At 41.4% G+C, this 72,089-nt stretch overlaps 1 protein-coding gene across 1 annotated transcript; it reads left to right on the top strand.

Moving 5' to 3' along the window:
* Window positions 1-44,389: 44,389 nt before the first annotated feature.
* Window positions 44,390-66,484, top strand: OLFM4 (olfactomedin 4). The gene is made up of 6 exons (XM_074931229.1): window positions 44,390-44,470; window positions 46,649-46,726; window positions 50,514-50,666; window positions 56,638-56,850; window positions 57,786-57,939; window positions 65,691-66,484. The coding sequence occupies exons 1-6, from the start codon at window positions 44,390-44,392 to the stop codon at window positions 66,482-66,484; spliced, it is 1,473 nt and encodes a 490-aa protein (XP_074787330.1).
* Window positions 66,485-72,089: the final 5,605 nt, after the last annotated feature.

Below are 72,089 nucleotides of genomic sequence, written 5' to 3'. Positions count from 1 at the left end.
GACCCTTTGGGAAGATGAAATGGAGTCAAGTGATTTTGTTCCTTTTCTTTCATGGAAAAGCTGGCTCTCCTGTTCTGCTGGAGATCTAGCATTCCTCTGAACTAGGAGTGGTCCGTAAGGGTTGCGAGCCATCTCACACAGGCTGCAACAGCTGCTGAAACTGCTTCTGAAGCTGGGCTAGAAACACAAGCAGAAACTCTTAAGTTTCTGCTTGTGTTTCTGCTCATAAGAAACTCACAACCAGAGACCCCATAAAATTGCTTCCTCCTGTGTATTAAAAGATTTTCTTTCCCGTGTGCCTAGGAAACATCAGTCCCAGTCAAAAGGCAAGAAAACAACAGTGGACTTCTAGGCTTTTCTGTTCGTGTGTCAGTAAACAGCACTTTTGTTGAACCTTATTTTGTCTTAGGCAGCTGTGGTTACAATAACAAGTCTTGAATGAAATGTGCCAATTGGAGAAAATTGTCAACTCATTACTGCGGCTAACAACTGAGATACTAATGTTTCAGTCAGAGCAGGAGGCTATTTTGTAAACAGGGAGCGTTCTTAGGGGGATTTTTATAGTTTGAAGTAGACCTGAAGTAATTGTAATGACAAAGAGTACAGCTCTGCTCCAGCTGGGGTTGATGACAACCCTCCATCTGATTTCCACAGGGTCAGGATCCTGCCTTTTGGGGAAACACACCTAGTACCGGTCTACACTCTGCAGTGTTACTCACATGTGCTCAGGTATAACCTAGTTTAAACTAGTTGATTAGATGGCCCAGTGCCTTCATGGATGCTGCATTCCATCTACTGGTCCAAACATACTTCCAACAACAACCCCCCCCCCCCACTTGCTGACTGTGACAGCTCTGGTCACAGATCTGAACTCTGCTGCCCAGTAATCTCAGTGACCAGACAGACACTGCCTGACCTAGTTTTAAACTATCCAGTTGTTTTAGAGGTGCCTCTTCTCATGGCTTTGCTGATGTTTGTAAGCGCAAGTGCACGGCTCCCCACAAAGCTACTCTAACACTCTCTGTGTTTTTGAGGAGGCAGAGGAGACTGGACTGTGTTTGGTTGGAAGGACGAGGAGGAGGATGGGAGGAATGGGACCATAAAAGCTTTGAGTCACCCTGAGACTGAAGATGCTTCTGGAGAGAAGGCAGATCAGAGAAGCTGAGAAAGGCCAGGCAGGAGGAAGGAGTGGTGGCAGTCCCGAGAACAGAGAAGGCTGAGAGTTTAGTGCTGTTTGACACAATTAAAAGGATATTCATCTTCATCTTCTCAAGGTTTATATTCTCCTTGGTGCAGCACATAGCTGAAGAACATTGGTGCAGAATGGGGACAAACTGCGGCATGGGTTTAGTCAGGGGCACAATTCCACAGTCATCCTGAAAGTGAGGATGCTTGGAAGAAGGGCTTTTCAAAGCACAAACCATCAAGGAACTTGCTGAGTCCAGACGGAGAGAGGCAACAGAAACCAAACTGAGCCCTGGCAGCTCAGCTGGAATAAAAAAAGTCCTAAGGAAAAAAAAGATCCTGTCCGTTCCCTCAGAGCCCTTCTCCCTCTCTTTGGTCTTTCTTAAGAGAGCGACTGTATGTATAATGATGAGGTAAGGAAGATGAAAGGTACCTGTTTTATGATGAAATCATGTACTTTCTATCATTAAATAAAAACAAGAAGAGTGGAATGAGCAACCTTAAGTCACTACAAAGAACAAGCTTTCAAGTAGGTCAGGCAAAAAATGAATTTCTAGTCACAAATCTCTATGAATAACAATCAAGAACTGCCTTACACTAAGACTGATGCTTCAGCATTCATCCATAGGCTATGAAAAATTCAAAATAATCTTGGCCAGGAACCTAGTAACTGGTCATTTGTATTCCATGAGTTGTGGAACAACCCAAAAAGTAAACAGGTAAGTGCTGGGTGCTTTTTTTTTTTTTCTCATCCAAGCCCAAAATAGCTTATTCGCACATTGTGAAGTCTGCAGCTGGTGCTTATCACAAAATGAGTCATGTTTCAGTGTTTGAGCGCACAGGTTCCTTCACCGAGATGTGCGGCTCCAGCCTGTACTCCTGCTTGGGGAACGCGCTCGGCACTGAGAGCTTTCAGGCAACCCTGCTCTGTGGTCTGTTTTTCACTGCATCACAACTGGCTGCAGCAGGAGATGCTGAAGCTCCCCAAAGGCAGGACACTGAGACATGTGGCATCCAAGCACCTACTAAGAGAGAGATGGCAGAAGCATTGAATCCTGGCAGCTGGACAAGGAGATTCTTGGGTGTACCTGGGTGGAGGGATAGTGATAGGGGGATGGAAGAGAAGGAACTATAGAAAGTTGTTCCTGTGGTCTCATAGTTCTCGGAGAGCAAGGCTGGTCTCCCACAAAGTAGACATTACTGTCCCACAAAGCAGCAAACATGCCAGGGAGTGACTTGACATAGATCAATGTATCCTTTTTCTGGCAGAACTCAAACTGAAGTCACAAGCTCCTCTAAAGACCACATGTGCCTTTTCTAGTGAAACAGCAATTTCAACCAGTCTGCATCAGCAGAAATAATTCTGCCCTCTGAGGTAGGAGTGAAAGCACAATATTTCCAGTGGTATGCCAAAGAGAAGACAGGTTTGGGATTACAGCCATCCCATTAACAAAAAATTGGCACACTTTCCTGCACTGCCTTCTCCTTCCCTGTACAGATGACTTTGTCCTTCCCCTCACCTTTCTGTACCCACCCTCCCCTTTTAGTGATCCACTTGATTCAGGAAATCCCACCCATCTATGGGTTATCTCCATGTTGTTTACAAAGAAACTGAGGCTGTAGTGTTATGTAACATACAATATGCTCATGTAATAACTCGCTGTTGCCAAATGGTGATGTTTCTTTTGCTTCTCTGCTCTCTTGCCTGGTTCCCTTGTGCCTACACCTGCTTTCAGACCCTTCCCATAGCTAGTTTAAATCACTGAAATTGCTGAAATCTCTGCATTTCTTTTGGATTTGTTTTCTGCCATTTTCATGAGTTCATTCAGCTTCTGCAGGGACCCTTTAAGTGACAAGCCGGGTGAGTGAACAGAACAGGGACCTTTTATACAGGACTGAGCAGTCACATTGACTGGTCCAGCCTTCTAAAAAATTATTTTGAAGAAAAATGACTGCACAAATTAATTTGTCAAGATGCTGAGAAACTGCCATCCTTTGCTGAAGCCACTTCTGTTCTGGTGCTGGTGCTACAGGGAGATGCTTAATGCAGTGAGTTCCCAGGCCTTGGCACTGAGGGCAGGCAGTTGTACTAAAACCATTTACAGGGATCACAAAAAGAAAAGCAACATCAGAGATGAACATTCCTTTTATAGAACTATACACACACCTGGACACATGATGGCTTGGTGAATGGCTGATAAAAGATGTTATGAAATAAAATGGAGATGATTTTTTTCAGCTCAGGCACCTGGCAGAAATAATGTGTGTGATGCGAGAAATAAACAGCAGCCTCTCAAATCATGTGCAGTAGAGGTGGCTGTGAGCTCATCATTTGTTTTCATCCACAGAAAGACCAATAGTTACATCTGAGCAGAGTAAAAGAAATTGGGATGAAAATCTTGACATCTAGGCAGTCAAAAAATCTGGTCTAACTGTTCAGGAAAGGAGCCATCTCTATAGTGTGTATGTATGCGGGCAAAAACAGAGGTCCTCCTTCTGCAGTATGAATATGAAAAGATCTCCGATGTTTAAGGGGCTTTTTGTTTCATACCAGTTTTTCCCAACCTAAATTACAATCTACCTTCTTTCCTTTTGTGCAGTTCAGTATCCCTGATTCCTTCCTGTGCTCTTCTAGTTCAAACAAAGGTAGACAATAATGTCTTTGAGGTCATGATCAGGGACGTATATTTGGGATGGGATTGCACCTTGTTACTTCCCAAGCAGATGGTACCTTATGGGGCAGTCTGCTCTGACTGAGGTAGGGCTCTCTGTATCACGCTATGGGTCTCTCCGAGGAATAAGACCTTCAAAAAGCCATAAATACGGTTTGTAGCCTTATTCTGCCCCATGTAGTTTGCCTCATTTATCCAAGACACAACACAACCCTTGGTTTTAGATATGTTAAAATGCTGTATTTAAAAAAATATTTCATTTGATTTGATCTGTCATTTTAAAGATGAAACTTAGTTTTTCCAGCTCAGGAGCATTTTGTTCTGTTTTTAAGCTTAGCATTCTACTAAAACTGTTTGAGAAGACACACCAAATGGAGATCTGCAGACCTTGAGAGGAGATTTTTTTGTGAAAATACAGATTTTATCTGACATACCTGCAGTAAGTGAACAAAATTGTCCTGGTTGTGTACAAGTAAACTTCTTCTGGCCTGAACTGAACAATTACCGATCTAAAATGGAATAACTCCCATTTCTTTTGGTGGTTTTGCTGGTCAGCTGCATTATTTTGTTCTGGTTTTCTTGAAACTATAACACCCCTATAGATACAATCAGACCTCCCTTATTTGACATGGCATGAAGATGTTAAATATTTTCAATTTAAACACTTCCAGCATCAGGAAAGTTGGTGGTTAATATGAGTATTTATTGCCCTTCACTAAAGACATAATGTAATAAAGAAACCTATTCTCTTCAGATACTAATTAGACAGGTACATAATTAAACATCTTAAATAATGAAATAGATGCTCTAAAAGGCTAAAAATATCTGGCCATAAATTAGTCATTCAGCCTATATTAATAAATAAGGTCTGGATGTCAGCTCACAAAGATTTCCTTTCTGTAATTTGACCACTGGTGTATGCATTGCAAACACATCAGACTCCCCATCTAGACGGCTCAGTTGCATTTCTTTGTGCTCCTGGATCACTGGACCTTGCAGAGCTGAAGGGTTCTGGATACCTGTTGAGACTGATCTGATTCTCGTATGGACATCTTGGCATGTGGACTTAAACACTTTAAAAGAAACGGCACACCGCCATCTATATAGTGGAGACAGGGAGTGAAATGGTACATAGTGATACAGTAGGCAGGAAGGTTTGGGGAGAGGTCGGTTTGCAATATTGTCATCCACATCTGGGAATATACACGCAAGATTTGTAAAGTTTTATTTCCAACTACTCAGAAGAATGGTTGACTGGCATCATGACAAGGGCTTTGTGAGAGGGGTGGGGTGGCTGTGCCTGTGGAGGGTGCGTATGGAGCTATGCATCAAATCTTTCTGAGTGCTGACCTGCCTTCGTGTCAGTGGGCCATGATTTCATACCCAAAGCCATGTGAGAAATCCTGGTGCTTGCCTGTCATAGATGTATTGTTTTCTTAGGAAGCTAATCTTTGCTGTTTCCTTCACCTTTGCAGAGGGAAGACTGTGTATGTAATCTACCTAAATGAACTGCTATGAGGACTCGCTAACTGAAATTCATACAGAACCGAAGAGTTTTTGATCCAAAGGAGTGTTAGGGGTTATTCTTAGCGAGATTTCCTAAGGAAATTAGATTCCAGTGATCCCACTGTCTGTTTGTGTTACTGTTGTGCTCCCTTTAATGACTATTGAAATGTCCGTTTTATACAAATTTGATGCAGCAGTAGAGGCTCTAGGACATTCTAGTCCTATAACTTCCGTGAAAACAGGCCGCTAAGTAGAGGAAAGGCAAGCAGATTAGTGCTGCCACCAAAGGAAAACCTGCAATGAAAGCACAGCCAAGTAGCAGGCGCTAGAGAATCCACTTAGGAAACAGACCATGGCCACTGGGAAAGCTGTGAACAAAGCTCACAGTTTATAAAACAAAGAAGTCACGCAAACTGTGTAAGCACCCGTGCACAAGAAAGTACTTGTTTAATTTGCTTAACTTAAATGATAGGGAGAGGGCAAATCAGTTTGGAAGAGAAAAACCACCTCACTTCTCCACTGGCCTTTTGCCCTTTTCTAAAGCCTTGCTCAAACTAAATCTTTGTGAAGGTTCTGAAATATTTAGTTACTGCCTTTCCTCTTCTTCGCATTTTTTTCTTGTGTATTTCTGGACTGTGGCCAGGATGGGAAACAGATTGCTGAATACAGCAAAAAAAGCTGTTCTCAGGGTACTTCCATGCCGTCTGAAAGCTAGAAATACTGTAAATCTTGAGCTAACCTGCTCCTGAAACCTTGAAACTTGCTGACAGTGCACTTCCCTAGTCTGCACTACCAGGTATAACTGCTGACTGTTCTTGTATTAACAGGTCTCACCTTACTAGGGCTCACCTAGGTAATACTGCTGTTCTCTGTGGTGCCAGACAACACACCAGAATGCGGCAGCATTCAGTGCTGCTGCTTCACAATGCACAGTCCTAACATCAGCCAGGCTCTCTGCCTTTATCCATTTTATCCCCAGTGTCTTAGAGCTGAAGTGGCACTTGCCTGCACGCTCTCACAAATTCAGCTTTGGGGACAGGAGATGGACTTTTCCTCCTGCTTCTCTGCATCTCAGAGCAAAGAGGTACAGCAGAGCAGAGCTGCTGTATATGTGAAACCAGTGTAGGACTATGCCTGTGTTAGGGGCATGCTTGGAAGAGGGTTTTATAATCCCACAGAGAGTCATGGAAGCTCCTGTGATGCTATTTTGTGTTGCAGACTCTATCACCACATCCTAGAGACAGGTCTGTCTTTCCATCAGACAGCAGGATAAGGTGATCTGAGGAAGAAAGAATCGTTCAGCTTGTAATGATTGTCCCCTCAAACTCTCCTAATCTTGCCAGTTCTAGCAATGTGTCATGGTTTTATTACTTGTTGATATCATACTGCTTTTTTATCAGTGTTATGAAACTTCCCAGTAATACTGCCTAAGGAGTCCTGTTCACTTATTCCTTCTGGTGTTTGGTACATCTTTGTCTTACTTTGATTTAAATGTTCAAGATACAGGCTGTGCCTTTGTGAGGTTATTGCGATCTTCAGAAGAGCATATCCCTGATGACTGGCAGGATCTCAATGAACTGCTGTAACACAGACAATGAACAATGTTTTTATTAAAACTCCTGTAGAATTTCTAGCCAACTTTCAAGATCATGTCAATAACAGTAGTTTAGATAAGTCTCCAAAAGTCACAGTTTCTTCATACCCCAAATGGACATATTTTCCATGATTAATATATATACTGGATTATTGATTTCTGTTTTTCAGAGAGTACAATCAGGAGAGATGTTTTTGCATCTATTGAATGAAAAATAGTGAATTATTATAGAGTTCAAATTGATTCTAATAATTGTGTTTGCTATGAAAAATTCTAGTTCTTTTGTTCTGTGTCTTCCAGACAGTCAGCCTCATAAGAGATAGGCTGTGTAGTCTTGCACAGATGAGCTTGTATTTACATGAGAACTTTGTTGATTTTCTGGACAACAGCCTTGGGAAGTATGTCCTGCCACTTCTGCTGATCACTTAGCAGATGTGTAAATGACAATAAACATAACTAAGGTATGTACCACTCAGGTCTGTACCATGTATTCATTTGGAGTGCCACTTGTTGATGTGTGTCAGCTGATCTCAGGGCAGCATGTGCTCAGGAATGACTCATCAGCAACAGATAAATGGTTCTGGTAAGAAATGGCACAGAAAATGATAAAGAGACATTTCCTCTGATTGTGAAGGTGTCACAAACCATTTATTACATGCGGTGGTTGGCAGAGAGAGAGAGAGAGAGAGAGAGAGAGGGCTGTTCAGACACCTTGAGAAAGCCACTCATGAAAAGTTGAGCTTTAGTTATTCCATCTTAGTTTGATCGATACGTGTACCTTCACTGAGCCCAGTGTACCTTCTTTATGCCCACAGTCCTGACTGAACTTTTGATATTCTAATATTTGATTAATTCTGTAACTATGAGTCTAGAGATTGATATCCTGCACACGGACACTTCCTGCCTCAAGTAACTATCTTTCCAGAAAAACAGACAGAGGACAGGATAGGGACCCTTTATTTTCCCCACTTTAGAGATGAGGAATTAGCTTTCCAAAGGTTACCAAGGAAGCCTGTGTCAGAGACAGGGACTGGTTTCGTGTTTCCCAATTCCCAAACTACAGCTTTACCTATCCCTTCCTCTCAAGTAAATGGAAGTATTTATGAATTAGTGATGTCAGTGAGGTCATACAGTGATGAGAAATAGGCCAGTGAATGAATGAGGATTTGTAGGTAAGGCATAAACCTAAACTATATAACTGTGTAATCTCTGACCATAAATCAAAATTGCTTTCTTTCTGCCAAAGAATGTTGTATGTCTGTTTTTTTCTTTACAGTATTTTAGTAAATTTAGCTTGAAAGCTTACTTCTCACTTCTAAAGGATGTGTGTTAATATCTACAATGCAATCCTGTATCCCGTTGGATTGAAATAATGCTGGGTGAATTATATGAATTCAGGTGAACGCTCAAGACCATGACAGTAAATTTGCTACTCACTGTGGCCTGTCCCTGAAATTTCAAAGAAACATTCCAGGGGAGGGAGAAGACAATGGAGATGTTCACATCACATAATTTTCAGAGACTGGACCAAAAAAAAAAAAAAAAGACCACTCATGCCAAATATAATGCAAATTTTCAGGTAATTTCTGTAAGTGAGCTGCATTAGAAGACTCATCTGTTTAAGTTATGCAAAATCAATATGCTGTCATCCATGGATATGAGCACATCTCAAGGACAGTTTCATTTCCACTGAGAGGGATGATGGTAGTTGGGAAATGCATGTTGAGAGTTGGAATTAACTCAGAAGAAGCTGTTGTACTTAGGAATAGACCAGAAGACCAGTGGGTGAATGATTGGCATAGGGGCAGTCAAATCTAAAAGAACTAAAGTTTTACCTTGATAGCCAAGTATCATATAGCTTTTTTTTTTTTTTTTTTTTTAACAGAATAGCATCACACTAGTAAGAGGACCCTCACAAACAAAATAATCTCTATCAAGTTTTGGTGAGAAACTTGCATATTTTTTCTAATTCTTCCTATAGTCCCATTGCACTTGATTTCACTGTCAATATGTTTCATGGCAAACATGATTTCCAAGTGTTATACCGTATTCTGTATGGTAGGGCCATCCTGATCTAGTGGTTTTGTTTAGAAACCACAATTTATTTGGAGAAACTGAATTCTCATAGGCATGACATGACTAGCAATTGGTGCTGGCTCATCCTCTGTTGTAAATGTGTGTCAATGTTCCTTGTTGCTCACAGGGCAATACAAGTTCTTACCAACAACAGAGTTGGAATACATAGCACTTGATCACCATTTGCATTTCCAGCCAGTGGAACATCTTTTTGAATTTCAAAATCAAACGAATCTGCATTTTAACATACAGACTACTTTTACTTGTACAAAGCCTTTTTTTATTTCTCCCGAGAAAAAACCCTACCCCAAAACCCCTTGCTTGAAAATATCTTAAATCACATTGGATTTACTTACTGGAGTGTTACGTGGGAACATTGAGATTTATTTCAATTTCATTACTGTCATTTCTTAAAAGAAAACAAGGGAAAGAGAAAACATGGCGTCGGAGAGTATGAGGTTTTGGCAGGTTGGCATCTCTTTCATACTGTCATGGAAAGCAACTATGATGTCAAAATATTTTCTGCTTTTTCTGATCCACATTCTTATAAAGCAGAGGTAAAAAAAGATATGAGATAGAGATGGTAAGGCTGGTTTAGGATGGAAAGAAATTTGGTACATTCGTAAGTTTGAGTATGTTTAGATATAGGAACTTGGAGTTTGTAAGTCAGGAATATGGTAGTAAGCAGAAAATGTCAATGTTCTTGATCATTTTGCCTCATCTGGTCCACTAAGAGTGTTTTTCAAGGAAAATGAGGACCCAACATAATGCTAGTAAATCTTTGATCCCAGTGAATAATTCCCAGCTTTGCGAAAATGGAGGTGACAGCATTTTGTGCAGTGATGATGCTGTTGTTCTGCACTCCCCTACTGCTGTATATGTTTTTATGTGTTCTTCACAAAAGTAATGTCAATGGGGAAGATCAGCTTTGTCCCAGAAAAATGCCATGTTAAACTAGCACTCTGGTAGTCAGTGGATGGACTTTTCCTTCCATTTTAAGTAAATTCAAATTGGTTGCCCTTTAATTAATGGGCACTAGATTTTTTTTTTTTGTTTGTTTATCTACGTTTATAGCTTTTTTGAACAGCAGCTTTGCATGCCACGCTTGCAAGGTTGAAGTCAGCTTCTTTACAGAATCACAGAATCATCTAGGTTGGAGAAGACTTTGAAGATCACCTAGTCCAACCATTAACCTTAACCTTAACAGTTCCCAACTACACCATATCCCTCAGCGCTATGTCAACCTGACTCCTAAACACCTCCAGGGATGGGGACTCCACCACCTCCCTGGGCAGCTCATTCCAATGCCCGACAACCTGTTCTGGAAAGAAATGCTTCATAATATCCAGTCTAAACCTTCCCTGGCACCACTTGAGGCCATTACCTCCTGTGCTATCACTTGTTCTTGCTGCCTTTCCCCTCCTTCAGACTTACACCCAATGCAGGGTGCAGCACCACCAGTCCGCTTTCACACCCACTGCCTGACTCCATGAGTTAAAGCTCAGAGAACTTGCATTTTCATCCACTTCACATTTCTGACTGTTGCATGATGCTTTGTCCTCTCTCCTAGGGCTCAGTCAATTACCCTGATGCAGGCTGAGGTTCTGCACATCTTGTGATGCTGTGGACAGCAGGGTAGCTCCCCTCTTCAGCAAGAATTTGGTATTTGCTTTCCATCCCTTTTTCCTTTTTGTCACAATATAAAGTTGCAGGGGATTCAAGCTTGCTATAGATTGACATTTGTTGATTCAGAATGGACAAGGCTGAACCTGAAATTCAGACTCTAAAGTCTAAGTGATACATTAATCCATAACCAATCCCTGGAGCATTTGAGAGCGGTACAAATTCTGACCAAGACGTACAAAGAAATGAGTGAAAGCAGTCATTCTTTACATCTGTGTGGGCGGCTCACCACACAGTTTTTCCAAGATGAGCAGAATCACAGGCAAGAACTTCCAATCCAAGTCAGCAGTCCAGCTATACCCACATCACTTTCTGGTCAGTGGCTAGTACCACCATCATTGGTGCTAGCTAGTGCTGGGAGGGTCTCCTATACAAACAAACCTTGCTCATAGGAGAAATTCCTTCCTGTTTCTACCCCTATCAGTAAATTTCTAGTCTGTGTCCTGAACAAGAGTGATATTCTCCCTCTCCTAATTCTGCCTGTTGTAATTGGAGAAGCTGGTACTATCCAGACAAGACTTAAAAATCAATAAACTACTGTCCTCTGAGATGCCTTTGACAGTTGTCTTTGGATAAACTGTGCCTGTTTTTGTTATAGTGAAGAATTAACACAAAATTTATATTTCTCTGTATCCTTTGCTGTTGTATATTTGCAGAATGTGTCATTTCTTATTAATTTCCTCCCTGAGTTAAACTTTCCTCATATTTTCTACTTGTTTATTCAGCTTTTTCTCCATTTTAATCAGTCTTACTGATATAGCAAAGCACTGACAATGTTATACAGGGATCCTGTGAGACCTCATCTGGAGTACCTTGTGTAACTTCTGATTTGGAACTGACAGATTCTTGCACAGGTGATAGGGGAAAGGGAAGATTATCATATGTTAGAAAAATCGAAGATTCAGGCTTGTCTAGCTCCAAAAAACGAAGGCTGAGAGGGGATATAACTGCTCTTTGTTCATCAGGGGGTTAAACACCAGGAAGGAAAAAATAACTTTTTATGCAAAGGCTGATGTTGACATAAGAACCACATGAGTATAGGCTGCTATGGATGTATTAAGCCTTGGAGTTATGGGAATGGTCCCTGATGGTTACAGCAGTGAGGTTCTGCAACATTCTTCGCATCAGAGTGGGGAAGGACTGACTGCTTCCAGGATGGAACTTGATAGTTTTATGGAGGAAGAAAGCATGATGTGGTGCCTGAAGTAGTAAAGGAACAAAGTCAGTGAATTCAGTAATTCCAGTTTCTCTGTCTGGGGGTCCCAGGTCCAGACTGTAAATTTATATTTTTAGAAGAGACCTAAGTGTTTTGTCTCACATTATATCCCACAGAGAATGGAGAACAATCCAGCTCATCCAAAAGCAGATCAGTCTCCACTAAATGCAATTAATAGATCCCCAGTTTTAGACACCTCAATTTAGATGCTAGCACTGGAATCTCTCTGTACTCTGAGTCAACTAACTTCATAGGCCATGAGGGCTTGCCTCAGCTGGCTAAGGAAAAGTGTCTTGTCCCATCTGAGAGACCAGTAAGAAATCTGCAGAGACAGGCAGATATGGCATAGGACCTGCAGAAGACCTGTTGTCTTCTGAGGGAGCAGCCAGGGACTCAGCAGACATGAGGCCATCAAAGAAAGAAAGCACAGGGTGCCTATATTTAAGCAACTGAATTGAACCCCAGACAAGGGGAAGCAGTGAATCAGTAGTCACAACCTTGACAGCATTCATTCCTTTCCTCTCCTCTCATCTCCTCTCTTCTTTTTCTGATTTTCTGTTGTATTTGTCTTACTTGGCTACAGCAGTCACATACTTCAGAACAGACTCCAGAATCTTGAAAAGCAAACAAAATGATGCATATTTAAACTAAAAAGAAATCAACTAAGAGTGTAACTTTCCTTTCTAAGTAAAGGCTTCCATGTGCAATGGGCATGTGAATTCCCTCTGTACAGCCCCAATCCTTCTGCTGATTTTTCACCAATGCTCTCAGCAGAGAAAACTGGGCATTTTAAGATTTACTACCAGACTTCTCAATGACACCAGTTAGTTTCTTCTTAGCCAGCAGAAGTCTTTTCATAATGTAGGGCAAGAAAGAACTTTAAGGAAGGGCAAACAGCACCAAAAGGTAAAGTGCTGGTTTGCTTCAGGATCCCAGTTGCCAACCATTATTAATATGATCATTTCTGGATTTGTCTTTGGGGCTTGCCTTACACAGTGATGTTAAAAGTCTTGGCAGATGTTAAAAGTATACACATTCTGCAGTGTTCGTCGACTCTGTAGGGAAGGAAGGTGTGACTGATCACCGCCTTGCAATCCCTTGATAAAAACAATCAGTGTTACTGAGGCACGTGGAAGGAAAGAAACCCAAGCCAGACTGTAGCGAGGGCTTCTTGAGGGAGTATGAAGGGAAGGAGACTAAAACAGAAGATTCAAGAAGAGACAAGAGATTATGCAAATATGAGCTGTGAATAACATCCTGGCAGTACAACCCCTCCAGAGATAACTTGCCACCTGCATTTCTCTAACAGGCACCTCCAAGTCAGTGAGAAAAATGGAGCAGCTTTTGAACAAAAAGGGAAAGGGAAGAAAGAAAAATCAGACTAAGCCATCTTTAATTCTAGCCACGTTAAACTCTAAATGCTGCCAAAGAGCCAGTAATAAAATTTAATTCTTTCTGAGGACATGACAATCAGTCATCCAACCAAGAATCAAAGTCTCCTGGGAGTGTTTCTTCTGTCATGGGGCTTGAGTAAACTTGACCCTCTCAACATTTCATATTTCATAATTGAACTCAATGTCCCTCACATTTTTAACATCTTCCTAGATTAAAAAAGAACATTAATCACTCACCTCAAAGCAGCGCTTAATAGGGAAGTAGGACACCAGAAGCAGTTTCAGAGAGGCCTGGGATATTAAGGTGATCGGTGTCTCAGTGCATGCATTGGTATGTGTTTGTGTCTGCGTCACATACAAACAAAAAAACTCCCTGCAGACACGTTACAGACCCCAATATATTACTCCAATATATATGATCTACCACCACCTTAATAGTTTCACTCCAGAGACGGTGGCATACAGTTGAGCACCATGCTTCTGTGGCTTATCTCTGGAGAAGTTAAAAAAAAAAAACACAACCTTTTTAACTGGGTTCTTTGTTATGATTTATACGTTCCTTTTTTGAATAGCTGGGGTTTATCTTCTTTAGCTGCAGGAACTTTGAGCAAATGATAAATGAAAACATCAACCCAGAGCCTGCACTAATGCCTGACACAAACATGTCACTCGATATTTAAGTATTTATTTATTCATTTATGTTTTTGTAGTCTCTTTTTAGGCGCAGAACCTTTGTATTTATTATAATAATGGTGACAAAATGTGGGAACGGGGTGTGTGTGGGAATAACGAACATAAATGCAAGCAAAAAATAAAGCAGTGACGCCAGAGACAGGGGAACAGTTCTTGCAGAGATGGGATGGTTGCTCTTTCTCTTTGTTTTTACTTTAACTGCAGAAAACCCAGTCGGGGCTCAGGCTGCTCCCCAGATCTGAGTCTAGCAAAGCCTAGAGGGCATTCTGGGGCCTGCCGGGAGGAGAGGCTGAGGGAGAGCAGGGCCAGAGGAGCATGAGGGGCCCTGGGGCAGGCAGAGTCCTCTGAGAGGAGCGAGGCTGCACCCAACAGACGGTGGTGAGGCCAAGGCCCCGGCGGGACCTGGGCGGCTGGGGGGTTGCCCCAGGCCTGGCGGCAGGGTGGTCCTGCCACCAGCACGGCTACAAATTGCTGTGGCTGTGGGCCGGGAGGAGAGTGGGGAGGCGTTGCGAGGGGGGTCCCCTTCCGCTTGGTCGATCCGCAGAGAGAGCGTGGGGCCGGGGGGAGCGGTGGAGCGGGAAGGGGACAAAAGCAGTGGCTGGGTCTGGCTGCTGGAGAGGGGTGCCCGGCTGAAATCCTTCACAGTACCAGGACACAAAACCTCCTAAATCTTCATTGGAAAGTCATTAGAAATCTGTCGGAGGGGCCAGGCGCAGATTGCCAGGGGAGGGGACTCTAAAGCCCCTCCGGGCTCCACAATACCTGAAATGAACTGGAAGGGATGGGGTGGAGCTGGGAAGCAGATTTCCTGCCATAACTAAAGCCCCCTTTCAGCCTGCTTTGCAACAGTTTTACGATGTGTTAGAATTTACATTCACGTGTTGTTAACCATTCTTTGGAGCAATGAAACGTTTTATCTGTCTGACCTCAACCTTTGCCATATGCTGGTGCAAACTGTTCAACTTAAGCCCGGAGGAAAAGAAAGAAAGGGGAAGGGAAAAGAGGGGGAGAAAAAAGAGGGTCCGAAAAGCATGTTGCTGGGTAGGGTCTGTTGTTGCTCTTGATAGCTGCCTTCCTCTCCGTTTTCCATGGAAACGTTTTGAAAGCCAATTCCAAAAAAAGAAAAAAAAAAGGAAAAAGAAAAAGATCCATGCCGATAAATGAATAGTGGCTCAGAACATGCCAGCTCTTCACTAATTGTCCACTTTACATGTGCTCCTTCATGTCTGGCGATTCCTTTTATATTGTGGAGAGACAGCAATGAAACTTCATTATACTGCTTTAAGGAGAGGCTTATGGAATGCATTTGGAATTGATCGGAATAAGTTTTATAAGGTTTTTATTTATTTTATCCTAATTTCATGATTGCTTTCTCAGCCCAGTTCATTCGAAAGAATAAGAGATGGGGATTACAGAAGGAGAGTGATAATTTTGTGAGACAGCCTCGTAATTCATAGTTTTTGTGGTTTTGAAGATGTGGCTGATTAACTTGTGAATTCCACCCTATTTCTCTTAGGGACCTGCACTGTGGCATTGCCCAATCTTGCTATTCAGTTCCTTTGAAAATATGGTTATGGACCTCTCTCTGCATTTTGCCTCCTTTGACTAGATGTGTTTAGGTGTTTCTCACCTTGTGTTTAGGGTGGACTAAGCAATACAGAGTGTGCTTCCTAATAGCTTGTGTGATGGATTATCATGGAATTGTGGTTAGTTCTGTACTGAGAAACATCAGTTCTCCTTCATCCCACAGATTCCTTTGGAGTCTAGTAAGAATGGTAGTACTGAGGAAACCTAGCTTCAACTCAGCCTTCTGAATGGTCTCAGACTAGTTCCTAAGGAGGACATCCACAAAGGTGCTGTAATGTTGTCATGTTCAGCAGCAGGGGGGCTTTGGGATCAAAAAAGCTGGAGTAGCCCCCGTTGAGCTGTGAAGCCCATGCCTGAAGAAGGTGCTTTAAAACATGCATGGAGTGGCTTTGAATGCTTAAGGATATTAGATTATTTAGGGTTAGGCAAATCCTTGGTGAATCAACTGGTAGCACTTAGGTTCCTGGAAGGCCCCCAACTCCATTTGTAAATCTCACCGTTGCTTTGTGAGCCTCCCTCTGTAAAGCCACAGTGGCCTTGATGGGCATTCAGGTAAGAGAACTCTCATAGCTAGATAAGGCTCATATACTCACTGTAATAATGAATCTCCAAATGAAGAACCTAATTATGTATGTTAGAGTTGAGAGCTGATACAGCCCATCAGTAATCCTTGTGCTGGACCAATCCTTGCTGCAGCCTCTTGCAGTATATATTGCTGCATTTCATGGTATGTGGCATGTCTCTCAGGAAAATAAAAATCATTGTTGCTTTCTGTGAAACCCTGCCAAGCTATCTCACGTTTTTATAAGTAATTCCATTCTGCTATGGTCTATTACACATGATGTTTTGAAAGAGTGGGAAAGAGTTAAGCAAAATGAAGACCATTATCAATATTTTATTTGTCACAGCTGAAAAACTACATTTATAGGTCAGTTCATTGCAATCCATTCATTGATTTCAGTACTCAAAGCCCTTCAGGGAATGTCTAAAATCCACTGATGTTTTGGAGTGCTATGTCTTGTGTTTGGATTTCTGATAAAACTGAAGGATGTGTCAAAACCATGTAACAGAGTCTGGATCTGATTTATCACTGTATGCTTCCCGTCTCTGCTGGTGTTAACTCCAGTGATTTCATCTGAGTGGAGCTGCACAGTATTGATTTAATTCTTATGTTGATGTGACCCTCCAGAAACATACTTCCCTGCTCTTATTCCCACTGACTTCTGTTCAGGAACATAATAAGGATCATAATTAGGAATGATGACCTGATTCAGTCAGGCATAGAAATACAAGCCAATCTTGAAATTTCTCAGTAATGCTACTGACTGTAGTGGGGCTACTTTCTTCCTTAAAGTCAAGTATGTGCTTACATCCCTTGCAGATGGTAACCTATGTATTTAGGTTAATTCTTGAATTCTGTGAAAGTGGAAGTCTTTTGAGTGGCTATAACAAGCTTTGGATCAGGTCCATAAATAGAAGAAACTTGGTAAGACATTTAAGGAGGCTCAGGAGCTAAACTGCAGTTGCTCCTCAATCCCCATCTATGCAATTCCATTTGCTTCAATTAACTTTTATGTTTTTAACTGGAATGGATGGAATTTGATCAAAGCCCCTTTCAGAGTACGTGAATGGTATTGTCTACAAATCTATTGCTTTCAGAAAGCAAAGTATGATAATGCACTTCTTTCTGCAGATTGTGTTGTTTATTCTAGAGGCCAATTAAATATCTGATGCCTCAAAAAGCGTACCCAGCAGGGTTCAAATGTTTTTGTTTATGTGTATTTTTCAGGCAAAACCCCGCCAAACTCCAGTATCGGTTGTGGGTTTCTGGGGAGAGATCTTGGCTTGGAATCTAATACCCTGGAAATGGACTGGATCCCAGAAAGAGTAAATCTGTGGCTGAGGTGCAAACACCTAATTATAAACATTATCCAAAAGTCCAATGTAAAAATAATAAGGGAAGAATTATTCATCACATTAAAAGGTATTCACCTTTTCTAATTTTTCTAATGGCGTTAAGAGATTTTAAAACCAGCCAAAATATTAAAAGTATCCATGATTTATATATTTATATTCTGGTCAAAATGAAGAGAACTGAGACAATGAAATTTAGAAATGCATGTATTATAATTTGATTTGAACAGTCAACATTGGTAAAAAGCCTAACTGTTTACTATAAGATTACTTTCTGATTCAGCATTACCACACAGAGCTACATCTGTTACTCTTAATTTGAATACAAAATTTACCTCTAATCTAATTAAAAATAGAATAAAAGCAGGAGCTTGATGTTCTTTGGAAGTCCTCAAACTTATTAAAGATAAAAGTAAATCAACAAGCTTAAAGAATTAATGGAAGTAATGAGGGGCTAGATTCTGGCTAGTGAGTTCCAGCTGCAAAGGGAACTGTGAGGAATAAGAATTTTAATGCAACACCAACAGTGTTCGTATTGCTTTTTCATTTAATAAGTACCTGTGATATACCTAAGTTACCTTTGAAACAGTTAATCTGAGTTGGGCTAGCTGATAGCTGCAGCAGCACTGGACTTAGTGTGGGTTGATTCATTGTTCTTACACTGCAGGTTGCTAACTTCTGCAGTTAGACTGCTAGCACTTCAGACTAGCTTAGATCTACAGATACTCTCTCTGAGGAGTAAGGGGGAAGGTGACAGGAAGAGAATGCAAATTCAGGTAGGCTGATTTGTGTCTTGCCTTCTCCCACCTTCCTTCCCGTGCAGATCTTTAAACTGTGACCTGAAAAGGGCTTGCATCAGAATTTCCCATCCAGCATAGTAAAAGCATTATTTTTCTTAAATTGAGTATATTGCCTCTAAAAAATGATTTCAGCATCCTAGCAATAACTTTTTTTTTTTTTAAATTTTATTTTTTTCTCTTGGTGTAGTAATCCTTTGTTTGGAAAGGGCTCAACTCCACAAAAGCAGTCCTGAAGTATTTTTGTTCCTGAAAGCCTATGAAAACAAACACAGGCATATGACAGGGAACAGTGAGAATTTTTGAGTGTCACATCTTATGATAAGTGACTAACTAAAATAGGTAGAAAATCTGTAGTCTTAGTATTTATATAACATTTTATGTTCCTATTAAAGGTCTTCACTTTCTATAAGAGAGGACATTGGTTTGTCTTTTTAATGTGGAGATGAGTAAAGACAGAATAAAAATTAGCATATTTGTTTCTTGTCTTGTAGTAAATCTTGCTGAATTACTTTCAAAATTTCAGGTGGGATTCCTCTCACGCAGTTTTAGCTATTAAAAAAACCCTTAAAAAGCACCTAGTGTAAGGTAGCCATCTAGGCTTTGCTTTCAGTCAATGAAGAATAATAGACTTCTCCAGTTTGGGGTGTATTCTGTCCTGATGGAAGTATGTAAGAGAAATGGGGTCAGTAGCCTTTGATGAACACCAAGAAATGTCTCTCTTCAGTGACTGGAGGGAGGAAGCCCGGAGAGCAACTGGCTTACACCAAATGCCTCATTCTTTGGCAGCTAGAGTTAGTTGAGGTAAAGCTCTCCCACTATGGTGAGGCTGCATGTCTGTGAAAGGGAGAGGCACTCTGACTGTTGTTCAGTAGATTGTTTTAGTAGATCGGATGTAGATGGTGAGATGTAGATTTGGTAGAGTGAATGTTGATTGCAATGTCTCTGGCATTCCCGAAGGAAGATTTTTATTTCTTACTGTCCTTGTTGGGAATGGTTGTGGTGCGCTACAGCAATTTCTCATTCAGAAGACGTGTCATGTCTGGATGCTGCTAAGCAGAGCTTTGAGCCTTTAAACACAATCGTGGATGTGCCTAAGGTACTGTACTGTCACAAGCAAGGAAGTGTGGTATGCCATCCTGCTTGCCAAAGGAAGATGCTTGCAGGATCTCTGAGAGAAGCCACTTGGGTAGGAGTGAGATGGAACATACCACAGATGTGGCTGCTCTGTGAACCACTGCCACTTCAAAATTGACCTTCACCTAATTCCGTAGATAAACTATTCATCATTAATATTAGATTGTCCTTTTGTAAAGAGTCAAAGCAGACAGGTTTGATATTATAGGCGCAGCTTTCAAAGAATTTCAGTCCAACCGTTTAAATAAATTGCCCAGGATTCGTCTTACCTGCCTCTAGAAGTCTGCAGTTTAGATTATGTCTATTTCTGAGCTAGTCACCTTTGGCACCTATTATAGTCAGCAGAAAGAAACTGGCACTGCTGTAGGGCATGTCTTAGACACCTGCTGTGTGAGAGACAACTCACCCAACCGAAAATGCTTAACTCTTCCCACAGACTAGGCTAGCCTGGAGCAGTGAGCTCAGACTAGGCACCTTGGCTTTAGACATTCAGCATTAAGTGGGATCAATCCTGTTCTTCACACGTAGGTACTGCTATTTAAAAATTACAGATAATATTAATGGAAAAGTTGCTGCTGACTTGCATGAGAAGTGTGATCTTCCAAACTTGTGGGACTACTCACTTGAGTAAAAATCGTGTGAGTATTTCACTGCCCACAGGATCTAAGCTGCACTTACTGTTCTTAAATTAAAAATAAGTCTCCATTGATTTTAACTGGTATCATGTTAGGATCCCACTATAGATCCTTCTTCAGCATAATCCCTTGTGTACCAGGATGAGTTGTCTAGTTTGACATTGTTACTTTCCATGTCAGAGCACATACAAGAAGATCTAGAAGTCTACATTGCAGCCACGGAGTGCAGCTTTGGATAGAAGGTAGCTTCACAGTAGCTGTATGACATACAGTGGCAGGTATTCTGTGTGCAGATGGGGGCTACACTGCTGCAGGCTTCTGTGGCTGAAATGCAAGATCTGCTTCTGTCCACAGGATGTGGTTCCTCACCTGTGCTTCTTGCAGTGTACAGCTACCACTGTCCTGTTGCTGCCTGCTCCCATCTCCTCTCCAGCAGATCCTCTGGCTCCTGCTGCTGTGCAGACAGCAGACCAGGGTATCAGAGGTGGCTTCAGGTGCTGAGGGCTGTGATGTGTGTATGAAGAAGAAATGGTGAGAACTGTCTGTCCCAAACAGACTGTCCCTTGTCCCTGACTCTGCTCCTTGGGCTCGTGTTGCTTCTGTTGCTGCCTGAGGTGGAACTGCCACTAATGGTTACTCTGAGTGGCCAGAGGAACATGCAAGAAGCTGGAGAGAGGAAAACACAGAAAGATGACAGGAGCAGAAGACTAGAAGGCTTATTACTCATACACAGCACACCTCCCACTTACACATCCAGGGTATCTATCTCTTGCTGTCCTTGTTATGCCACCGGGTGCAGAAGTCCATTTGTACCCATGGCCATCTTGTTCTCATCATCTCTTTCATGCAGAATATAATGCAGAAAGGAAATTGTTTTGCCATTTTGGGATTTCAGGGCATATGTCTCCCTTCTTTCACCTCCTGGTGTCCTTCAGGGAGTATAGGGAAATTAATCCCTTTCACAATGTGACTGCTTGCAATTAGAATTCTCAGTTCACTCTTAATAGCCACTGGTATCCATCAAAGGCTTGATTTCCAGGTCTGTTGCATAGTGCAGTGAGGAGGAAAAGAGCTGAAGGTGCTAAGTGTGTTGGCAGAACATAAGTGGAATGGGGGAGGCTGCTGTGCTGACTCTCAGAGCAGGCTGGAGAAGTTCCAGCCATGCTTGGCATGCCCCAGGGTGCTGTGTGGTCTTGAAAAGCTGGTCAGAGGAGTGACAGAGTGGGGCTTTTAAGAGCATTTTATTGGGCACTAGCGCAGGCCAGGAATGGGTTTATAATCTGTTGTCATGGTTCATCTGACAGATGGCAACTGGTGGTATCTTGAATGCTTCATGGGATTGAATCCTGTGCTAGTTACTATAACCTGATGGTAAACTGAAGAAAGTGTCCCTGTGCAGAGATAAGCTGTGCTAGCTAAAGCCTGAATCAATTTGAAAACCAATTTTAATTATACTAGTGCAAATTGTGTGAGCAAGAACACAGTCTCCTTGGTGGCAAGGAGACAGACGCCATTAGTAAATGTGTAAGACCGTGCTCTCTGGTCCATGCCCTCTGGACCAGGATATCACATTCTGAGGAGAGTATCAGAGACAAGGTAATTGCCATAACATAAAGGTAAAAAGTCCTTTTATATTATGATGGTACATGTTAATCTGTCCCTTGTTAACAGGATCTGACTGATGATAAAGTTGTAATTCAGACCTCAAAACCAGGAAAACCCCACACAATAGTGCTCTATAGGGTACAGAAAGAGTGGATTGACAGGGCACAAGGAAGCCTGCCAGATTTGTGTGGTATCCTAAACTCCACCATGCTGTTTGGCAACCTTCTCTTTACAGTGCAACAAGTGTCACTGTCACAAGCTGGCCGCACGCTTACACGTCAGATCTGTGACCTTGCGTTTCAGCCCTGCATTTGTATAGTGGCTGACCTGACCCCTGCAGCCAGGGATCAGATGGAAAGCCATTAGGAGTGATTCCTCACCAGCACAATGTCCAGACTCATGTCACTGCTGCTTCGAGACATCCTGGGAGCAATCATCCATGAACTGATTTTATGGCGGTGCTGACACTTGCCTTCATTCTTTCGGAGCCGGGGAGAATTGCTGTTAACCATGCCCCCTGCCGCCTCGGGATATAATCTCAGGAGCATAGTTTAGGGGCACAGCCAGCTTCAAGGAGCATTACTTTGCTTCAGTGCATTTTTATGTGCTTTCTTTTCCCTGCAGGCCTTTTTCTGCTAAGGGGGATATTTGGACCAGTGAATGCACTGTTTTGGTTTTTTTTAAATTCTTTTTAGTAAACCAACAGTCAAAAAGTCTATGTCTGTGTTTTGTTGTCAAAAATACAAACATTTGCCCAGTTTGTTACTGGTTAGCACCTGGGGCTTATGTTTTAGCTTCCAGCTTGGTGATAATATCCTCCGTTAACAATGGACTTTACAAAAAATGCACATATCAAAATCAGTTCATCAATGCAACTGCAGTTTGAAGCCTGCATTTGCCAAATCCACAATCTTGGAAATACGTTTTAAGAATAAAGCTTCAGTAAGAAGCTTTATGCAAAGAAAAAGGCTTTTTTTTTTCTTTTTAGCATCAGGACTAAAAAAAGATTTTTTCGTAGGTCAGACATCCTTTGAAGTACTTTTTTTTTTTTTTTTTTCCCCTGTAATTCTTATTAGCTTAATTAATTGTTTCTCTCTTTTGAAATTAAGGAGAACAAATTGTTCTCCTGGTACTGAAGGACACAGGAAAATAATTGCAAACAGTCTATTTGTACCTGAGTTTTTATTATATTTCTTTTGAAGGGAATCTCAGGAAAAAGGGAGGCAAATTGTTCACAGAAAAAACCCAACAGTATATTAAAGGAAGAAATATATTTGTGTGGTGATTTCTTGTGGATGCATATAGCACTGCAACGTTCTGATAATGGAAACAATTTGTTTTAGAAACAGTATAAAGGTTGCTAATTTCCAAATAATGGGAAATGGTCTGCTTGACAGGTTTTTCTTTTGGTTTTTATACTGCATATGTAGTAGGAAAATAGTAGGAACAGAGGCAAAACCAGGCAGGCAGGGCAGGCTCTCCAAGAGCAGCAGTGGACCTCTGCCGTAGCAGTGCCAAAGCTGGTGCAACGTGACAGTGACAAGGACACAGGCTTTTGGGGATCCCCTTACATGATTAGCCCTCACCCTTTGGGGTAGAAAGGGAGAGGAATTTATTTTTTTTAGACAAAAATGAAGGCAACACCTACATGGGCTGAAGTGGGTGTGATTTCTATATTTATGTATTCCATGAACAAATATCTCTGAAAACCAAGCATGATTTGGAAAGGTAACCTGGCTGGGGAGCTTGCAGAGCTACACTTCTGCCAAACTGTTTTTCATTTTCCTATTACATTTCATGCATCTGAAACACGGGGACGGAGCTTGTACTTACTTTTTGCTGTTGTATAAGGCAAAAGGGGATGGAGCTTTTTGGATTAATAGGATGGGAGGTGACTTCCTGCCTTCTGCGGGTGGGAGATAAAGGTGCCTTCTCACCTCACAGGTCTTTTTGAAACAGTCCGTCAAGTCAGGTATTAGAAAAAAGAGCTGATGAAGTGGATAGAGAGAAGAGTTTCCAGAGCAGAGTGCATACATTATACTTACTGACTATTGGTCTTGGGAGTGTATTGGTCATATTGCTGTGGCAATATTTGGGATGACAATCAGTGATGGACTATTTAGGCAGCTGGAGATGACTTTTGGGAAGAGTGGTTAGCCTAGATCCTATTTAGCTGAAAAATGACCTGGAACTGGGATGGGAAAGCATGAAGACAACCACTCATGCATAGCCTCTTTAGAAGACAGGAAGGTTGAAGTAAGGCTGTTATATCTGCTGCCTTTGCCAGCTCATTTCTTCCTCCGTCTATATGGGAAAGCAGTTAGGAGACATAGAAGGACTGTTTCCCTGTTGATGTGCAGCAGGAATATGTGATGCTTGATACATAGTAAGAATATGTGCTGGCAGTGTAAATCACAGAAAAACTTCACAGATTTCATTAGAAGATGAACCATCCTGTGATACTCTGTAGAGATAAGGTCATGTTTTCAGTGTTTTGAGTTCTACTGAATTCCTTAGCAGTAACATGTTTTTCTAAAAACTTTTAAAAAGGCTAGCACAGTCCCTTCAGAATCCTGTAAACTTCTAGACTGGTAACAACAAAAGATCTTCAAACTTAATGTCTTTTGGGATTTTATACCCAGTAAATCCTAGAAGTCTTCATACGTGACCAAATACTTTTCTCTATAATATATTGAAAGTAAAGCATGGGACTCACAAGCCCAAAGAATGTGGATAGCTGTAACATGTAAAGCTTCCCTCACTGGGCTAGTTGAATATTATCTGCTCAAGGAAGGCTAGAATGCTACATGGTCAAGGAAGGCTTAAAAGAATTGAAAAACGATCAAAAGGAAGTTAAAGGAGAGTTAGAAATGCCCATGAGAAAAAGAGAACTGAGACTCCTATGAAGTGCTGCACAGCTTTCTTTCTCGTTTGGCTTCTGCATCACATCACGTGGGCTTTTAGGCTCTGTGGAGCAAGGGCCAGCCATCTTACATACTGTTCACAGCAATGACATACTGCCTTGTACATGCAAATACACATAATGAAACTTATTACCATTCCCGATATGATTATTTTGATTATTCAGTGTATCATGGATGAGAATAAGTAATTAAAATAATATTTAAATGAAGATTTTATTTGCACAGATACTGAAAAATATTCCTCTTTAGCAAAGCCTTTTGCTATTGCTCTTTGCACCCTGGGGAGACTTCAGATGCCTGATCATTTCCCTTGGCCCCCTAGCTCTGGGGAAATCATATCTTTTTGCTGGCTCCCTTGGCTTCCCAGGCAATGCAAAGAGCTGGCTCAACGTGGGACCTAAATGACAATTCATTGCCAGGAGGGAAGTAATTTTCAGGCTTCCTCCCCTTCTTCTTGCCATGAATATAATAATACACTTTGGAAACATTACTGGGGTAATCTGAAAACAGCAATGCTGTCAGAAATCAGAAAATGTCTGATAGAACTGGTTGTTCACATAGCTTAGCTATGATGTTTAGAATCACTGTACATCATTTTTCACTCTTCACTGACATCCTGCTGGATTTTTCCCCAGTGAGAATTTGTCTTTGCACTAAGCCACCGTAAGAGAACTACAGGTTGGACATTCCTCCCTGTTCCCCCCCTCTTTTTTTTTTTTTTTTTTTTTTTTTTTTCCAGAAAGCTAGTTCATGATCATCAGATGAAATGAATGCAGCCCAGCTGGGATTTGCTGGAAATGTGTTCAGCTTGGCAACACCTCTCACAGAGTGACTGGGTCCCTAAAAGCTTTGTTTAAAATGATGAAATGAAAACAAAGGAGACATAATTAGCTGTGTGTAATAATAGAAAAGGCTTGTATCCAGCTACTGTAAAAGTCATTTAATGAAGGGTAATCTGGACATAAGCCTGCACACTATAGCTGTAAAATATTTAAGCTTTTTAATGAGAGGGAAAATGGAGAGAAGGGTTTGCTAACGTGATTAGGAAAAATGCCTTTCATAACCATTTTTACAGGGGCTTGCAATTCCTAAACTGAGGTTTGTAGCTTTCTTGAAGCCAAAGCAGCAATAAAACTTTTATACCGCACCAACACTTAAAAGCTACATACATCACATTGGTTTTATATGTCTGAGTGGGAACATCAGCGTACTGCTTTTTATGTCTGCAAAGGGCTACACTGGCTATTGAGTAGCATCTCCAGTTTTTTCCACTTACCTCAGATTGTAGAGTGCTTGTGGATGAGCAATCATTAATCTTAAACTGCAGTAAAAGTTGCTTTCAGTGAAGTTCCTTCTCATCTCCCCCTCCTTGTTCTGTTTTTCCTCTCTATGTTCCCTCTCATCCCTTTCTCCTTCCTGGAAAACTCCCTTTCATCATACTCCCTGTACCTGTCACTGTTGGAACCAAAACAGATGCGGCTTGTCTGAGGTGGACCAGCTGCTCTGATGTGATGAATACATACCATTATTTTTAGTCCATTCACAGATACTGGGCAAAATGCAGGGATCAGATGGGGATTTTCCATGACAGGGCAATCATAAATGATATAATAAACCATTATTGTACCCCTGTGAAATATTTAGAGGTGGGATCCAGTATGACTATGGTCTTTACCTAATCTCAATGAAGATGTGTCTTAAATTTTTGCTACTTATTCCTGGGAGGAAGGGATAATCCTGTCCTCCTGCAGGGAACACCGTCTTTCTAATCAATGGAGAAAGGTGGACACCTCTGAAAGCTTCCTGGGTTATAAGTATTCCTCTCTTCATTCAAGAAAATGGAGTCTCATGGTGGTACACCAGATTTCCCAGTCTTTTCTAAGATACAGGAGTTACCAAGAAGGGCCATATGGTGCTGAGACAGTGTGTATGGTTATGGCTGTCTGAGACCTAGGAGGAGGAATAATGGACACAGACTAATTTCCACCCTAACCCTCTCTGTGGGAAAGTCTAATGCTCATGATACTGACTCGTAGAGCTTTCCCTGCAGTCCTCTATGCCAGTGATAGGGAAGTAGGTCTTGGTGATGGGGACCTGCTGCTGGGCAGTGGTTGGGAGTTTTGCCACTAAAAGTTTTCAGGAAAGAAAGTCTGGTAATTTCCTGTGTCCCTGTAGTCCCAAAACCTCTTCAAGCAATTCTTGCTTGGCTGGCTCATGTGCACTGCCATTGTTCAGCTGGCTTCAGCTGCGCTCTTCCCTTTGTTTCCTAGCTGCCTCTTTTTAAGGGCTCCATGGATTGCACTCATTGTCAGTACAGCCAGTTAGGGTAGTTGCCATTATTTCTGTGATATCTCACAGAAGTAACATGCTCATAGACATGGCTTTCTCACTGCCTTCAAAGTCACCACTACGACATGAGAATTTTAGCTCAAATCTTTTGCTTAAGCATATAAATAATATTTGTAGATCTGTTCCTCACATTCTTGCAAATTCTTCATTTAAGCTTCCATGTAGGAATGAAGATAATAAATATTCATGTATTTCTTCCTACCTTGATATGTTAATTCTAGTGTGAATGGTAATCAAGAAGCAGCTGAAAAAGATGACTAGATTTTGATATTATTTATGAATCCTGCACTGAAGTATTGGGCTGGGGGTGTGTGACAGCGCCAGTTAAGAGTGATTTAATATGAGTTGCTCTCTGGAGATATCTTCTTTGCTTTATTAATTGTATAAAATCATTTAAGATTACTGAATTCCCTATTTATTACCTCAGTGAGTTGTCTCAAGTCAGGTGAAATTGGTTCTTTCTTTCTCACCTCTTTCCCAGGCTTCTAAATAAGGTGCTGAACCCAAGTGCTTAGAGTTGTGCACTTAATAGTCTGATTGACTCCAGTGAGTTAGTTAAAGAAAGTCTAAATGCCTGTAAGAGTGGCGGATCTTTTATATTTACCAGCTTTATAGTATAAAGTGAAGAGTTAATTTCTGAGCAAGCTGGATGGATGTTCAAGTTGACTCATTTAGTGACTGAAGCAGTCACAAAAATACTTTCATAATATTGGAGAATTAAAGATATGCCTAAAATGAATCTCAGTTTAAGAAAGCTTCATATTTGAAAATACTGGGACAGAAACCTGGATTTTATCACTCCTCTTGAGCAGAGATCCAAGCAGATGCACTATACCTGATATTGGTGAAGTGAGTAGAAATTTGGATTGGGATTCTGAAAGGTGGATTCATCTCTGTACAGAATATTAGTGGGAAAATATAGTCACAGTTGTTTCTCAGCCAATTATTTGTATGGGTTGGAGATCTCAGGATTCTGCTATTGACTTCAGTGGCAGCAGGGACCTGCTTTCATCAGCACCAGAACCTAACAGAGTTAGAAAAGCAGCAGTGCTCAAACCAAACCAATGACACCAAACTAACCTCCATGATAAATGCTTGAAGGAAAGACGAAAGACAGCTTGAGCTACTTGTAGATTGGTAACTCTCATCAGCATGTGTAAACTCTGTCATGCACCATACTGCATGTTTGATAGAGGACGTGTCATACAAATGGTCAGAATTAATTAAAAATTTTTATTTTTACCATTTCAATGAAATTGTAAGTAACGAGAAGGATTGGAAAAGCATATAACCCCACTATAGGAAATTTCCCATGTCATGAGCTGGTCTCCTTTTTTAATAATTGTGAAATGATGTTTGTCATATCGACAGATCTTGACTGCTGAAAGATCAAATAACCTTTGAATGTAAGGGGTTAAAAAGACCAGATGCTCAGAACTGAGTTAATTGTAGATTCAAAGTGCTTAAAGCTAAAATCTGAAACACTGAGCATTGTCTTTACTCATTTGATGTTGCAGGTCACTGAGGTTATGTGCTCTAACTATGTGAAGGTCCTATGAATGTGAAGACTTCTTCCTTTTCATCTGGAGGCTTGGTAACAGAATAACCCATTATGGTTGTAAATTACAATTTTCTTTTCAAATGGCTGGAAAGATGAGAAGGGCTAAATGTAAAACCCTGATTCAAATATGCCCAGTTTCAAGCTCTTTAACACAGGAACTGTGAAGATTTCATTTAACTGGTGGTAGATGGCACTCAATTAAATAGTATCAATTTGGCTCATGAACTGCAGCATCACCAGATGTACCCATAAATTGTAAACATCCTCTTTATTCTGTTTCACTATCAACACTGGGTAGGTTAAGGAAGAATATTTGCCTTTGTAAGTGGTCAAAAAATGCCCAGTCCATAAAATGAGAAAAGTTAGTAAAAATGGTGTAAAACGTATAATTAAATACGACTTCTCTATGCTGTCCCTAATAGGTTTACTGTAAACATATCATTACAGTTTTCAAACACTGTTTTCTGTTTGTGAGATCAGTTGTTTATCTGATTGATTTTGTCATGGGGAGGGGGTGGTCTGCCAAATTCGGCACATGATATTTCTTCTGGGCCTAGATTAGCTGGACTCAAATCATGAGGATGATGGAGGCTGCAGGATGCAAATCTGTTTTTGTGCTTGCTCTTGAGCAGTCCTAATAAAAGTGATATTCACTGCATTAGAGATTTATTCAGTCTCATTATTGTTATTTCCCCCTTCTACAAGGATGGCGTGCGTGGGGAGGACTCTGAGAACGTGAGAGTTTGATATTTCTCGTTAAGGGTGTGCAGAGACAATAGGAAGAAGAGTGGGACCTCTGCCAGAGGTGTCAGGGGGAGAAAGCAGGTCATTGATGCCTTCTATCAAAATGACAACTCCCAGTAGGAGTTCCTCATCAGGGACTGCTTGGGACCAGTGGAAAGGTAGTCAATTTTGTTGGTGATGGGGGTGATCAGGAGCTGGCATTGTATCCATTGCACCCCCCAACTGTACTGCTGTATGACCCGCTGGTGGGAAACGCACCATACAAAGACAGAGGCACCGCTGACATGGTAGGAGTCCTGCAGAAGTTTTGAGATGTCAGGAAAGCACTGACAGCCTGTGCTTTTCAGATTTGGTAACCAGATGATGCATGGCTTGTTTAGCTGTGAGATGAGGGGAGCAGGCCTTTATATGCTGTTTGTGGTGGTGAAGCTGGCTAAATGTATGCTTCTCATATATTGGTTTGCCTTGCTACTGCTGAAGTTTGAATGTGTTTTTATTACTCTTCTTGCTTCAGAAAACAGATTGTAAGAATGACTTTTGTTTCAGCAAAACACACCTCTCTTAAACTTAAAGATTCTATTTTTACTCTGACTGGCCCTCAGATTCAGGTGAAAATCACATACGTTCCTGGTCGATTACCATTTGGGGAACCTGCTTTGTTCTTGTGGACTAAGGGTGAAGGTCTTACCACAACAGGATCAAGAAGGGAACTCTACAGATGAGGCAGCAAGGAGCTAAGTTACCTCCACATAGACAACTTCATTTAAGCTTTCAGCACTTCTTTTAGATCTTGGTGCTTTAGGGCTATTCCCTGCTGTAGTCTATTCCCTGAATTGGTTTTACCTAAATGCAACTGTCTAGAAGTTAGGTGTCTAGCCTAAACTACTTATACAACTTGCCTCTAAACTCTACTGCCAGTGAGGAGAGAGAGGTGTGATCCATCTTGCCTGTTTTACATAGACAGACTTGACCCTCTCTGAACCATCTCATGCTTCCATTTTTTATGAAAGGATTTAGTAGCTGCATCATTTATAGTTACCAGAGCCTGAGCCTCAGTTTTGCCATCTGTGTTGACCAGACTAAAAAGATGTACTGCCCAACAGTGAAACACTCCACAAAGATTCAAGTGTCACTGCTGAAGAGGGACTCAGAGGTGGTTTGCTGCCATTCTCATGTCAGAGTGGTAGCACAGATGGAATTTAATCTGAGGACATTTTTTCTTAAATGTAATCCAGGCATGCACATTTAAAGTGCTTTCCAGATTCTGGCCTCGTTGCTGTCTTCAAGGGAAATTTTTACACTACAATTGTTTTCTCCCTAGACACGAAAGGAATGGGTTCTCTGTAACATATGATGACACATTTTGCTAGAGGGACAAAAAATGAGTGTTTTACTGAAAAAAGACCCTGTTAAACAACATCAATTTCCTCTTTGCAAAATGGTCAGTTATTAAGTTGTTTCTGTGAATGTGCCTGCTATAACATATTTTCTTTTGCATTTAAACTTGATCGGTAGCTCTTCATTAGTGCTGTTAAATCCTCAGGAAGAGCAATCCTTTGTACTAACTGGCCAGGATGCCAGATACAGAAGCTGGCACAGAATGAAACTCAGATGGTCACTATCTGCTTACTACACAGCCTGCCAGGAGTCAGATTTACCAGGAATATATGAGTTGTTTAACACATCTTTAAAAAGGAGCACTTCTTTTCTCAGTATTCATACCTGTTCCCCTCTATTAAAATGAACACTTGCTTTTCACTTTGTCAAGAGTGTGACTGCTTCATTTGCAAAATTTTGTTGGCCCTTTAAAAGTATCTGCTAAAATACCTTATTCTTAGTCACGAGAGGTTGCATATTTTTATACAAAGCCATGGGATTTTTGTGTGCTGTATATTCCTAAATTTCAGCATGTATCAATGTTGGAATTTTTGAGTGCCTCAGTCCAAAAGAAATATGGAAGCACAACCTTGATGTAGGCACCAAGAAAAGGATTTATTTCACCTCCAAAAGTCAGATGTCCAGTTGAAACTTGTTGCCTTTTTTCCTCTCTAATTAATAGAAAAAGAGTCATATCACAAATCTTCTAAGACACTTACCATATGTCATGTAAATCACTCTTTGGAATTACCTTTCTCTCTACTGATTTTAGAGATGAATCCCACCCTTGCTCCCCATTGTTTTCCCCTTGATGTCAGTGGGAAGTTGGATGTTGACATAGAAGTAATGCATTTAAATTGATTTATTGATCTAGGTCTAAACTGGAAAATTTTGTTTTGTGATGTTTCTATCTGTTTCTAAGTTCACAAGTATCATTGTACCTTTTATTTTCACAGAGCAGAGGAGAAAAATCTCTGCATAAATCCTTTCTTCAGAAAAATACTACAATCAACCGAACACCAGTAATAGTGTTCTAAATCTTTATAGCCTCAGTTCTAGTCTTTAAAGTATATTTAGAGTAGCATATTTAGCTGTATTTCTTCTCTTGCCTTTAGAATGCCAGGCACGCCAATAGAACTATATGAATAATAAATTATAATACTGTTTATCATCTAAATTGTTATCGTTTAGAATTTTTCTCTCAAGTGTTTCTTCTAGAAATCTATTCAACCCTCCCTGATGACACATTTGGATGAACATTTTTCAACTGTGAATGCCTAAAGTTAGTCATCTAGATCTATATTTAGACACAAAAATGAATGACCTGATTTTTGGAGTTGCTGATTACTTATTTTGATGCATTAATATGAATTTAATAGCTTAGCTGTAGGTGCCAAAGTCTTAAGAATGTTATTTTTTTTTTCCTGTGCACAACTTGTCTATCAAACTGCAGAACACATACAGAATTAAATTACTAATGAATGATGAAAATATGCCATATAAAAACAATGTTACATTGATTCTTTTATTTGTTTACATGGTTGGGCAGGCTAATTTTATGCACAAAGACCACGATGAAAGTTGATTTATAGTGATTTGAACAGAAAAACATATACTTCTCCCATTTCATATCAAGACAATGGTGAATTCTCTGTGAAGAAAGCACATCCTCTGGATGTTCTTTGTCGTATGCCAAAGAGAAATATAATCTGAAGACATTTTGCTCATTCTATTAGAAAAGCAAGCTTAGTTTTTTCCTGATGACTTTCATTATGTTAAAAATTGAGAAAAACTGGATACTGCACAATAAATTGACGCATATTGTAAAACAAAAGCCTTTTAGAAAACATTGAGCCATATGTTCAGTTTAGAGATATGTGGTGCCACTTTGAAATATGGCTTCCTTGTTGTTTAAAGACCCAATTCATCAGAGCATTTGGCTATTTACATTAACGGGTCATAAGTTTTTTCTTAAGGGCACTGCTGAATTGGGGCCTGATTTGCTAAACTTTGTCTAGCTGAGTTTGAGAAGGTCCCTAAACTACTTTGAGGATGCCCAGGATTACTTAGAAAATAAGGACTGCTGAACTGTAGTGTGAATCTAGACTTTAAAGACAATGGTAATAGGTACCGTTTGTTTAGTGTGCTATCCTATTCTCTTTTTTTACATTGAATTATTCTTTTGGGGCTTTTTTCAAAGAAATGAGGGTCAGCTGCTAGGTTTCCTCATCTTTAAGAGTTGGTCTCTGGGCCCTGATCCAACAGTGGGGAGATTCCTATGAGCCACAAGGGGCAGTGGGTGCAGGATCCCTCCTATTGCATTTAATTTGCTTGAAAAAAACCTTAAGGAGAATGTCTTGAATAGAAGTAGCTGAGTGACAACTGCACAGCTCCACCTGACATTATATTGACAGCAGGTGGTAAATGTGTATGGCAGTGCCTGACTATTGCTGAATAAAGCACAGTCCCTTCCGCATCTGCAGCTGTGTGATCGCTGGGGAGTTGTTTGGTTACATGCGTTTTTTTCACATCTGTCATTTTAACTAAATTGGTGGTCTAAATGAATAGTGTCATGCACAGGAACATTACATGGATTTATGACAGCTGCAATGTATAGCACCTAGAGGATTTGGGGTCCGTGAAGCAATGAATGGATTTCAGAAAGGCATGATTTTCATCTGTGGTAGATATAAGCTTGATCCATTATTCATTATGGTATGCAAAAGAGAATTGCACATTGGGTTCACAGGGCAGTCTTCTGGCATTTCAGAAAGAAGAAAAAGGCACTTAAGAGAAAGATTTATATGTTTATGTTGCCTCTGTTTATGATGTGAGCAAAAGAAGTCCAGTTTCCTCCTAATTAGATTATAACAGGTGCAAGCAAATCCAACAGAAGGGAAGCTGTTTTTATAATATCTATACAGCATTTGGTGTGAGTGTAACAGCAAAATGGGAAGCATCTCTCAGCCGTGCTTTTCCCCTCTTATGGTCTGACACCTGCCACGTTCTCTGCCATCCGATATCAGTGTTACTGGGCTTGGTGAGGTGGTTTTGCCCTGGCTGAACCAACTGGGGAAGCGAGTCCTCTCTTGAGACTCATTTCAGGCTGCACCTTGTTCTGAGAGCTGTGTGGCCTCAGGTGCCCCCATTCCCTCTTGCACACCCTGTTTCATGCAGGCTTGGGTCCATTGCTGTCATCCATGTGGGGGGCATTGCAGTCCTTGTCATTTCTTCACTGCTGGTCCTGCTGTGTGTTCTCCTTTGCCCCACACCAACCAAAAAGAGGCAGCAAGCAAAGGGTAACACATCCTGCATGCGAACGCCACCTCCTCCGGCCATTTAAGGTGAGATGCTGAGATGTGAGCAGAGAAAGTTTGGGGATTGTCACACATCCTGCTGTGTTACCACCTGGTACAAACAGCAGAGTGATGTGATGGACAGTTGGAGGCAGAAGCCTCTGAAAGTGTCACGGCAAGAACTGCCAGAACTTGCCTATCAGATATTTCAGGTTATCTTGGTATGTATGGATGGTGAGGGTTATTCTCCTTTCTCTTCAGATTTGCACTGGTGAAGCTCTATTGACATCCCTCTGATACACTTCTGATAAGGAAAACAGAGCCCACACAGGCAGATACTGAACAAGGGGTGTAAGAAGATGGATGCCCTGTTTTTAAGCAATCCAGGGAGCAATGTTACTTCAGTGAAAACAAAACTAATGAGTAGATGAACCTGAATTGCATTTTAAAGGAGGGGCAGACTTTCTACTTTCATTTTGAGTTTATAACCTAATATGTAAGAAAGGTGAAGAGCTACTTTTTAATTAAACAGCTGAAGAGATCAGAACAGAAATCCTGTTTGATTAGGATGTTAATGCTGTTCTTTAAAAACTGCTACTGAAACAGAAAAACTAAAGGATTCATTTATGATTATTATAGAGAATCACTCATGATGGTGGACCTAATAATTTTCTTGTGGACAAAACAAACTATTCTGATATTATATAGTGTATTTGTAAGGAAACAAGGTCTATTTCTGTGTAAATTCATTTTACCATTGCTTCAGACTCCTAGGGAGATCATAATGATAAAGCAGCGCAAATACTGTCACAAACTGGCAGAAACCAGCCTGGCAGGAAATTCCAAACCCAATGGCAAAATTTCACAGGCTATTGGAAATTAGCTGCTGTTCTGCTAAAACAGTGATGGGGAGTATGTCTTATGGAAAGAGGACTGAGCTTTAATATGTAGACGTGCAGATGGGTCCTTGTCAAGTTTATGGCATGACACTCAATTTACCTTCCGGGAGAAGCTGAAATCCAAACTCTAAAGAAAATATGGGTTCCACAGGCAGGATCTGTGAAAAAAACATTTGGGGGTTTTTTGCAGATATTGCTCTTGACTATTCGGAAAGTCATGTGAAGAAGAGCATTTACGGCAATTAATAGCTAGATAAGCAAGCATTTTAAATCTGGGGTTTTTTACAACCTGAATTTTCTCTCCGCTCCTCTTTCCTTTTTACCACCATTTCCTTTGGTGCTACATTCTCACCTGTTTTTGATATGTTTTGAAAAATTGCTCCAGACTTGTCTACATAGAGAGCTATTAATAGCTATTCATTCTCTAGGCAGGTGCTCTAATTCCATTGATAGGGTGTCTTTTTTTGAAATAGTTTAGCTTAAGTCAGAGTGGTCTTAAACTAATTCAGACTAGGTCACTCCTATTTTGAAATAAAAGAGCCTATCAAAAAATTGATTGAAGAAAGACTTATTTTTCTTTAAAGTTGACGCTATCTCAGTCTAAATACAATTTGTCATGTAAACAAGCCCTCAGGAGCATGCCATGTGTTCTGAATTACATTTGCAAGCTTTTGTGAGTACTCCAACTCATGTTCCCGTGCAATTCAACCTACAGCAATTCAAGATGTTATCACTTCCCCACTTTCTCTGCTATTTATCACAGCCGTTCTGTCAGAAGTTCCTGCCAAGGTGGCAGATAGCAGACCGGAGCACCGGCTCATTCAGGTTTTACAGCTCCAGTTCAAAGGGACGCCGGTTTGTCTTAGCACAAACCCAGTTTCACTCGTGAGTTGCACTGGACTGTGAACTGGAACTGTGAACTGGAATGTGGTTGAGGATACACGCTTCTGTTCCTTTGACCCTGTTTTGGGGTGCTAAACTCTTGTAAGGGGGCATCTTCCACTGCTGCAGTGAGATCAACCAGGCACAGAGATTTGTCAGAAGATGCCTGAGGGGTAATGTGGCTCAGTAGCTCACCCTGGGGTCTGGGCACTACAGACTTGCGTTCTTTTCCCCATCATTCTATGAGTGACCTTGCGTAGTTTCTTTGGTATGTTTGTATAAAAGGTGAATTTATATCTTGGTCAAACTGGATTGGATTTTTCTTGAGATCAAGGAAGCTCTTTCAGCCCCTGCACTAGGTTCATTTGAATGTCAGGTTCCTCTGAAAGCCAGTGAGGCTGTTCAGAATTCTGTCAAAAAATAACATTCAGGAGAACTGTCTGTTTTCCTTTAACCTTGTTCTCAAAGCAACAGCAACAAAAAATTGTTCTGGTTCTCCTGAGTCTTAAAAAAACATTAAGGGAAGCACTGAGCTCAGACACTTCAAATCTGACTGTATTACAAAGGACTGAAAATGAGGCATTTGCCCTGGTAAATGCCTTAATAGAGGGGTCATTACCTGTTCTCTCTCTAGGACAGAATTAAGCCCACTGCAGCTGAGGATGGATTGGACTAATAAACTCTGGAGCTTGTAGAAAGCCTGCAGTAGTGAAAGCAGTGGGGAAAGCAATCAACATGCGTGTTATAGTGTGAGGATTATTGTAGGAAAGCTTTCCTTGCTCATGGGTCCCCAGGGCAGGGAGAGGGTTGGCTGCTTGGGTGACTCTATTTTCTTCAGACTCTCTTGCTTCAGCTGTCTCAAAAGTTCAAAGTGGGTATGTTAATTTGTTTTGAGAAGCAGGCTGAGTTGCATTATAGTAACTGCAGGTGATGCAGAGCCTGTCCGATCCTGAGATTTGCAGAAATCTGGCTTGCCACTATAGTTACAGTTCAGGTCAGTCAGCTGCAGAGAACATCTCTGAGCATGACGGTCTTTCATGCTGCCCAAAATGCACGTTCTCCTGTGGTCCATCTACTTATTTCTAGGAGAGCAGGGCTGCTTTGGCATTGCTTGCAGTTACCATTATGCAAAGTGTATATCTGGTCAGAATGGATTATTGTGTCCATTGCAAAGCCCATAGCACGCGTGTCCATGTCTACAGGTACAGCAAAATAGAACATTTGAATAGTTTATAAAACCAAATGATGACTTTTTTTCTAGGGTCAAGTGTTATATGTGTGTGAGCTTTCTTTTTGCTGAACCCTGAGTGATGGATGTAGCTGAAGAGAAGGGACTGCTCATGTGAATAACTGCTCATCTAGTCTGCTTGATTGTAGTCGTCCCTATCCTTTCTCATGAACGCAGCATGTCTATGCCACACAGTGTTGGGCTGTTTGAATATACAATGGCCACACCTCGATCCTAGATATATGAATGCTCTGATGCAGTGCTCCAAGGAAGCTGAGTAAGTGTAGGGTGGGTTTAACTCTGTGTACATGCCACAGGAAAGGCATGAGAATATTCTCCTTGCCTGGGGTTAATGAGGGCTTTGAAATACATGTTATGGGTCTCGTTAGGGTTATCTAATATTAATGTGAAAATATTCACAATAATAATGACTAAATAAAACTGCAGCTGTATCCAGCTGATAGTCTATACATTTGCTCATCTTTTATTCCAACTCAGACATTTTCCATATCCTCTTCATTGTGATGTCTGTCTGAACATGCAGTCCTGAAGGAGGACCTTTTTGATATTGTCCTAAGTCCAGAAGATTTTGTCTTTTGAAGAGCAAGTGGTCATTAATGTTTTTGGTGAGACTGAGGTTTAGATTGGGTATTAGGAAAAAATTCTTCACTGAAAGAGTTGTCAAGCATTGGAACAGGCTGCCCAGGGAAGTGGTTGAGTCACCATCTGTGGAGGTATTTAAAAGACTTGTAGATGTGGCACTTAGGGACATGCTTTAGTGTGGACTTGACAGTGTTAAGTTAACGGTTGGCCTGAACCATCTTAAAGGTCTTTTCCAAACTAAATGATTCTGTGAACATATTACGCTTTACATTGCTTGGCTCATACAGGGGGAAGAGATCCTCTTTGTATCTGTGAGAAGGAAAGAATTAGTAGGACTGCCATGAAAACCCGTTTCCCTCATCACCTCCTTAGGGTGGTCAAGGCAACCGTGGACTGAGATGCAAAATAGGTAGAAAGAATAAGAAGTAGAGGACCACATCACTCAGATGTGGTTTTTTTGTGGAGCAGAGGATTTTTTCTTTCTGTCCCTTAACTCTGCACAGCACACTTAGCCAAGTGGTCAGTAAAAGCTTGGTGTCCCCTGCCTGGGCTAGCCACATTTCTTGCTCATGGAGCAGCTGGGGTCATCGGTGCATGAAGCTGGTGCTGCTCTGTGAGTTGACAGAGGCAGCAGTTTGCCTGGAACGTGCAGAGCCATAAAAGCAGCTGGGAGCTTTTTCCCTCTGGCCAAGTGGCTGTATTTATAACCACCAACCAGAAACATGTGCAGGCATTAGAGAAATGGCTTTTTTTTTTTTTTTTTTAATAAAGGTCTTATTGTTGTTGGGACCTGTGATATGGTGGTATGTGGTGCAGATGTTTCAAGGACCCTTCCGTATTGTCTTTATTATACAGATGCCTGTACGTCTTGGGATTGGTATTAATGACTCTGACCATGTCAGACCATGTTCCTCTGTTCCCTGGGACTGAAGACATCTATATGAAGGACAAGTCTTTCTGAAGGAGTAGGTATTCTCATCATCGTATATGCTTTTAGGGGAAGGGACAGGAACTAAATGCAAGAGTCTGAGAGCTTCAGCTGCAGTGTACCGAAGTGCAGCTGCTCAGATGGGAAGACAGCCCTTGTTAGGCTGGGGTCTTTCCTAATGGTGTGTCAACTTTTACTTTTGAAAATCAATCTATCTGCAACATAATACCAAAGTAAATAATTCCTTTCAATGTCATGCTGGCTCTGTCTCCGAGATGCCTTTTGAAGGAGCAGTATCTGTTGTTGGCAATAACATGCCCCCTGCCTTGTCATTGCTCCAGGTTATTCTTGGGCAATTATTCTTTCTTATTTAAAAGCATTTGCATGCAGGTTTCTCCTGCTCTTATACATGTGGCTAGCCATCCATGCAAATCTATCATAATCCCAACACAACAGTACACCTTTTTCCTAGACCAACTGTCCTCTGACCCTTCTACTCTGGGATCTTTTATTCTGCCTTTATTTGCAATGCTGTATGAATGTACCCTACTCTCTGGTTTTGTTCTTGTTTCTTTTAATGAAGTAGTTATTGCTTTTCCTTAAGTGTCCTTGCAATGGGATTTCATTCTTACCACCCCAGCATACATACACACTCACACCTCTTCTATATTTTGCTTTTCATGCATTTTGATGTTCTCTAACAAAATGCCAGTTTTCATCTATGCTCTCTCCTTTTTGCCGTCCTCTCTTCCTTCTGCCTGTTGTCTTCCCCTTCTTGCAGACTAGGGCTATATTTCCTTGATTTCTTTTGGTTTTGAACTCATGGGCAGATTATAGCTACACACAATTAATTTATTCAAGAGTCTCTAGGTTGCTTTGTTTCAGGGTAACAAGCTCTTCTGCCAAGCCACAGAATCTGTGGCCAATCATTTCTCATCTTTCTGCCTGACATGTACCTCACCTGCTGTCTTCCTCTTATGTCTTTATTAGTAAAAATCTTTCTTTTCTGACATTATACATAGTTTTATTTTTCTTTCAGTTTTGGCAGCTCAATCAGCTCAGTTTGTGTCAGTGGTATTTTTAAAAGTGTAAAGGAAATTTTGTCCTCTGTAAATAGTACTCAGTTTCTCATTCTGCTGCAGGATGATGCCCCTTTCCTAGTCTCAGAAAACTATGGCTCACCCTTACTAACACAGTTTTTTAAGCTAGGTGTTAATATTTCTCATACATGTTCTTGTTTTGGACATGGCCCAGAGGGATGTTTTTTAAAACACTTACGTGACATTCTACTGATAAAGGGATTAAATGAAAGTATTTGCATAATGTCTTCCAAAAAGATGGGCTTTATGATAGATGAGACCAAAATATATTGCATAAGGATGTGAATCACTTGGAGAGGGAAAAGGGCAAGCAATTTGTAAAGAGATTAGCAGAGTAGAACAGGCTTATGTTGAATGTTGATATTGTGAAATATTAGGATTTCATTATGTCAGCTGTTACACGGCATCTTACCGAAGAGAGCTGTCCACCCTCACTTCCTTGTTTCACTACAGGATGAAGCTTTAACCAAGGCAGCACAGACTAGTTAGCTTCAGAAAGAACAATTTTGCAACCACCTTTGGAAAAAAAGGAACGTTAGCTGTTAAGTTCTTGTACCACAGGATGAATTTGAATTAATATTTTCTCCATCTTTTTGGCTTTACTTCAGAAATAACAGAGTTTGGTGGGAGGGGGGATTTAACAAGCTTTAGGCGAGCTTTGCTAAATCCACAGTATACAGGGTACTGGACGACATGCACTGGAATGATGATTCCATGAGCCTTGGAGTCTTCTTATCACGTCTGCAGGCAAAGAGTAGAAACGCTTTTACATTAGACTTGCAAAATGTAAAGTGCAGTGCAGCACTTTCTGTCTGAACCATTCTGTCAAGTTAGCACGATTAGATACTACACCCCATTTTGAATCTTCTTTTTATGGTTTGTTTTTGTTTTAAGATAGCGTAAGTTATACTCCTGTCCTTGGAATATCCTGAACAGTTCAGAGAGAATTTGAAATTGTTAAATCAGATAGAATAAATATATTAGCTGATGATTATTTGATAGATAGAACCAAGATACATTACCTACATTCAATTCTTCATCCTGTCATTAGCCAACCAAGCTACAACAAGTTATATCCTTTCTTTTGCTGTTATTTTTGCATGTTTAATGTGTTCCCTGTTCCTGTAATAGTTGAGTGCTTATTCTTGTTAATGCCTCTAATCTCAAGATATGACTCTTGAGGCAGGGAAATACTATCTTTTCCAAATGTAGATGGGAAACTGAGTTGTAGAAGGTTATGTTCATACCACCAAACATGGTCAAGTAATATTTGAGGCCAATGATTTTGGACTGAGCATGTAGCTTTAGAGAGCAGATGATCTGAATCACATGTCTCTCTGTTGAATAATAATCACAGTAATCTCTGCTGTAATAAACACAATGCCTGTTAGGTTGTGTTTGAGAAGGCCTCCACTGAACAGGCCCTCTGAGAGACAAAGGGCTTTTTTTGCAAAGACATTTTGATGTATAACTTCCACTGAAATCAAAGAGAAGGTCTGGGCCCCAGGGACTTTGCCTTGGATTTCCCACTAGGTCTGTTGCACAACAAGGAAGTACTGGTGGGTGCAGCTCTACAAAGAGAAAATCCTTGTATTTTGCTGTTTTTCTAAGTGGAAATTCCTAAATAAGTGTAACCTTCCGATATGACATAAGTAAAATTTCACTCCTCTAAAATGCAGACAATGAGTCTGACTTATTTTTCAGATGAAGGGCTCTACATAGATCCAAAAAAGATATTTTTATTTAGTAATAATTATGCTTTGACTAGGAATAAAATTGTAGGTCCCCATCATCTCTGTGAGGTCATGTGCAAACAGAAATGTGGGAGAAATTGCCAAAGCAACTGATTAACTATCATTACTTAGCTAATATTTGCTTCCCGTCTTGGAATTGGCTTTTAAGCATAAAAGGAAAACTGGTGAGAAACTATTGTGCTTTGTGGGTGATTTGCAGTACCAGCCTCTGGAAGGAACAGAGACTCACTGTTATGCTCAGAAAACAGGTTTTTCTCCTGATTAGAGATCCAGGTGCCAGACTCACAGGCTGCCTGTGCTGACTGCACAAAGCTGCCTTCAAAACTGCACTTGCTTGCTATGCACTGCAGCTGGTAAGTGTGGCCGTGTGTGCTGCAAGGTTGCCCTCTCTGTAGCCGGCAGGACTCCAGGTGTCCTAGCAAAGCCATGGGCTTGTACGTGCCATAGCAAGCTGCCTTCAGGCAGTTTGCAGTCTGTCAAGGCATTGCTGCATGGATGGGGCATGCTCATCTGGGGCTGACATACATACAGATGCATCTGTACTGTCAGGTTGGTTTCCCTTTTTCTCTGTGTTAGGCTTTCCCTTGAGGCTAATGCATCCACACCTGGAATGATGCCTGGTCCACAGGAAAAGTGGCTCGTCTGCACCCTGCTCAGAGCTTGTTCCTTTACAGCAGCCTGGTGGTTTTCCTTGTATCCACATGGTGAAGCACTAGTCCTTTTGGGTCTCTTCTGGGCTCTTTGGCTCTAATATGGGATCATTGCTTTTCTGGTGATTTTGTTTTTGTTTGGTTTCTTCGGTTTGTTTGAAGCATCAGAATTAACCTAAGGTATGGGTTGCAGCCCACCAGAGTGGTATTTCCATAACAAAGGGAGGGCTGTTAGGAGGGCTTATGGCAGGAATTTGTCAGTAGGAGACCTGGCAGGATATTGTTGGAAGGTTGGTTAGGACCATCCAGAGTTGATAAGGAACAAATCCTCATCAATGCCACTTTTTGGGAATCATCTGTTTCCAGGACTTCCCTCAGTGTTGTATGGAGAGGATCAGATAGTTCACTCCAAAAAAGAGGCCGGGGAGGAAGTAGCAATTAGGCAGTATCAGGATGCCACAACCTGAGAGAAAACTGGGAGTTAACTTGGTGGGCAGCATAGGCTTACTGGTTATCTGCAATACATATATGCTGGTTGGCATCTGAACTCTGCTCTAGAGTGGTCCAGTCTGCTCTTCCTGGACTGGAGCTCAGGGCTTGAGCCCTTACAAAGACACTCTAATTACATCTTCAGTATCTCCACTCCCTTGAAAATACTGTGATTTTCCCCAGGAAAGCAGACTGTTATAACCTGGGAAGAAGAGGCCTGCACTGGTTTTCTCGCTCTACCATCATCGCTCTGGTTCTTTTTGTTTAGACATTATCACATGCCTTCCAGATCTTGTCTGTTTTACAATGAGTTATTAGCCATGAAATCCTCCAGTGGAGATTCAGCTTCTGCTGTGAAAAAGTGTTTTTGCAAGACCATATTATATCCATTCCTTACAAAATGAGCTACTCCTCAAAAAAGATGCTGCTGCCAGCCTTGTGAATCTGTCAGGAGGCTTATGCTGATGTGAAGCTGTAGTGAAAATATGTCACCCCAATGGACTTGACTTCTCTGAAGAGTGTTCTAGTATGAATCTGTGCTAAGCCTCAGCTTTTCCATTTGCCACCTGAGGCTGATAGTGCTATGGTAACACAAGAAAGTCTTCTGAGTTCCTCACCTGGGAGATGAGTTTCATATGAGGCAGTACTGCTGCTCAGAAGTGCTGCTGCTCCTGCCCTTACCTCTGACCTCCAACGTTGGATAGGAATAAGGGTCTCCTAACAACTTTCTCTACTCACACACAAATGCAGCCTTTTGTTGCTGACCCAGTAGAACAACTAAGTCTGACAAAATGAAGAAGGAAAGAGCAAATGCTGCATTGATGATACAGGCACAGGAAATGACAAGAGATGACATATTTTGGTTTAGGGACTTCTTTGACAAGTGCACAGACATGGCCATCCCCTTAGCCTCAGCTGGAACCTTCCTCCCAAACATCAATCTCATTTTCCCAGTGATCCACAGAACTCTGAAGAGACATTTTAATTTCTCTTGTGCCAGGTGGAGGCTTGCAACTGGCTCCACCAAGGTGGTAGCTTGTTAGAAGTGGGGAGTTCCCATAGTGGGCTGGATGCCTTGGGAACTGCAGATAGCTCACTGCCTGTCTTATGGTAGTGTGGTACAGCTGGGAAGTGTGGGGGCCACACTAGACATTGCCTGTGGCCTTTTTTGATCTCTGCATCAGTACTCTAGAGACAGGACAGTGAATCATTGCAGTCAGGTGGTATGCAGCTCTACGAAAAGAGAGCAAGTGAGTAAGCATTGATGGATACACAATGTTAATGCACAAGCAAGAATTAATGGGTACATAGTGTTAATGTAGGAGACATAAAACTACTGGGGAGAAAATGAGAGGACACTTTGTGTCCCACATGTGCTATGTGAGAATTGAGGAGACTGAAAAGTTTTAGAGACCCCTTCACATTTTACTTATTGCCAAAAGTCTGTTGGCCTTTGAAAAAAGGGGGGGATGTTTCATGTGTGCGAACAGTCTAACCCAACCTGCTCTTCTCTGTACCTATAAGAAGCAATAAATACCACCCAGACCTGTATTGTCTGCATAACTTAGAAGAACTTTTGAGATTGAGTCACAGTAAGAGGAAATGTCTATTTACCATCCTAGTAAATAAGCACATGATGTTCTGCATAACCAAGATTAAGATTAGATACTGCACCATATGGGAAAACTTTCCTGTTAGGAAATTGGATGTAGTTAATTTCTGATGGTAACTCATATGTTCTTTGCACGTTAGTAATTTGGCACCTATTATTATATGACTTCATGATATCACTTATCTGAAAATTTCAAAAAATATCATGCAAGTTCCTTCAGGTTTGGTTGGGGAAATCCCCAGTCTCTGCTATAAGAGACCTCTTTTGTCCCTTTGCCGTCACATCTTCCGGCTGAGAAGATGAAGCACACACAGGTGGCTGTGCTGCTCCTCATGAAAGGCATGATTACTCTGGCTGGAACAATGGCAGCAACAGAAGTGGTAAGATGGGGGTCTCATAACCCAAGCTTTGGTGCCTTCTTGCTTCTCACATAATTTAGATTGCTGAAAATTCTTTTGAGATTACTGGAAAATTATTAAGCAGATGTTGAGATCTCTGCATGGAAAGAGTTTAAAGTATTCTCCATCCTCCTCCCAACTAATGTATAGGGACTGGGTAATAAATGTAAAAGTGAGGCACAGGTTTAAAATCAGAGTCAAATTCTGCCTTTGGTTAGATGAGTGCAACTCCCAGTGAGGATCTGAGTGGATAATAAATGCTCTGTGTAGCTTCTAATTAATTAGCAAGGGCTTATAGAAGGAAAGGATCCACATCTTTGATGTGGAAGGAGTTGGGAGGTGGGGGATGATTGCTGTCATACTCTGTGACCAAGGAACATGGAAATCATTCTGATCCACCCAGAATGGTAGGGTGCTCTCCCTCTTTCCTTAAAACTCTATATGGTTGGGCAAGAGAGAAGTTCAAATCAAAGCCATCAATCAGAAGAAAACCTCTCAAAAACAATAACAAATCCAAATATTTCAGAAAAAAAATTTAGAAGTAAAAAATTACTTTAATGAAAGATCTGTTTTGATTTTGTACTGACTCTTTTTTAAAAAAAATATAAAACTGGGCTTAAATTATCAGAACAAAAAGTTTGCAAATAGCTTAAAAGCTCTTCCAAATGAGTGAAACATTTTGGTTTGACTCAAAGTGACTGCCTTTTGGTATTTTTTAGTTAAAATTTGGAAAAAAAACCCCATTTTAGCTCCCAATGACTCTTTCTGATTTGTCTGGTTTAGTCACCAACCAGAAAAACCCTGTGTGCCTCTAGTTATATTTTTTGAAGTTTGGGAGTGCTGTGGATGCAGGCAGTGAAGTCAGCATCTCCTGGGAAGATGCTTTTATCTGCTCAAGGAATGGAAAGTTGCAAAAGTCAAGATGGAGGTGTAAATGTATGTTGATAAGCTCAGGGTAGAAAGCTTAATATGGGAGACATTTCTCCTCAGTCTTCTTAGCTTTAAGCTAGTCCCCAGTTCATGTAATTTACACACTTTGTGATGCTCTCTGCCCTACCACTGTTAATTGCTACTAGCTGCTCCCCACCTCCATGTTCAGTGTAATATGAGCACACAAATGCTTGTTCAAATGGGTTTATTTGACAAACTGTCCCACAAAAGCTTGTTTACGCTCTGTCCTTTGCTGGCCATTTGGATTTCCCCACCATTCCCTGACTCAGGAATGAGGGTCTAGCTGGGATTTGGGAAATGCAGAAAGACCCAGGGGTGAGTGTCCTGTTGTGGGGGAAGCCCATTTGATGCTCTGTCTGTCACACCATTTGACATTGAGGGTGTCTTGCTGGAGTTCCCAGTTTGCCACAGATTTTGGTGAGACCCCACTATGGGTGACAGTGTGCAGACCATGGTGATGCACTGTGCTCTTCACACTGTGTGGGCATGCAATAGACCTTTAGGGACACACAATTCAGTGCCAGGTTGGCAGCCACTCTCCTTGCTGTGGCAGGAAAGCAGGTGCCAGCCACAGATCAAAGTTAAAGGGGGTGTATATAGCCTTACTACATAAAAGACTCCCAAGGTAGACCTGGCTATATCCATGGTAGTGTGGTGCCTTCCCGCAGTGCTTCGTCCCCAAGGTGGGATGCTGTCCCCTCCGTTGGGATAGTAGCAGTGGGACACATGCTGCAGCCATCACAGCTCATAGTCTGACAGCTTGGCATGAAAGGGGCAGTGAGTCCTGTGCTGAGAGGCTGAGCACGAGCTGGGCATCAAGGAGTGGACATTCCTGCTGGGAGGACAGTAGTCTCCAGATTTAGGACAGGGGGGCATGGTACTGTCATTTTAGACAGCCATGCAATCTGCCAGGGCTGCCTGTCAGAGCCTCAGATCACATCTCCCAGGCAGGCTGTGTCCCCTGCCTTGCATGGGTCACACAGAGCCTTTCTTCAGGAAGAGGTGTCTATGAAGTGACACTGTGTCCAGGGAAACCTTAGTCATCTCAGCAGCAGATCAGAAAAGCCAATTAATTCTACTGTTGCTGGGCACGGCTCCCATAATAAAATCAAAGTGCTTTAGAGCTGCGGGATGGGGGCTAGCTGGTGGGGAAGGGACAATGCTATATGCAGGAATTCACACTGAAAAAGGCTTTCCTTTGCTTTTTAGACCCCTCATCTCAATACAACGCTTCCATATCTGACTCAGCCTAGCAAGATGACTGGCAACCTGCACACTCCCCCAAAGGTATAATCATTACTGTTCTTCAGTAAAGTCCAGAAAAGAGCAAAATTAGGAACTTGTGTCCCATTTTTTTAAATGCTACATAGTCACTCAGAGACTTAAACCTGATACAGGTATGTCAGTTAGGCTGCCCAGGAAAAGCGCTGAGGTGTTGTGTATCCAGTATTTTAGACAGTAATAAATTCCCCAAAATCATCAGCGCTGGTGCCATGTCATTGGCCTTAAGTCACATCCAAAGCTCCAGCATTACCCTTGTGACTGGATGCCAGACATGAAACGGCTGGGGCCATGGGGGTTTGGTGGTAATGTACCAAACAGTTTCATGGTTATAACCTCCCTGGAGGAAGGGAAAGACTTCTTTTTACCTCTGTTTTTTCATGTAAACCAGAACAGAGCTTTGAAACTATCTTCTTTGTGAGAAGTGTCCACTTGTGGTTGCTGGGGGTGAGAAAATCTCGATTATCCCTGTTCCACTTAGTTCAAATTTTATTCAACTATTTGCTGATAGAGGAACTTGAATCTGATTTCCATGCCTTCTGGTGCAGTGCTCAAGTACATGGTGTGTGGATTTCAGGGTTTGAATTCCTTCCCTCTCTTTGTCAGTGACTTTTTAATAACATGTTTGCTTTGGAGCAGATTCAATGGGACACACTTGCACTGAATGGTTCTGCAGCCTAGTATCAAGCAAAGCACAGCTCCAGATCAGGTCAGAGATGGTAGACAGCTTGGTGGCAGGTCCTTGTTGTCCAGGCTATCCCAGTGTGGCATCTAGGATGTGTAATGGACCTCTTCTGAGAGAGATTTAAGTCTTTGGCTCCAGTAGAGGGTTTAGAAAGTTAAATGGAGTCAGGGGTCTCACTCTCAGTCTCAGTAGCAGGACCCAAACTTCATCCATCTCTTTGTCCAGCTGAGGTGGCCTCTGTTCCTGCTGTGGCCTCTGTCCCTGCCATGTGGTTTCTGTGGATCCCATTCTTTGTTTTAGGATGAGTGAGTAGCTAGTTCAGAGCTGTGAATGCCACTTGGTTGCAGTGTAGCTGGAAATTAAGCACTGAAATGGCTAGGCTGTTTTGAAGATGTAATCCTAAATCCACATTTAGGCAGCTGAATAAATTTCCTGGTTTTCAGAAAATTGGGTAGCTCCTACTCTCTTTCATAAATTGAAGGGATGTGGAAAAGGAACACTTCCCATAGCTTCAAATATGTATATGTAACAGCTTAATTTTACAGAGTGAAATGTTGCTGTCAAGTCCTTGCTGTGGGCTAGGACAGTTTGCTCTCTTTTAAGTATTCAGTGTAAATTATTAAACTTTAAAAACCATACAACTCCGTCAAAAGTAACAGCCTATCTTGTGCACTTTTATACAGGACGCAGGAAGACTTTTTTGTTGTATGGTTGTTATTTGGCTGGTATTATATTTTGAATGAAGCGCTTACCCAAGGGGGTTTTAGCTACAATACTTCAGTACAAACAATACTTCTCAGTCTCATCAACATCATGGTCCCAATGTTTGTAATGTCAGTGGAAGAATGGAAGCGGTTCTCTTGGCTCAGGCTGTCTGCTCCTTTGGGAAGACTGTCTCTTGGCTTAGATATAAACTTCACTTACTGGAGTGAAGCTCTGCCTTCAACTCAAGGCTCTCCTCTAACACAAATGTTAAAATATAATGATTGTTTTTCACAGGGAGTTTAAATGCACAATTTGGAGTTTTTTGGGAGATCATCTGAATATGTTTATAAATGGTTTATTTAGCATATGGAGTTAGAATGGTATTTCTTAGATAAACTGATAGCGGTATATAGTCAGGACTGTAGTTTATAGCAGAGTATACAATGTATAGTTTTCACTATACTAAATATGGAAACATACACATCTAGTACATAATATGTATACTATGTATAGTATACTCTCTTTTAGTATACATACACACATAGATATTTGTGTTATACACAGAAGGGGTAGAATGCAATACCTTCTACGCAAAAATTATCATGCCAGTGTGCAACTGTCTTATAGAAAGTCCCATGTACTCACCAAGCCACATTTATTTATTTTGGGTTTTTTTCCCCGCTTCCCCCATATGTTTCTTTTGTTACTGCTGCGGAAATTTGTAGCCCAGTCATGCCCATACACAGAGGACTCAGAGGTGCAGAATCATCTAAGTGACTTAGGAACCTATTTTTCATAGTAGCTTAGGGGCTGATAGCTGTGAAAGTACTTGAAGACTTAGAAGCAGTTTGCAGTATGTGCTCTGTGGAATATTCATAAGTGCTTTGATAACCTATCTGGCAGGGAAATCAATGGAAGTTATGTTCTGGAACGTTCTGGAATGCAGTGAGATACTTCTCTACTTCCTTTCATATTGTCTTCAGCAGTCTGGCTATGAGTGAAGTTTTAAGGCCCATCATGCTTGAATGACACAGATAAAATGTCTTCTCAAGCTTTTTTTTTTTTTTTTGTCTGAAATGAGATGCATGATGTTTGTTATGGCTGCGGTAAAGAGGTTGCCAGAAGTGTGAAGAGGGATCTTTGTTGCTCTCTGCCGTTTTGTTCTTGGGCTCACAGATAAAGACAGCTTTGCCACTGACCATCAATGCATGTTCTGGACTGGCTTGGTGGTGAGGAAGTTAGTTGAAATCACTGTGAAAGAGTGAGGGAAGAAGTGCTGAAATGTCAGCTTTCAGTAGATAGTTTTGTTGTTTGCTTGTTTATTTTTAAGAGGGAGCAAGAGACAAAGAGAAAACACATGAATAACACTGAGATTTCTGCAATGCAGGAGGAGAGATTATGGAAAGAAGTGTATTTAAAGAGCAAGCCTGTAGCTTTAAAATATGCAGCTGAATTGAAGTGTGTGCCAGAATATTTTAAAGTAACATCAAATATCTTTATTAAGAAATTTGTGATAGGTTTATGAACTGGGAAACATTTTGTGTACAAACAAAAAAGAACTGCTCCAAGCACACTCTGCATTCAGCCCAGTGTTTATAGGAAATTTATGTGCTTTGGTTGTAAATTATGGCAAGATCATGAATTGCCAGCCCTGACCTTTCCATACACCATACACATTGCTCCGGTGGTGATGGTTTGAGCATGCAGGCAGCCAGGACAAGCTGATTCATGCTAATGGCATGGGCAATAGCTTTGCAAACTATCCACAAAAGTGAATGAGCGGGCTGTGATATGTGGGTGTTATGTGCAATATTTTGTAGCAAAACAAGTATCTCTACCTTAGGCTGAGCCTGCATATTTAATTTGTCACCTTTCAGTGTTGTATAATCAAATGCATATGTCTGTATGCTGAGGCTGCCTGAGAAACCTCAAATGAAGCATTTTTCTTTTCAAAACTTTCCCTGTTACTAGTTCTATTTAGGTGTTTTAATCTCTATGGATGGAAATGACTGGATGATCGGATCAGTTCGGATTCATGGAACAACAACTATAAGACCGAATTTGATAAGTTATTATTTTCCTGCTGTTGTGTGTTTTTCTATCTGCTGGAAAAGTTATTTCATTATCTTATGAACATTGTCCACAAGTTTGGGAAAGTAAGGACCATTCTATGTCTCTGTTTTTCCAATGGTAAAATATTTACAGCAATATTTAACCATTTTCAGAAAGATTTATAGGGCTGAGTCATAAACATTTGAATTCCTGGGAAGAAAAAGGTGAAAGATGTCTAGTAATTAAGTTGTTGATCTCCTGATTGTCACAGCTGATATTATTGTCAGACATTACCTACTGATTCCAGAGATGAATATTAACCCTTTTTTCCTTACTGATTTGTTTTTGCAGCTCTTTGCTAATGTGTCCGGCTCTGTGGATGACGAGGGAACTTGTCAGTGCTCTGTGTACTTACCGGATACCACCTTTCCAGTGCAGAAGGCTGAGCAATTGGAAATTATAGCCGCAACGCTCTCAGAGAAATTTGAGATAGAGCTTTCTCAAGTACGGTGTCCTTTTCTCATAAATATAACATTTGTATCTTCGTGGAAAAACGGTTGCCTGTGAAAAAGTACAGCAGTCAGCACTTTCCTGTGACATGTCTTTCAAACAGCGGGAAAGAGGGCTCTGTAAGAACAAGGAGAAGGGTGATTAAATCTCAAATCTTTGGCACTGTAACATGTCATACATTTGAATATCCTTAGGTCTCTTTTCTAGGCCTTTGCAGCTAGAGGCATATGGTATTTTTGGAAGAATGGTTATGTTTTTCCTCTTTTGGCTCAGTTTTATTGGTTTGTGATTGCTACAGAGAACTATAGGAAGAGAAGCCTCCTGCTCTTTCATGTGTTATTATTTGTTATCAAGCCAGCCAGATTGTAAGAGGGAAATGAAGGGAAAGAGGAGAAAGGTCACTGCAGCCCAGAGTGAAGAAGTATGTGAATATTTGCCCCTTCACTTCTTCTGCTCTCACAGATTAAAAAAAAAATTTAAAAATCAAATATCTTTCTTGTCAACATCTGAAGCTGTGGCAGTGAGACTACTGAATTATGCATTACTGTTGAAGACAAACACACCTTACACTACTTTGGCTGCTTGTTGCATGAATTCAGATCCATTTTTTGAGGAACTTTGGCAAATCTACACATGCTGCAGCGGACTGGGTGAAGCTGCATGTGAAGACAGAAATCTGTCTTTGACTTTTGATAGTGGATAAATATTCAGGATTCAGATTGGTGTCCAGCAGAAAGTGTTTTCTTCAGGAACCAAGCATTTTAAGAAATGAAGTGTCCTTGAATTAATCAGCAGAAAAGGCACAGCATTAAATTATAAATTCTAACCATAAATATTCATAACCCTCCTCTGGTATAATCAAGAAGAGATAAGAAGTTGTGCATAAAAAGCACAACAACAGGCGGAGAATCCTGTGGTAAGATCTTTCAGTTCAAATCATTTGTTTTGAAAGAACTGGAGCTAACAATGAAACACATTCAGTTGTCAGCAGGGATATGAAGGGCAGGCTGACAGAAGTCCCACTGCCTCCAAGCACAGGAGTTACCCGATCCATTGCAGCATGGTGGCGTAGCTCAGAGTTAATGATCCATGAAAATCACCGAGATTTCAGGTCCCCATACTATTCTCACTGTAGTCAGTGCCAGCATTTTAAGCTAATTGCACTGGGACAGGATCAGGGGCATGATTCCCAGCCAGAAAGTTGGTGTGACTCTTCAAGGTTTGTGTACCACCTTTCCTAGTCACTTGCCCTGGTGTAACTAGTCTCTTACCAGCACTATCCTCAGAATGGTGCATGTTTCCTTTAGGACCTGTGACTTATCTGCTAGTGCCATGCAGATCTGCAGGGCATTTCAAGTGCTTCTTGACCTCTCTGTTTGGACAACCTCACATCTCCGTTGAGTTCAGACATCTTGCTCATATAAAGACACAGATTACTATAGATACCTAAAATGAGATGTCCAGATTGGTGTCTGAAACTCACCTTTAAATTCAGGGCAAGCTGAATCCCTACCACAGACTTTAATGTCTATGTTGCCAGCTGGTGTCAACTGGTGTAACTCTGTTGTCATTCTTAGGTGCCCAGCAGTGTACCGCAGTGTAGACAATGACCTTGACTTTCAATTCTCACTGCAGACAGTGAAATTTCTTGACCTAACTCGGGCTTCACTGAATTTCATCCTGTCGAAACCAATCAGCAAAGCAGTGTTACAATGCATCTAGTTAGATAAAGTGTGACATATACCTTGGTGTGGTATAGGCAGGGAGACACTTTGGGTCAGAAATGAAACTGAACAGATTGCATTTTGGTGTAACTCTGTGTGTGTAATATTTCTCAGTTATGATGTTATTTTTCTGTAGAAAGAAGAAAGCTGTTGAGCATTGCCCTGTTGATATCTGAACATAAGTAATCTGAGATCTTGTAATGCATGAGTCTCCATGCTTAAAAATTCTTTACCTTTCCAGTTGTGAAAAAAATCCTCCTTATACAATCCTGTATATTGCTTTAGTCATGATAATACTCATAGAAGGAAGGAAATAATGAAATGGAGGAAAGCCAAGCTCTCATTATTGATCATTATTAGAAACATTCCTGAGCAAATTCCTAGTCAAACATAACCTAGTCTCACCACAGGGGTGGGAATTTCTACCGAGTACTTCCTTTTTTGACTCTGAGAATCCATGCTTTAGATGTTCTTCTAAAACACCCTTTGAAGCTCATGGGAGCTTTTCCTAGGTGAGAGCTGCAAGATTGGACCCTCTTAAGGATGCTTTCCATGTGCTAGAAGTCCCAGATAAACAGCCTGATTGAATCGTTAACCTTTTGCCTGATTGTAGGCTAATTCAAAAAGCAAGGGGGTCCTTTTATAGAATCAGCAGGCAAGGAAGCTCACAGATAAAGAGATGCTCTCATGTGCCAAATGAGTACAAACCGTAGGCTGAAAATACCAGACTAATTTTTCCTCTGTCACATCAACCTTTGCCAGCATAATTATGATTACAGAAGAAAATTAACCTTTCAAAGCAGAGTGGGAATTGGCTGCTCCTCTCAATAGGAAAGGGGAGAGGACACCTCCGTAACAGAAATGGATCAGCACGTGGTCCCAAGGAGAGAAAGTGCCTTTCAGAACTTGGCTCACATCGGCCACAGCATCCTCATGTAACAAAAGCAGGAGAAAAAAAGCATGCCTGCCCTCTGCCAGGAACAGCTGTTTTCAAAATAGGTTAACCTACAGTGGAATTCTTCTCAGTGTTAGCTTGCAGGCTGCTTGCCAGCCTTGCTCCTTATGGATCTGCAGAGGTCAGTCCTGCCTGAAGCCAGTGTCCTGGGCTGAATGACTTTATAGAGCTGTGGTTTTGTCACTTCTTTCTTATCTTCCCTCAGTCCTCCCACTTTTTTTCTTTTACATCTTCATCTTGGACCTTTGTTCCCCCCTTCTGTACTCTCCAAATACGTGCTGGAGAAGTGTCTGTTTGCATGCTGCAAAACCTGTTTTGATAAATACCAATTGCAAGTACACGACAGAGTAAATGAGCATTGCAGATTTTTCCTGCCCTTTTCATTCCATGAGGGTGACAATGCTTGGAAAGGAGGAAAAACTGGAACTGAGGAATTTTTCTCCTACATGTGCCTCACATGGTTCCATTCTCTTCCTATAAAGGGCTAATACAGGCGCTATGCACTTATCATACCATACTTTAGGTTTTCCAACAAATGTGACAGCAATCAATATTAGTTATTGGTTTGTATCCCTAAATATGGGATGTGCACAGAATTTCTGTGCCAGCCTGTCGAGAGACAAAAGCCAGTCCCTAGCAGGTAGATGGAGTAGAAGAGCAGGGATTACAGGATGCTTAAATCTATCTGCCAAGCAACAGAGCAACATCATGTTTCTTTTTCAGCTGATATTTCTAAACTACAGAAATGCCTAAGCTAGATCTGAGCAGGTGAGAATGTCCACACAGGGCATTGTAATGCTTGACATATGTGCTGGATTTGTCTGCAAAAGCAGTATAGACTTGTTAGAGCAGCACTGCTGAAAAAAACTCTATTTGTCCAGTGGCTGTACAGAGAGCACTGCAGAGTGCTGGGACTAGTTCAGGCTCAGTTTGTATAGATATTTCTCAGTTGTACTCCACTGGATGGTGTTGACATGTCCTTAAATGACCTAGATTGTTGACTGGGTGAAAACCCTTTGATGTGGGAGAAGAACTTCAGGCCTGTGTCCTGCAGCACTCTTCAATCAGGGCTGAAATAACTATGTATGCCTTGTTCCAGCCCTTAGCATTTTGTCCAGTCTCTCAGGACCTTTGGAGAAAACTCCACATTCACAGGTTTCTCACTAATGAATAGCCATTAGTAATTCCAGCAGTCTGTTTATTTCAGTGGGTTGTAGAAGATTTGGTCTGTTTGTACTTTTATTATTATTATTATTATTATTACTATCAGTATTACTATGAGAGAGGTTATTAATACCTAGATAGATTTCCAAATACCTCTATAATATATATAGCTTCACACAGCAGTACAATTTTGTTCAGACATGGCATTTCTCAGGCTGTAATCTTTTTGTTGTTGTTGTTGTTGTTGTGCAAACTCTAGACATACAGTTTAAATATTGAACTTTGAAGATTTTTTTCAGAAGAATTTTTCTGAGGACATCTTTCCAACTCCAAACTGATTCTGGTGATCAGTGAAAGTGTGAGGTCCAACTACATCTGCCTTTTCCAAGAACGTTGTCCAGTTCTTCCTACTATTCCCTCCTGAACAGATGATAGTAACAGCTAGGACAAGGGATCCCAGCTGTCTCTGTTACCAGCCAGTTAATAGGAACTAGGTCTAAGTCTTTATATGCTATTATTTTTTGATTCTTAATTGTAATGAATAGCTTAGCTTGAAGTTACCCTAGCTTGACCTGGGAGGTCTCGAGCATCCAGTGTTATGAGTCAGGGTGCTTCTGCCGTAGCTTATGGAAACTTGCCCAAATTCTGGCTGCACACATTTATAACAGAAGATCTGTTTCAAACTCTGATTTAAATGCATGGGATTGAGCAGCCTGGTTGTGGTGTACATTATGCAGGTGTATGCAGAGGTCTGGTAGTGGGTTCTTTCAGATTTATAGTGTAGTTGTGCCACTGTGGACATTATTCTTCTGAAAAGAGGGTCTTTCTTATGGTTCTCCTTAAGTCATATCATTGAGTATGTTATGGTCTTAAAGGATCCTTTCTCTCTTTATGAATTTCCATGCCATGAGCTCCCATACCTCCTCTTTGGTACAGAAGGGATTCAATCAAAATTGAAAGGAATTGTTTGATAAGTGTGATTTTTGGGCTCCCTGTCTCAGGGGCTGCTGACAGAACAGGAAAACAGGGGTTCCGTGGTCTTCACACAGAGACAATAAGGGAAGAATACTGAGTTTCATTTCACGTTAAGGTAATGCAAGAATGGTTGAGAGGATGTGGGCTAAAAATCAGTCAAAGAAGTAATAGTTATGCAAATCATAGTACTGGAGAGAGAGGGACTTGTAACACAAATACCATCTGAGAGTATAAATATGGAGTTACTGGTGCAACAAACTAATTGTATTTATTCCTACTTCTTATCTTTTGTGATATAATTATATTGATTTAAGGGAAAAGAGATATGGCTTTTATGAAGCATATGGGAGAGGAATTATCTATCTTTCCCAAAGTGTTAAATTTCAAAGTATTAACATTTTCCAAGAAATGTCCCAAATCTATATAATATTCTTAACAGTCTGCATCACAATACTTGTGCTGTGACCTTTACCTCAGCAGATAGATGTGTGAAAATATATTTATCTGGACAACTGTTCAATGGTTCAAAGGCTGAAAAGGCTGCTATGTGAATTACTTTAGCTGAAGCCTGCAGTATATTTTACACTTTCATTTAAACCAGATTTGATTTTTAACACTGTATTCAAGCATTTTCCCCCTGCCCAAAGACAAACCCCAAACCAGTTCTGCCTACTTTTGACACAATTCAAATGTATGCACAGGGTGAAATACTATTTGGATTCAGAGTTAATAGGAAATGAAGTTGAAAAACTTGGGAATCCTTTATTGCATTTTTCAGCCTCCTTGGGTTGCTTTTGTGAGATAATACACTGCACGTTTCCAGTAAAATTTTCACCAATGTGAGTTCTTGGCATACCGAGGATAAAATTAGCTCACAGAGACAATACTGGCAAAAAATTAAAAAAAATGGAAGACTGTGAGTAAAATTCTGCCGTCAGTTATCCCCAGGCATTCCTGAGGGGACTTTGTGGAACTGCCAACAATAAATGAGTGTTGAATTTTACATTTTTTATGTATGTGAAGAATATATATATCAAGTATTTGGAAGTTATGCATGGGGTACTCAGAAATGTAATAAAGATGCCACATGGTCTTGTCTTATTTGCTAACCTGGACTTGAATATGTACTTTTTTTCCTTTCTTTAAGGTTAGAGAGTACTCAAAAATGATTGAACTGTATCAGCAGCAAATCCTTAATCTAACCATCAGAGTGGAGCATATGGAGAAGAGCAGTGTATCTTACACAGAACTGGACTTCCAGTTACTGAAAGTGGAAATCAGTGACCTAGAGAGACTGGTCACACAGCTGAAATCCAGCCTTGTTGGAAGCAATGTCATCGTTGAACAAATATATTCAGAGGTATTGCCAGAGTCTTAATTAGTCACAGAGAGTTCAAATATACAGATAGACTATTATCTCTTTAGTGTTTAGGCTGAGGAAATGTAGCCTGTCTCTACTGCAGCCAGTGGAATTATTTTTGCATTTCATCAGCATACATTAAAAGAAAGCTTGACCTTAAATGTATTAACATCTTTTTCCTTGGTATAGAGCACAGAAAAGCAAAGAAACCCCAAAACAAATGGAGACCACTTTATTATTTTTGCCAAACATCTGCGTAAAAGTTAACAGTCTTGCATAGTGTTAAGCACATTAAACCTGATTAAATTATTACAATAAATATTAATTTATAGACCACCATACTTGAAAGCCTCTGTGCTTTAACTTAGATAATTAAAAAGTTAGCTTTTGGTTGCTAGGGCAGTGGCCCAATCAATATGAAATCAAGAAGTGGGAAAGACTAGCACCTTCCCAGCAGACTATAAATCACATTTTCAAAATTGTAGTTAATCACTCACCTAGATAGAATAATTACTTCAGATGGAAAGTGAAAGATCATTTTCTCCATTGTCCTCTACATCATCAAGTAGGTGATTGAGAACATTATTTATTTTTGCAAATAAAATTTCCAGATACTTTTGTAAGGCTGGAATAAGTACCTTTTATGTATAATAGCTAGTACTTGCCCAAGATTTACTGGATATTTTTATACTACATATAAAATAATACTATATTTTTGTATTATGCTATACAACTGAGCATTAAAGAATTTCCTTGTGGTCACATACCTCTGCTGGAAGTGTTAAATTCAAGCTAGCAGGGTAAGGCCTATTCTCAGGGATATTTCTTAAAGCCTGTTCTGTATCACCTTCTGTGGTACAATAAACACTGCTTGCAAATATCTGTAAAATAAAGTCGACAGAAATTTAAACTTGCCCTGTTTTTTTTTTCTTTAGATCACAAATCTGACTTTACTGGTAAATGAACTAGAATCACTGGACAAAAACAATGTCCTTGCAATTCGCCGACAAATTGTGTCTCTGCAGAATAGATTGAAAGAATGTGAAGAGGACAGAAACAAAACTACAGTACCCCCCTTTTTCCCACCAGGTAAGCATTTCTGTTGTATATCAGATAAGAAACAACCTAATACAGGGGTAGAATAGTAGATGAAGAGATTTCCCTTTGTCAATATTCAACACAATTGTAGTAACACTACTTAGCTCTTGAAAAATTGAGCAGACAACTCCTAATGTTTCATCAACGGGTTCAAAAGGAAAATGAGGGCAGGAAACAAACTCTTCTAGACACAGTAGCTGTTTTCAACTGGAAAAAGTTGTAATCTTCCTCTCACCTGCCGTATGAAAAGTGAATCTCTACCCCTCTTCTGTTTTTCAAAACAATTACCTTTTATTGTGGGAAACTATGCTTTTTTTCTGACCAGCTTGATTTTTAATAGTTCCTGTGAAAGTGACCGGTGTCATGGCAATTTTGCTCTAACATTGTTTGGGAAATGCATGAGCAACAGTTGATACACTAAAGCTGTTGGTATGCAAGCTCCAGAAGGTAGCTTTGCATGAAGATTACTTTTGCTTCACAGGCAAAAGATTCTTCTAAATCAGAAGGTCAAGAACCTTGGGGGAAAATTCCCATCTCAGCAAAATAAGTGGGATCTTTATTACTGATTTCAGTGGAACTAGGATTTTTATAATTTTCTCAACTAGGAAAGGTTGCCTTTTGGGGCTTAGATCAGTGGTTCCTAGAGTGCAGTTCAGAGAAAACTATCAACAGTCATGGGGCATGTAGTAAATAGTTTACAAATGGAATAATTTTTGTCTTGATATTGTGTTCAGTTTGAAAAATCACATTGTGAGTGAATCATAGTCTGAGGAATTTTGAGAGTCAGATATGCTACACTGGAGCAAGCTGTTTAGGAAACACTAATTTAGGTATGTCAGGTCAAGCATTCCACTTGGCGAACAGACTGGAGGATTTATTAAACTGTGTTGATCCCCTGAGTGTTTCATACACAGGGGGTTCCTTTTGACAGAGTACTGTAAGAGAGAAAGTGCTCTGTTGTATGCAACACCCAGGGGAAGGATCCTACTTTTTCACATAAGCTGGTTAGCAATTGGTTAGAAGAGCCCATAAAAAAGGAGAAGTGGTGTCCTGCTTGCAAGAAGCACAGATTTGCACCTACCAGCATTTTCCTCTCATCACCTTGGTGTCATCTAGTTCAAAAGTCTCCTTGGAAAGGTGAGAGGCAGAAATACAAGCTTCCCTTAGGGTCAGCAGCCTTTTCTGTTGTGATCCCTTAGGGCTTCATGGTGGTGTGGGCAGCTGCTGTGCTTCTCTGACAGGATGTGCGAGTAACACCTTGTCTGGGGATCAGGCAGGAGGGAAAGCTGAAACAAAAACCCGCATTGCAAAATCTCAAGGTGCTTCTCTGCTCCTTAAGGAAGGGCTTAAAATGTTTCAATGAAAAAAAAAAAAAGCAGCAATATTTTAGAAGTATTTGAAGGGCATCTCATTGATTTATTGAGGGTGATGGTGTGTGGAAAGAAACAGCCTCTTTCTCTTCAAGCCTACAGCAAGCCTTTGTTGCAGTAAGAAAGTACTGAGCTCTGGAACAAGAATACTGTGTCCTTCCATGAGTGATGGAGGAAGGGGCTGCTTTTATGCCTGGGTGGTTGGCGTGAACGTCTGTGGGGTGTAGGAGCTTTCACAGAGTGGGAAAGGGAGGTCTATGCTTCACAGTGCAGCTCCATGGAGGGACAGGCAAGTCATGCCTAGAGCAGGGTGATAGCTCTGGGACAGGTAAACGAAACTGCATAGTACTGTGACCATAATAAATTATTTAATATTGCTTTCTTAGGACACGATGAGGTAGTGGATATAGTTTATCTGGGACTAAAATGGTATTGCTTTAGTGTGGCCTTATGCCAGCTAGCTCAAGGCACCTTTGCATGTCACTGCATTGTGTGGGAATCACAGAGCAGAAAATAACCTAGAAGAAGGCCAAAACCTCAGGTGGTATGAACAACAATAGCTTTATTTTTCTCCAGAGAATTACCACCCCTGACATCATCTGAGGACATCCTCTGGTGTTACCTGTGAGTTTATCTGCTGCCCACAGCAATAGGAATGCAGGGGGCTGGAGGATGTGTTTGGGTGTAGTGTCATGGCCACCTTTAGGGTGAGGGTGGTCCCTGAGGCTGGCACAAAGGAATGGCAGAGCAACTGCGGAGGGCTGGCCAGTTTCCTGCCTGTTGGGAGATGCCAGCTATACAGATAACACAGGTGTTATGTAGGCTCAGATCCCTGCTAATCCACACAGGACTGGTGTAGTGGCATATCCTGACTTTGTGTGCCTGGTGGGGAGCAAATATTCTCTGGGCAGAGAAATTTGTAGAGCAATTACATGTCCTGCAGATTATGTCTGAAAACAAGTAGTAGGAGGAAGATGTTACTACTTGAGGAGATGGAGCATGTGAGAGAGCTGCATTTTCTAGATGGTCATTTTGGAGGCTTTGCATGGATGCTTACACCTAGGCTTCTGAAGCTCTCTAGCACTCATTTATGCATTTGAACGCCATTTCCATATGTTTTCTCAGCAAGCTTGAATGCCTTGAATTCCTGCCAAACCATTTGGCCTTGGCCTGCTTTTAGTTCATATTATATTTATAATGTTTATATTAAACTGACTCTTTGTCCTGTTTTCAGACTGCATTTTCTTTCCCCCTTCATCCTCTCTCCTGCATGTTTTGGGTAGCCAACATGAACTAGGGAGAGTCTGGCTAATCCCCAAGCTGTCTAAGACCATGAGTCTAAAGGCAAGTTTAATTAAAGCTTCTTGCTTCTCAGTGCTGTAGTACTCAGCCCCTCTGACTGGCCCCCAAGGCTCTTGCTGCTGTATTTATTTCTCAGCAGGCCTGTTCTCAAACAACATAGCAGAAAGAAATCGCTGGTCTCCATATTCGTTACCTTCCAACTGGAGACATGGGTGTACAAGTGTCTGAGATGGGGCTCAGTAAATATATAGTTAACCATCCTCATCAGCATCACTGGTTTTCCAATCTGCAGCAGTTCCTGACATCTCTTTCGTCAGCCACTCTAGTGGGAAGAAATATTTATCCATTTGTTTTTCTTTTGCACTTTTCTCATCTGGCTGCATCAGGGCAGGTAGAGAGAGGAGACCCTAGGATGGTTCTCTGAGGACTCTGCAGCAGATTCTTTGTCACATCTCACTGAAATGATCTGAGAGAGGCAGTAGGGAGAAGTGAGTCACATGAAACTCTCAAAGGCAAAAAAGAAAGAAAGGAAAAGAAGACCAAAGCTGGTTTTTTTTCTGGATTTTATACATTTAGAAATTAAGGATTTCAAGTTACTGGTGAATAGGTCTCAGCAGGAGGAAGACCTGGTGTAACCTAATGCTGAAACTCGGGAAATTCTATGGGACTCATAGTGATTTCACTTTCACCTTATATTTTATCTCCTATGTACCTGGGATGTGTTTTTTATGTGTTTTGGCTTGTGTTTTGAAATGAATACATCCATACACAAAGAAAGAGAGATGACTACAGGCACCTGAGAAGAGCTGGCCCTGAACTGCCACTGGAGACATGTGCATTTCTCCACTGGCAATGGAGGGATCTTAGCTGAGGCACCTGAATTTTTAGTTGCCTGAAGGTAGGTCAGATGAACTCCAGGCCTCCACTTCACCCTCTGTTAGATACTGACAACATAACTACTCTCTGTTGGAGCTGTGTACTTGTGTCTGCACCCTGTGATGCTGGTGAAGACTGAGGTGTCTGTGTGGGTCTTCCTGTCAGTGAGACAGTAGGAGCCAAGATGAGCCTTTCCCTGAGCAGCCTGGTCTCCTGTGTCTCAAGCCATCGTAAGGCTCTATCAGCTCACACATCTGGATGCAGTGGTTCATCTGATGGGAGAGGAGGGTGCACATCTGGTGATTGGGAGCATGTGTGAGAGTGTAGCACCAGCCTGCTCCTGGTGTCTGTGCCCCTCATGGGAGTTCCTTTAAATGTGGGTCCCACCTTGTCTCGTGATCTTTGGCTGCGTGGGTGAAATGTGGTTAGATGCAGCTGCTTTGTGGTGGATGGCTGCTGGAGTTTTTTTGGCACCTGTATTGTTGGACTGAGAGGCTGATGTGCTCTGCAAGTGCTTCAGACTGAAGTCGGTGAAGCAACACCCAACGGGATGCGACTCATGCTTAGTTCTGCAACCCGTTAGCCAGGCAAGTCAGGCTCCCTCCAGTCCTGACAACTAAGTGCCAGCTCCTTTTCTGATGAATCAGGATTAGTAAACAACTGAGCTGAGATACTGTTTCTTTATGTAGGGGAAGGAGTATATGTACCTATGTGTGTATGTATCTATGTGTGTATGTATCTATGTTAGTCTTCCTCTTGCCTATTTGCTACATAAGCGTGAAACAAGGGAAGGCAAAAATACCAGGACGTCACTTATCAGTGGCACAAAACAGTGGAGAAAGAAGTTAAAAACTTGAAAGTTTGAATAATGCATATGGATTTATTTCAAGTACCTTCTAATATTTACAAAATTACATGACACTTTGTTTCCTCTGTGCATTTTTTTTTCCCACAAGATGCAGACAGGGAGGCAAGTTTAGATTAAATAAACAACAATGAATTCTTCTGAACCTGTGCAGAAGACAGATCACCCCCTGACTACCAGAGTTTTTTGGTAAAAAAAAAAAATAATTCTGGGAGAGTTTTCAAGGAAATCAAAATCAAGCACATACTCCATAGAAACCTCAGACAATTTTTGGTGTCATTAAAACGGAACACGCTTCTAACTTTATTTTAATAATTCATTGTTTCATAAATAAAAACCAAACAAGTGTTCAGCAGAGAGATCTCTTTAAGGGAAGAAATAATAATTTATTATTTCTTTTGTAAAAAAAGGTCTCTCTGCTGAACACACGTTTGTTTTTTATTTATGAAACAATGTATGAATTATTAAAATAAATCTGGAATTGTGTTCTGCTTAATGACATGAAAAATTATTTGAGGTCGCATATAGATGAGCTTAGCAGTGCTTCACTACCTGCAAGCTTTGGTACTGTATTTTTCTAAACAAATCAAGAGTTTTAGAGCATTTAATAACCATTTAATTCTGAGATAAGTTTATTGTGATTTAAGCACAGTAATATATTCAATATGTCACCAGCTTGAAAGAAGCCCTCATGCTGGAGGTAACAATACATAATAGAGATATACGAAAAAAACAGCTCAAATTGATTTATGGAGTTGGCAAGCGGCAAGCCGGTTTGCACTGTCTGCCTTAGCTTTCTTCCTTTGCATGAGCTGAGGTATAAACACCTCCAAACGCTGGTATCTGTGCCAAGTGCTGAGGCCATGTTACTAGCCATGCTACGTGCCATTTCCTGAGATACAGCCTGGCTAGCCATATAGCAGTGCTTTCCTTGTGTGCTATATTTGGAAATGAGGTTTCTGCTCCAGGGCCTCGTCCTTTGTAAAGCACTTAAGTGCATGCTTAAATGCTCATCTGCTCCAAGCTAAGAATGCTGATTCGCATAGATTCTTGGTGGCACGGAGGGAAGCAGCGTTCAGCCAGGGTCATCCCACGTTTCAGTGGCAAGAATCCCAGGAAGCAAAAGGGACTGGGGGAGGAGACAGGGTTGTTCACAACTCGTTTCACCATCTCTGCCACAACCTGGGCCGTCAGGGATGCAGAGCTGCTCCCGTGGGCAATACTGACCCTCCTCCAACAAAGTTGCCAGTGTGGCCCAGGGGACACAGAGGTTTAACTCAATATAGTGATTTATTTTTAACATAAAGTTTCTCCCCACCTTCCTCATAAATGCTGAGAGGAGGCTGCAGGTGAATCACATGTCCCCCAAGTCACTAGTGCAAGACAGCACAAAACTGTGAGGGGTGAGGGTGTTATGTTACGGTAGGAGAGCAATACTACATTTTAGAAAGGAGGAGACATAGAAAGCTTCACTGCCAAAATAGACTTTACACATTGGCGCAAATGGTATCCTCTTGCTTGGACTTTTCTAACATTCAGGTCACAGGTTTCCTTGTCCCAGAGGCAGAGCATGTTCCCCCTGGGAAAAACAGATCAGAAAAAAACATTTCTTTGCATTTGCAATAGTCAATTGTTCACCATATACCCTTTTTCCAAGTAGACTACTTCAGATTGGTCTATCTCCACATTTCCCTCTATCTGTGGGATAGACTAGGATGTCTTTGAGAACAAGATACCTCCTATACTCTTTCTGTCAGTGGCTTTAGGATTTTTCAGTTCAGCTCCGTATTGTCTGGCCTTGCTTAGGGATGGCCAGCTTTGAGAGCAAAAAGTGAATTCTCTCTCTGTTATTTCTATTTCTTCTTTGTCCTAAGACATAGGTTATTTATATCCTAGACATCCCTTCATATGACTGAGTTTATGAACAGCCATTCTTTTCATATGGGCTGTAAGCAATTGTGACATGGTACCCATGCAAAGTATTAAAACCTCAAAAGATAAGTTTGACGTTCATCATTGACACCATAGCGGGTGGTGCACGGAGTTCCTGTGCTGAGGGAGGTATCATTAACATCAAACAGTTGTGGCCATCACTTTATCCATTAATTGACATGCGAGATTTGAGTCTATTCATATTAAACTCTGTCTTTAATAAGGAAGACTGTCTAGTGGCTAGAGCACCTCACTGAATTGGGAAACATTGGAGTACCCCTAAACTTGTGAGCTGCTGCTGGTCACTTGAAATCCCTTTCTCCGTTACCTCAGATGAACATGTCTTTACAATGAAAAATCTGGGGCACTTTTGTGTCAGTAACACAAAAAGCTAATGCTAACAATCAGGAAAAAGCATGCTGGTTTTTGCCGGCAGCAGCTTTGGACTCATCAGAGGCCCATGGACATTTCTGACTGGAGGATTTTTGCCACTTGTGACTTACAATATTGAGAATTTATCAGGAAACAGGAATGTCACTGCCATTCTCTATGAGTAAAAGGAAAGTATTTCTTGTATCTAGATCCATTTTTCCATGATCCTGAAAATGGCTTCATAGTTGATATGTGGAAAACAGAGCTGTTCTGTTTCAGTTTGAAGTCATATTCTCTTCGGAGTTGCCTCACTTGAAAACTCGGAGTAATATCTGTCTACATTTTGTAGGCTGTGATTGTTATTGTCTGCAGATTTCTTTGAGGGCCTGAGGTGGAAGGCACCATGCGGCTGTGACGCACTGTTGTAAAGCTATGTTTCTGACAGCAGAATGCTAATCTGAAATGTGACTCTGGAATTACTGCTGCTGCTGCTTCTTCCTTCCCCTCCACAGTGAAATACACAGAAATCAGATGTTCCTCTTTCTTTTTTCCCCATCTTCCATGCTCTCAGTTCCACTGATGTAGAAAATAACCTAAAAAGCTTCTGAAATTGTATTTTCCAAGGGATTTCCTAGTGCATCAGGCTGGCGTGCATCAAATAGGTAGAAACAGAAATGTCTCCCTTGTCTGGAACAGCACAGTAAGCACTTATTTTCTGCTAATTAATACTGACTGAGGATGGATGTCCTTTTCTTTTCTCATCACCCCCTACCCCCAATACCTGTAATAACATACACTCTACTTTTTTTTTTTAATTAACTTTCTGAGTCAACTTGGAACACAGTGCCATCCAGTTGCGGACCTTGGCCCAAAATGAGCCTTTTACACATGAAGCTATGCATTTATGTCTGTGCTTTGCCACAAGGCTAATCCCTAGTAATCACACTCTAGAGGCTACAGGATTCAAAACCTCTCTCCTAATGATGACAATTGGAAAACCTGGGTTTTTTTCTTTTTAATTGCAGGTAGCTGCATTCACCGTGGACTGCAGAATGTTAGCCAGCCTTACATTGTAAAGCTGAACTGGAAAGGATTTTCCTACAAATATGGTTCTTGGGGTAGAGATTACTCTCCTTCCAACCCAGAGCAGGAAGTCTACTGGGTTGCACCATTGAACACAGATGGGAGATACTTGGAATACTACAGAATTTATAGATCCTTTGATGATTTGCTGCTGTTTAAACCCATGTATGAAAGTAGAATAACATATGGGGAAGGAAGTGGTGCTGCCCTTTATAATAATTATTTGTACTATCATGCTTATAGTTCAAGAAATATGGTGAAGCATGATTTAAAAACAAACAAAGCGGTTTTGAGGAAGGAGCTTGCAGATGCTGTTACTGGTAACCGTTTCTCTTATGCAGGTGTATCATGGCAAGCCATAGATTTTGCTGTGGATGAAAGTGGGTTATGGGTAATATATTCAACAGAAAATAGCATGGGCAACATTGTGATTAGCAGACTCAATGACACCACACTTGATGTGCTAAATACTTGGCAGACAAGACAGTACAAGCCATCTGTTTCCAATGCTTTCATGGTATGTGGTGTTCTGTATGCCACAAGGCCAATGAGCACTAGGAAAGAGGAAATCTTCTACATGTATGACACGAGTACTGGCCAAGAAGGTCGTATTAGTGTCATTATGGATAAAAAGTTAGATACAATCCAGAGTATTGATTATAGCCCCACAGATCAGAGACTGTATGTTTACAATGATGGTTACCTTCTAACATATGATGTGACCTTTCAGCCTTAATGTCTCAGTGACATAACCATCCAATAAAACTGGCAGCAACTAAAATGAGAGATCTGATTCACCTTTAAACAATGTTATTGCCAGTTTAAAGTTCATCTATTCTAGTGTACTATAGCTGTGATTGTTATATATATTACTTATACTCTTTAAAATAATTGACCCCTCTGGTTAGTAGTATTGCTGGTAGAAGTGTTTGGCAGTACTGGGTTCTTTAGGTTTTGATTGGTATTTACTGGTGCTTTACAATTGTCCTGCCTCTACGGGTAGATTTGCTGCATAGATTTAATGCATTTTGTTCACAGAAATTTATGGTCACAGCCTATCTACCAAGAAGCTAATTACCCACTGATGTATATTTGTCAGTGTAACACAGGCAAGGCACCCAAAAACTGAGAATGAATTTCCACTGATTTTCATCAGAGTGAATTGAGGCCTCAGAGAAATTAATTGAAGGATTATAATAGTATAGGATGTAGATTTGGTCGGAAGACAGCAACCCATTTGTTAGGTGGAAGCAGTAATATCTGGCTCAAGGCTTCAGGGGAGAGGGTAGTAATGCACTTTGCTGTTTGAAGTCCTAACACAGGGAGGGAAGAGAAGGCACTGGGGCAGGGACAGAGGTCACTGCCCTTGTCATCACTGTTGCAGTGGGACAGCCACCCCTGGGACCGCACCTGTAGCTGGGTCCTTGCAGCTCAGCCCTCTCCCAAACTGCCAGAGCATAAGGCTGGCTTCTTGGAGTGTCTGTGGGGGCAAAACTGGCAGCAAGACTTTTCACCAGCTTTCTCTCTGTTCCATTCTGCTGCCCTTAGCAATTCCATGTGCCTAAACCGGGCCTTACAAATGGTCTTACTTCAATCTAGCCATGTTTCGTCATCACCATGGCTCCATTTTCCTGGCAGTACAGTGCACAAAACACTGTTTTTCTTTCCTTTATGCTCTTGTTAAGCTGATGCAAATCCTCTCATTGACTTTATTGGCCACGACTGGCTCTTAGGTGTATATCATGCATTGCTGTAGAATGACAGCTGTGTTATTTAATGTGCCTCTATTCAACATTTTTGCCATTCTGTAATTAGATTCCTAAGAGCCTTGTTAGTGTAGAGTCCAATTTGTTCCCTGGGTAATTCTGTCTTACAGCAAGGTAAGAGGTCTTGTGGAAGGCAGAAGTCTGATCAAACTAGTTGGATATATGCTGTGGTTTTTTTTAATGGGTATTATGTAATAGTTTCTGAGTGTGTGCGCTGTAACAATGGCTTACCTTCATCATGTCAGAAAGAAGCTGAAATACTGAAATTCAGAGCTTTACAATGATGAAGTAAGCAGTTCATGTGGTTAATTTTTCTTGTTACCTATGCAACCATGTCTGTGTCCTCTGATAATCAAAATCAATACAAATGCCATTGATTGCTTTTGTTTTAATAAAAATAAATACTTCAAAGAGTCTTAGCTGTTCTATAGAGACACGTAAGGCTGCTTGTGACAAGCAGGTAACTTCTGGGATGCAATGAGGAGCCAGGGCACCAAATGTTTGAAACAGGATCATGGCACTCACTTGGGCTCCGTGTGCTTAAACAGCTCTGGGAACAATGCAAAGGTGTGAATCAGTATGTCAACAAGTACGTAAGAGGAGCTTTATTTCCCCACACAGAAACCTGTTAGCTGGTTAGGGTAACATTTCTCTGCCAAGCTGTGGATGTTACTCGAGACATCAGAAGCTGATGAACTGATGACACGTTTTGAAGCCAGGTGCTCCACTTATCAGGTATCAGCATCTGTTTCTTGAAAACCTGTGAAATGAATTTGAAAGCCATGGAGGCATTGGTGCAGTAATCTGATCAGTCAGCAGAGGCAGGGCTGCTGTGTGAATAATCTGTAACAGCACAAGTAAGGATTTGGCTGAGAAAGGAAGAAGCAAATACTGCAGAAAATATTTTTTCCCTCTACATCTGAATGTGTGTCACAGAAGGTGAGCAGCTCTCCACTTATTATCAAGAAATGCTGCCAGCATGGGCCTTGAGCTCCGCTGCATAACACTGTTTAGGGAGGGAGTTGATTTTAGCATGTATGTGACCAATTCTAGTCAACTGACTGTGATTCTCAAGTCCTTCTTGGGGACAGGTCTTCGTCATCTAGCCTCCTCCCCTTTGGAAACAGCAGTCGGCCTGAACTGGAGGCTCCCATGGAGGCGGTGGAGGTGGGGATGCTGTGGTTGTCCACCACGCTCTGTAGTGGTGTGGTCCAGACTCTGCATGACCTGGCCCTGGGCTCCAGCTGGACCTCACTGAGGTGGGGTAGAGCTGGGAAGATAGCAGCAGTGGCCATCTTTTCAGGAGACCACACAATATCACTGCAGAAAAGATAAAACACAGTCAGGTTAGACCTCGGTGGCTCAGTACCAGAAGGAAAGAAGAAACACTCTTGCACTTATAAAACCTTAAAATATCTTGTGTGGCAGCGCTGGGTCAAGATGTTTCAGTCCTAGCAAGGCTGAGCTTGTCCTTTGATTTTTGTCTTGTACTAATATTTCTCAGGGAGCTTGTTCCAGGGTGCAGCAAGGGCTCCCTGTGGTCTATCAGGGCAGGGCTTGGCAGCCAGGGCATGTGCCAGTGCCCCAGCCAGGAGCAGGGCAGCCGGGGGACACCAGGGAAGCCCCAGCCCTGGACATAGGGCACCTCCCTGGGGATGGGGACAGGCTGAGGCCGTGCTGGGACAGGGGCTGATGGGTGGGCCCATGGCCAGGCAGGGCAGGGCTGTGGGGAGCTGGAGACTGGCCCTGCTGCGACATCACTGGCACAGTGGCTGCTGGCCCTGGGGGGCTGACATGGGGTCCTGGGCAGGGGAGGGGGGAGCCCCAGGGGGGTGGGCACAGTGGGTAGGGAGGCACATAATTGCCCCTGCAGCCCTGGCAGATGGCAGTACTTCTGTTAGTGTTTAAGTGGCTTTGTAGAGTTGTAGAAAGACCATTGTCCTTTTAAAAACAGAAAAATAAAGGCACAAAATGACTATGCTTCAGCTCTTGGCCTATTGATTTGGCATCCCCCCCTGGAGGTTTTGGGGTATATAAACAATATTGAACATAAATAGTATCTGCCACAGAGCCTGGAGGAGAGGACATCTGTCTGTGTGGTGACACAGGGAACTGCAGTACAGGGACTTTGATGCAATTTCGTTGATGAGTGGTTTTCACACTGCCTGACTCGAGGCACCTGAGGTGGGAGACTTGGCTCTCATCCATGCAACAATTGCACGTGGGGGGAGCGGGATCTTCTGCAAAGGAGCACTTCAAGAGGGAGTACTACATCTTTTCACTTCTTCACTGAGCCTCCCTGCTTTGCTGCCTAAGCAATGCCAAACTCCTTCCCTTCTCCTGTTCCCTTGTCACACACCCTTCCCTTTGTCCCACACTGACACTTTTCTCTGGGATGCCCTCTCCAAACAGATCTATCACCTTCCCTGGGCTTCTCCAAATTTCTCATTAATTTCTCTGTGAAGCTCCTGATAAATTGCCATCTGACTACAGCTAACTTGTTGCCTTCAGTAGGAGATGGGTATTTATTTGCATCATGTATTCAATTAGCTGGCACATGAGAGCATAAAGCTGGCACATATAAACTCTCTTATTATTCATTCCCGTATGTCACTCCCTCACTCTCTGTTACATTCACTTGTTATATCTTGTCTTAAATGGAGACTGTATGTTCCTCAAGGGAAACACCTGTCTTTTAGTTTGGGGTAGTACAACACCTACCACAATGGGCTGCTGCCTTCCTCCTCTCTCCTAGGTACTTCTGAGCAACAAACAATAAAAAGCAGCAAGAGCTGGCCAGGGATTGTTGCATGCATCTGTGTTTTTGTCTGAATTTTCATGCATGCTGCTATGTGTGTTGCATATAAATTGGCTTTGGAAAGTAGGCAAACAATATGCTTCCAGACAACTGTGTAAACATTCTGTTGGAAACTGTTTCACTAGCTATGTGCACATAATGTAGCTACAATGCATCCCTGAATTTGTACCATGTGGGGTAGGATCACTTTTCTTCCCGTAAATATTTGGTTTCTTTCCTTTCTTTGAGTTTTTGTGACTGCACAACAGTTGCTCCCTGAAAGCCAGAGACCAATGGCACAAGAGCATGCACAGAGCCTACAGACATGATCTTTTTCGTACTGCCAAATAACCTGTGATTTTGAAGGACTAGGAGTTCTTCTAATAGGACAAAAAGCTCGTTTGTAGCTGAGCTGGGTTTGGAGAGATGAGAATTAAGGAATCGCAACATTATGGTTTGTAAAAGTGAGCACGTGTGAGGGCGAATGTGTGTGTCTAGCAGGAATCCTGTCTTCCCCTCTGCTTCCTGGGTTTCTGCCAGTTTGCAAGCTGTTAGCCACGTACGGGGAAGCAAATGAAGTGAGGGAAGCTGCAAAGCAACTGTTCTTTCAAGTCTTCAGGGAATGGCTCCTGCCACTGGCCTACACTCTCCAGGCCAGTTGGACTGTACTTGGCCTTGGGCCATGGGTGAGGGCTGATCTGGCTTTAAACCATCCTTAGCAATGAGACTGGAAAGTGGTGGCTCAGTCCCCAGCTCAGCATCTCCCAAACTTCTTTATCTTCTACCTGCTACGTGTGGTTCCTAGCGAGTAGTGGGATGCAGTCATATCCCACATACATCTCTCTGCCTTTGGTATCTGTATTATGCTGGAGAGGGAAAGCGATGGACAACACTTTATACAGCCACTGGATCCACTGATGGCAGAAGGTATCACTGAAAGAAGACATCTGAGTGTGCTGCTTTTGGCTATAGCTGTGCAGAAGAGGGGCAGATTCCTAGACAGACATCCCAGGAGGTCTCCTTGTGTCTCCTTGTCCAACCCTCTGCTTGAAGGCAGGATCACATATGTCTGAGCTGCCCTTGGCAGCTGTTTGTGTAATCTGTTCTTTAAAACCACTAATGATGGAGATTTCGCAGTCTCCCTAGGTGGCCTCTTTGGGCACTTAACTACCCTCACAACTAGGAATTTTTTCATAAACTTTCTCTGCTGCAAATAAGCAGATTTAAGAAAATAAGCATGACTGTGTTGCTGAGACCAAAGGCTCAGCTGTCCCAGTGTCGTCTACACTGGCCAATAGCAGAGGCTTCAGAGAAGTGTACAGGAGCAGGACAAGGATGCAGTGATAATCCTGACACTGGACTTCCTTAACCTCAAGTCTGGGAATGTTTTCTTGGTCTGTCTGCAATAGATTCAGAGCAAAGTTAACTCTCATCTGTGTAAGTGGAAAATGCTTTTCTTCTCTTCTAGATAAAGACCAGACTCCCACCCCTTCCTCCTAGGTCATGCTTTCTAAACCTTATAAAATTTGTGTCTATCTCTCCTTTCAGTTGACCTACAACTCTTTTCATCATGATTGAGGAGAATGGACTGGTTACCTGTAACGCTCATGTATTACACTTTGAAATGACATCATCTTTGCTACTGCTGAGCCCCACCTGGTCTGAACGGAAAGCATTAAGGAGCCAGGAAGAGACGAAATGAGAAGAGGGCTAACACCCCAGTCCAAGCAACTTCCTTGAATGTGGAGAGTCCCATGGCTTGCCTCCTGTGTCAAATG

Source organism: Athene noctua, chromosome 1, assembly GCF_965140245.1.
Source record: "Athene noctua chromosome 1, bAthNoc1.hap1.1, whole genome shotgun sequence".
Taxonomy (NCBI): domain Eukaryota; kingdom Metazoa; phylum Chordata; class Aves; order Strigiformes; family Strigidae; genus Athene; species Athene noctua.
The sequence above is the reverse complement of the archived record's forward strand: the minus strand, read 5'-3'. Positions and strand labels throughout refer to the sequence as shown.

Bases quoted from the DNA above. Each gene is read 5' to 3' on its own strand.
- OLFM4 (XM_074931229.1), top strand. From the start codon at position 44,390: ATGAAGCACACACAGGTGGCTGTGCTGCTCCTCATGAAAGGCATGATT. The intron at 44,471-46,648 runs GTAAGATGGGGG...TTTGCTTTTTAG, and splicing joins CAATGGCAGCAACAGAAGTG to ACCCCTCATCTCAATACAAC. The intron at 56,851-57,785 runs GTATTGCCAGAG...TTTTTTCTTTAG, and splicing joins TTGAACAAATATATTCAGAG to ATCACAAATCTGACTTTACT.